This window comes from Solanum verrucosum, unplaced genomic scaffold (genome assembly GCF_900185275.1).
Source record: "Solanum verrucosum unplaced genomic scaffold, falcon-dt-bn FXZP01000153.1, whole genome shotgun sequence".
In the NCBI taxonomy this organism is placed as follows: Eukaryota; Viridiplantae; Streptophyta; class Magnoliopsida; order Solanales; family Solanaceae; genus Solanum; species Solanum verrucosum.
The window spans coordinates 1869931-1942019 of NW_026020426.1; the positions used below are offsets into that span (position 1 = coordinate 1869931).

At 32.1% G+C, this 72089-nt stretch overlaps 3 protein-coding genes and 1 pseudogene across 3 annotated transcripts; 1 reads left to right on the forward strand and 3 right to left on the reverse strand.

Moving 5' to 3' along the window:
* Nucleotides 1–14213: 14213 nt before the first annotated feature.
* Nucleotides 14214–20663, reverse strand: LOC125807209 ((S)-8-oxocitronellyl enol synthase ISY1-like). Its single transcript, XM_049486935.1, has 2 exons — nt 20625–20663; nt 14214–15341 (listed from the first exon to the last, which is right to left on the reverse strand). Exons 1-2 carry the CDS (start codon nt 20661–20663, stop codon nt 14214–14216), a joined length of 1167 nt encoding a protein of 388 aa, XP_049342892.1.
* Nucleotides 20664–38060: 17397 nt separating this feature from the next.
* LOC125807208 (replication protein A 70 kDa DNA-binding subunit B-like) lies at nt 38061–40293 on the forward strand (annotated as a pseudogene).
* Nucleotides 40294–45810: 5517 nt separating this feature from the next.
* On the reverse strand, nt 45811–49735 carry LOC125807210 ((S)-8-oxocitronellyl enol synthase ISY1-like). Its single transcript, XM_049486936.1, has 2 exons — nt 49697–49735; nt 45811–46938 (listed from the first exon to the last, which is right to left on the reverse strand). Exons 1-2 carry the CDS (start codon nt 49733–49735, stop codon nt 45811–45813), a joined length of 1167 nt encoding a protein of 388 aa, XP_049342893.1.
* An 8196-nt stretch (nt 49736–57931) lies between these two features.
* On the reverse strand, nt 57932–58520 carry LOC125807277 (uncharacterized). Its single transcript, XM_049486986.1, has 2 exons — nt 58196–58520; nt 57932–58107 (listed from the first exon to the last, which is right to left on the reverse strand). Exons 1-2 carry the CDS (start codon nt 58518–58520, stop codon nt 57932–57934), a joined length of 501 nt encoding a protein of 166 aa, XP_049342943.1.
* Nucleotides 58521–72089: the final 13569 nt, after the last annotated feature.

The window sequence follows — 72089 nt, forward strand, 5'->3', positions numbered from 1 at the left end:
CTATAACTTCTACTGTTATAAAATTTATTTTTTAAAAAAATTAGACAGTTAGCATTTTATTAGGAACAACCATATTTAATTTATTAAAAAAAAGAAATCAATACAACAGTTTTAACGTAAACATTTTTAAAATGATTTCTAATTTATGTTTTTTTTTTTTAAAAATTGTTTTTTTAATTGTTATTTATTATTTAATATTTCTACTAATTTTGTGGTGCTGACACGTAAGCGTTTTTTCTTCTCCTATTATATATAAATAGATTTCTTAGATAGTTGTCACACCCCTTTTTCGCACGGCGGAAGGGTTTTATAATTTAAGTGACGTTATTGATTAGGGATTATTCTTATTTTTTCAGAGTCACCACTTGAAATTGAGTTATGATTTTCCAAATCACCTTTTATTTAATCCATAAGCAATAGGAAATGACTCTTTATTGGGTCGGCGAAATAGAAATTTGAGTAAGGAATTATGTTGACTGAGGGGAAGGTATTAGGCATCCCTCAAGTCTCGTGGTTCTAGCACTGTCGCTTTTATTGACTTATACTTATTTCAAAATATTTTTGGATATATTATTTAAAGTCATCACTTGTTCGCATTTTTTACTTTTTTTTTTGTTGAAACTTTATTGGTCTCGTCCTAGATACGTAACCGCATTCTTGGTCTTGACATTTATAGACATAACTGTCTTCTTTCCATCACACTTAATAAACTTATTTTTTTAATATAATAATCTTTTTTTTAAAATAAGTCTCTACTTTAAATTAATGAAAGTTAATTATATTATTGGACAAGGTGCGTCACTGCATCCTTGAGTTTATTTTAATGTCTCAAGAAAAAGATGTGTAACCACATTCTTAATCGAAAAAAATATTTTTAACGGGTCATATATTCATCCTAATGGTTACCTATTGCTAGAAAGCTTAAGCATATTATTAGTGACTAAATTACTTTATACTATTTATATTCATGAATACTATTTAAATAATAAAAGTCTAAAATTTTAAATAAAAAAAAAAAAAATTCTATTCAAATTTGATATAGATGCATTTACATTTTAGTTTACTTACAAGTTATGACAAAAGACAATTAAAATAAAAAGTAAAAATTTGCAACTCTTTCATCTCTTGATTTTTCTGAAATAAACATTTTTTAATAAAGTTGACTAAACAAACTATTAGAATAATTCTTTTATATATTTAATTGATTTTGGATTGGACACAAGAGGTACTTAATTGATAACAACATATGATACAAAATGAAAAATCTATCTATATATAATAGGAGAAGAAAAAGTGTCACATGTCAGCACCTTAAATTTTCTAGAATTTATAAATTATTAATTATTAAAATCAATTTAAAATCTGAAAATAATATTAAAATTGCTAACTATTCATACGGTTTTTTAATCAGTTATCTATTTATTCAAATTTTAATTAAAAGGGATAAATTTTGTACGTGGTTGATTCATAAACATTAGGAGGAGAAAACTGAACTTAAAATCCTTTATTTAAGGAAACAATTTTAAAGAGTAAATCTTCTTTTTTCAAAAGTAACTGCATCTTTTTTAGAAAGAAAATGAATTGCAGTGAAAAGTCATGCCTAACTTTTTCATTCCCCATCTCCTAATATGCAATATCTTACACAATTTTTATTTATAATATTACTCATAAATTTTCTCTTATTTTATATCTAAATGTCTGTAGATTCTATATGCCATTATTTTTTATCATTATTTTTTCTAAATATTTTTATAGGATGATTTCTACAAAATGATGAATGCTATTGACGTTACGTTTCGATGACCAATTGAAGTTATGATGGTTGCGGAAGATCTATAATTATTCTAGTCAAAGCTTCAAGATTAAGAAGAGGTTGATTTGATTATATATGATAACTAAAACAGGTTTGATTATTTATATTTTTCTTCTATTTTTTCAGTTTAGAGTATCTTCATATATTGTAATATACATATCCAAAAAAAATTGCACTTGACAAGCAATAATCAATTGTTCATTTTTTTTTTATGTTTTTTATTCTTAAATTTTTTGCCTTAAAATTTGAACATGTTACAACGATATCACTTAATTCTTTATTCTAAAAATCAACAACTAATTTCGTAGGTTTAAAATTTTGGGAATTGTTTCAGACCTCATTCTCACCTAGCAATTACAAAGTCGAAAAGGGATGGATGAACAAACTATACTCCTTCAAGTTTAGATAAACAAATGAGATGATGCATCTACAAATTATTTATTACTAATTTCGCTTGCTATTTATTTATTTATTTAGTGTTGTATTTTGTTGAGTCTAAATGGATAAAAGAGGTAAAAACTGTCACATATCTGTACCACAAAATTAATTAATATTCAAAAGCATTTTTTATTAAAAATTAAATATTGATAATTGTTTTAGTTTGGCCAGTTTTATTTTACATTCAAATTTTGATAGTTACATATATATTTTTATGTATTTCTTATAACTCCATAAAAAAATCTATTAATTTCAAATAAAATTTAAAAGTGTGTGTTATGTAAGGAGAGAAACAAGGAGTGTTGTTATTTTTGTTTTATATTAATGATATTTAGATTTAGCTAATCAATATTTAATTAATATTTCTACAAAGTTAAAATATCTGATCAAGTATGAAACCTTTATTTAATTTTATTGCAGTTTCAATATATATATATATATATATATATATATATATATATATATATATATATATATATATATATTTAAACAAAGATAATTTAAAAATTAAATATTTAGATTATAATGTAAGTATTTAGAGAACTATTCTTTAAAAAATAAACATTTTTATTAAAAAGGAAGTACTACCTTTTATATTAAAGTAAGGGCAAAAACATTAAAAGAAATCAAGTGACTCCTTTCCGGATTAAATAAATGTTGAAAGTGTGAAATTTCAGTTACCAATTTTCTTCCACGATAAATGTTTAAGATAATGTTGCTAAACTTTAGTAATTACAAATGTATAATTATCTATTTATTTTGTTTAAGAAAATAAGTGGTAACTTATATATATATATATATATATATATTTAAAGAAAGATAATTTAAAAAATAAATATTTAGATTATAATGTAAGTATTTAGAGAACTATTCTTAAAAAAATAAACATTTTTATTAAAAAAGAAGTACTACCTTTTATATTAAAGTAAGGGCAAAAACATTAGAAGAAGTCAACTGACTCCTTTCCGAAGTAAATAATGTTGAAAGTGTGAACTTTCAGTTACCACTTTACTTCTAGGATAAATATTTAAGATAATGTTGCTAAAATTTAGGAATTACAAATGTATAATTATTTAAGAAAATAAGTGGTAACTTTTATTTTACAACACACTTTCTTGACACATAATTCATTTTCACATATTTCCATAAAATTATTGAGATAAAATAGCACAAACATCCAAAAAAAATTAAAATTTTTATGGATTGTGTGAGAGTCTTTATGAATAATGCTTACATATAAAGTAGTAATATTTTAAAAAATGAAACAATAAAAAATTTAACAACAATATGCAAAAATCGAAAAAATTATAATATTTAAAGTTTGCTCACACGAATCACGATATTAAGCAAAAAAAAATTACTATGATTAATAACGATGAATTTATTATTCATCATTACTAATTGTTATAATCATCAAATATTTCTATTCATTTTGTCATTCCTATTTTTATTGTTTCTTAAAGTTTTTCATCCTAATTTAAGTAAAAATATTATTATAATTAGTTATGATGTATTTACAACCAAATAAACTTAAAATATATTTGTTCCATCCCAAGTGGCAGCCTAAATCATTCCTAAAATTTCTCATCACTTATCTGACAACCCTAATTTCTCAAAATTCAACTATTATATTTTAATCGATACCTATATAATAGGAGAGACGAAAATGATATTTTCATATGTTCATTTTTATCACTTTATTTTTATTTATTTTTTAATTTTCATTGTATCATCACATAAAAAATTTCCAGATATACTTAAATTTAAGATAATAATTGATGTCATTACTTTCAAAATTTTGAATTAGAATTGATTTAAAATAAATTGTCATATATATTTTCACATTGTACTCATATTAGTATGTTGGTTGTGCTTATAACTTTTCAACTTTATCTAATTAAAATATTAAAAAATTATTTATATAGAATTATTTTGAAAATTTTAAATTAAATTCGAATATTATTTGTCAGTATTAAGTTATACGTATTTCTAAAGAATAAAATCTACAACATATTTGAAAAAGGCTAAACAAATCCAAAAGTTTATAAAATAAAATAAATTTTTTATTTTGCACTAAAAATAGTTTATTTTTATGTGGTATAATATTAATTTGATTATAGTGCTTTTTAATTAATTATTGAAATTCATTTTTTGTGAATTCTTGTTTTATGAAATTAAATTTGATATGAATATAGTCTTAATTTGTAGGACAGAACGAGAGAGGAGTGTGCTAAAAAGGTTGCAACATGCTTTACAAAATATATTCAGATTTTTGCTAAAAGTATAGTCAATATTTTTAATACTATGTTAGGCTGAGCTATGAACTTAAATTTTAATTAATTAGCACAAATATCAATTCAACACACATCTTACATGCTATTAATCTTCATTATACTAGGAAAATGAGAAGTTGTTAGAATAATATTTGGTGTCTTCGTTATACACATACAGTACTTCTTATTTTTGTTACTCAATAATAGTTCATATTAGTTATTTTTTAATTAAAAAATTATTATATTTTAGAAAATTTGCGCAACGTGCAGGCACATATACTAGTAATGTACAATAGCTTAAATAGGAAGTATTTCAATATTATTGTGTCAAAATTAACACATCTAAATTTGAGCAACTTCATAACATTGTAATCAAGTATTATATAATCATGAAAATTAAATTATAAAATAAATGTTAAATGGTACCTCTTGCGAAAATCAATATACGAAAAGAAAGCAATCATAATAGGGAATCACGAACTCGAAACCACGAAAGTAAACCTCAAACTCAACCTTTGTTTGTGAGTGGAAAAAATATATAACAGGAGGGGGATTTTTCTTTTTCTTTTTCGGGCAGATGGGTGCGTGTATTTTTTGGTAATGGACTAATGGTAATCTCTCTGGGTTTTTTTCTTCTTTTTCTTTGTGTTGCTTATTATATTTTTTTTCATATTTTTCAGTTTTTGCCTCATCTTCTTCTTTATTATATATATTTTGTTTTCATTTTTGGTAAGTTTCTTTTCCTTTTTTTTTTATCACCTTTTTTTCATACACTTTTTTTTTTCACGTTGTTTCTCTTCTTTTTTTTTCTAATTTTTTAATTTTTCTTTTTTTCTTCTGCTTCTTTTCTTCTTCTGTTACTCGCGTTTTCTACCTCTTTTCCTTATCCTTTTTTTTAGTTATTATTTTTTATCTTTCTCAAGATAAGTCCCTAAAACTCACAAGCCAACTCAATTAATTATTGAGATCCTAATATATTATCTCCTAATCACTTTGATTAGTAATTAAATATTCAAGCAATTAAATAACGTGCAATTGATTAACTACATGGATTATCGTCTAGTTATCACAAGCAAAACATGCTTATATCTTCTTAAATTACGAAAAAAAATAACATGAGGCTAACGTAAAAAAAAATATATAAACAGGGAGCATTGTTCATGAAAAAATGATAAATTCATGGCATACATGTCTTTTCATGATAAAAAGAAAATCAAACATATAGTTTACATAAACTTTTTTTTAAAATAAAATAAAATAAACAGACTAATGCAAAAACGCACCTTCAAATTGTTTTTGACTAAACAATGGAGAGAAAAGTACAAATCTACAGATTTCCAAAATTTAGCAAGGCTAACTTTAAGATCGACGAACTTGAAACCACGAACAAAACCTCGAACTCAATATTATTGTGTTGTGTTTTTTTGCTGTTGTTTTAGAAGAAAAGAACGAAAAGTTTTCTTCCTTTTTTTCCGTCTCTGTGCGTCTGTGTGTTTTTCCTTTCTTCGTGTAGATGGGGTAATACAATATGCAGTATGTATAATTGTGTGTGTTTAGGATAGTGGGGTTGTGGGATAGGTTAGTGGTGCCGTGTGTGTATGGTGGGTTGGGTGGGTAGAGGTTTAGGGGTAATGGGTAGTTTAGGTTTTTTTATTTTAATAATCAATGTATATAATATAATATAATATAATATAATAAAATATAAGAATATTATTTAATTATTTTTTAAACTAATAAAAATAAATTATAAATAAAAAAATATTAGCTTATTTATTAAACTAAAATTAAAAAAAAAACATATATTTTTGTTACTTTCATTTAAAAAAAAAATAAAAAATTTACTAAAATAAGACAAAAATCAAAATATCTAACTTAAACATAAAAGAAATATTTAAGAAATAAAAAAAATAGTGTAAGCCTTTATGTTCGGTCAAAAATTACGTGTCTACAATAGTCACCATGTTTGTGATTTTTTCTTATAATATTACTTTTACATTTTTTAGGACCACAATATCACCCAACTATTTCTATTTTCTTCAAAATATATTTCTCTCTCCTATGGGATGCCTTGTCACTTTTTTTTTTTAACAAAAAGCTTTTTAATAAAATAATAATAAAAAAGTTGATGTCTCTATAATCAACTTCTTTTAGGTACTCAATTGAAGCATTTACAGCATTCTTGAATTTTATAAAAGTTAATCAAATTTTAAATTAAAATTAACTAATTTGTTAACTATTTCTCAATTTTTTTTGAAAATTAATTATAAAAATTATAAGTGAAGAATATAAGTAAATTAATTAATTATAAAAAAAAATATAAGTAAATTAATTTTCAAGAATATTGATAACTAAATAATAAATATAGTTAATTTTAATTTTAAAATTTGGTTACCTTTTATAAAGTTCAAATATCTGGTAAATGCTTTAATTGAATACCTAAAAGAAGTTACTTATAGAAACATCAAATAAGTTTTTATTGTATTGTTAAAAAAATAAAACAATGTGACACATCATCTCATTAGGAGAGAGGAGTATATTTTGAGAAAAAATAGGAATAATTGGGTAATTTAGGTGACATTGTGATCCTAATAAAATAAAAGTAATATTATAAGATAAAAGTAATACTATATAAGAAAATACATTTTATTAAATGATGCAAATTTACATTTTACTAAATGAAACATTTTACTCAGCAGACATCTTGAAATATTACTTCATTTTATGGAAACGATATAAAAATGTACTTAAATGATGCAAAATTACTTCTTTTTTTAATCAAAGTATTAATCACAGAAATATTTTTTTATTAAATATTAACAAATTACATTTTTGTTTACTTTCACATTGTGTAAGAACATTATTAACCCTTTTTCTTTCATTTTATTTCAAAATTTTAAATTTAGAGTTGTTCTTGTCATACTTTTTGCAATGAATATATAAAATTCAAACATAATTTTTCCAAATGCAATTTATACCACTATTTTTTAAAAACTAACATAATCACCATAATTGACATATTTATTTGAAATATATCAGTAACTTTAGCTTAAAAATATAATTTCTTAGAATAAATAATCATATAATTTTATAAATTAAATCTCATATATGAACCACTATATACTATGATAAATATATATATTCTTACTTTATTTAACAATTTTGGTTTAAATTTAAAAATGAATAATTCTCATAATCAAACAGAGCGTTACATTAGTTAGATTATTGAAGAAAGAATTAGTAAACATTTTAAGATATTATTCATTTTGTCGAAAATGATCAAAACTGTTTTTAAATGATGCAAATTTACTTCAGTTTAGATCAAATTACTAACGATAAAGATATTTTTAAAAATCATATTTCGTCACTAAATATCTTGTGAGACGAAAAATAATTCGTCAATCAGTCGTCACTAAATATGTGTCGCTAAAAGTATACAGAGATGATTTAGTGCTTCATCGCTAAAAGTATTATATTAACTACAAAAAGAAAAATCGTCCCCAAATACTTAAATATTTGTGACAAATTTATTTGTCGTAAAAAGTATATTTTTTTGTAGTTAATAGTATGCTTTGTCACTAAAAAGGTTATTACTACCGACAAAATTATATCTTCACTAATTATTTTACTTCAATCAGTGACGACATTAATTGTCTCTAAAGTTATATCTATTTCGTAGTTGAACAAAAATCTAATTTCGTCACTAATGACTATATTTTATATATATAAAAATATTTTGTTCTTAAATGTATTAGTTAGGGACACATTGTCACGACCCAAAAATGGACGTGATGGCACTCGTCTTAAACCACCAAGACAAGTCAGCCTAAAACTCAACCATTACAATAAAATGCGGAAATTTTATAATAAACTCAAATATACCCCCAAAATCTGGTTGTCACGTGTACAAGCCTCTAAAGTATTACAACTGATTCAAAAGAACAACACAAGTCTCATATGACATTGTTTCTAGAGTAGAACAAGATCATAAACAAGAGTAAGAAGGTCTGTTGAGTTGACAAACAGCTACCTCACAAATCTCCAAGAAGCCTCGGAAAAGAAGAGAATAACAAGTACCACAAAAATCCAGGCTCGTAACCTACAAAAATTTGTAGAAGCAAGGGGTGAGTACCAAACCACGCGGTACTCAGCAAGTAAACCTCTAAACATGAGTTAAGGGGATAGAATACAAGTACTCCTTACACCCCAACTGAACCTTCACAACTACAATCTGTATAAAACCAGCCCAACCTAACAGTTCACAATTAACAAAGCACATAGCTCAACACAACACTCTAACAATTTCATATCCTCAACAACAACAATAGTTTCATATCCTCAACAACAACACTCTAACAATTGCATACCTTCAATAACAAGCTCAATATTCATCAGTCACAAGTTCCATAGAAAGGCACTCACAAGATCAGCAACACACAAGATCAAGTTCACCAATAATAAAGAAGTGCAATGTAATGAAATGCAATGTCAAGTATAGTGATGCATGTCTGACCTAATGATACACACCCGCTGTCTCTCAGTCCGGGACCCATGGGGGACATATCTGTCCATGCATCCATCACGGCGCGCGATACGACCCTCGATAATAGTAACCATCGCGGCGCGCGATACGTCCCTCGAAATGGTACATCCTCTTTATTTTCTTATTCTTTCTCAAAGCACATAACACTTGTCACAACCATGTCTCAGAATAATACAAATGACATGTTCACACAAATAATAAAGAGATGACCATTTTCATAACATTGCACAATTCACAACAAGACAATCAGGATACAACATCAACAATGATTCAACAAGCCTTTCAAACAATTCTCAACACATCACACAAACAACTGATCACATTGCCTTTTATTATCCCTTTTTCATCATTAGAATTAATCAATGTGGACAAGTCAACCCATCACCAAACCTCATTACCCTAAACACATATTACAAGGAAATACATGAATTCCATACACTTAACAAGGGTTTAGAAATCCACTTGCCTCAAATAGTCAAACAATCACTCCGGGACTTGAGCCTTTCCCTTTCGTTGGACTTCCAAATCAATACAATCTATCCAAATAAATGACCATGATAAGATTTCGAAACTAACAACATTCATATTACTCTATGTCCAACTAGACCCAAGAACTCATTCAAACCTAAAATCAAATTCCTAAATCTTGATGTCAATTAACATGTCAACTCATATTTTCAAATTTCAAGTCTAAGATTATGCCTCAATTTCGTTAAATAGCATAAATCTAATGATATTCATATAATATAGTATACCTAAAATTTAAGTATATCACACCAATACGCTGGAACTTGGATCATAATGTGATCACCATGAAGAACTTTGCAACTCCAAAATCAATAGAAATCAGTAACATCTAATGTCAAAATAATATTTTAAACCATATTACTTCCATTCAACTATCACTGCCAATGCTAAACAAGCATATTCTACTATCACTGCCAATCATTGCCTTATCATTGACAATGATTGTGTCCCTCAATTATTTTTTTATTATTATCCTCGGTCACAAAGCACGGACAATTCACTCAAATTGCAACAATTCACCTCTTAATTCTTCAATCCAATAATATTATAATACTAATTCCTATATGCAACAATAATATAAGTAGACACAATTTGAAACTCACTTGAATATTACCTAAAGTTTCGTCGCCCTTTTCCGGTACCGCAACAATAGTTTTGTTCGACAACAGTTTCTCCCCTGCTGCACTTTGATCGGTCGCCGATGAAGTCCTCTTCGAGAGGCTAACTGTTTTTCTTTTAATTGATTAGGGCAAATAATTATGACCCACTGAATAATTAAATAAATGTTAAATCTCACTAGCTTATATTAATATATATATATATATATATATATATATGAACTTGGCCCATTAACCACCAACTAATTCAGTCTAGTTAAACAATTATTCTAAATTTCCAAAAATGACATTTCGGGTCATTACACACATTTATTATTATAAAAAGGTTAATTTTCCTATTATCTCATCTCACATCTCAATTTTTTTAACCCCTTCCCCCATGAGCTCCCACATATGATGTTTTCTTGGGACTCGAACTCACAACCTTAAGGTTGGAAGTGAGGAGTGCTTACCATCTGATCAACTCTCTTTTGTCTCTCAGTTTTATTTTATTTTTAACTTCATTCCTTTCTTTCAAATTTAACTTCCGTAGAAATAATATATTATATGATTATTTATACACATACACAAATGCATGAAATTTACCATCCAAAATTCATTCAAATGTAGATTATATTTTAATTAAACAATATATTTTTAAAAATATCTTTAAATATATTCAGTACGATTCTGTCATTTTATTTATTTATTTTTAAAATTTTTAAAATATTCAGTACAATTATAAATTTATATAAAATTTAACTTTCGATTTTATTTTAAAAAAATGAATAATCGATTCAATTCGATCAGTAAATCAATTGTTTTGAAAAAATATCTATACCCATAACTACAGTACTTCATCATAATATATTTGAAATCCTAGTTGGTTCATTTCTTTCATTTGCGCTTTCATTTTTTAGTTTATTTCGATTTTCACACTGATGGAAAAAGTTAATAGAAATTCATGAAATATTTCGCACCTTTGCAAAGTCTAAGTTTGTAAGTCGATGTTATCTCTGTATAGTTGCTCTACGTACGTATGTGGAATTACTATTAAATATGTACATATTTTTAGACAGAAGCAAATATATCGACTTAGTCTATGCAGTTTACCAATCACAAATCAATAGACACACAAAAATTAGCACCAAGACTTGAGAAATTATTTTTTCTATCGTCTTTATCGATGAAAGTGTATCAAATAAAAAATAAAAGTGTTAAACCAACAAATATTAGAGATCTAGTGGTACAACCGTGCCCCACTCACGGTGCTTATAATCTGGATTGTATTTTTCAAATGATGCATTTTATAATTGCATAATTTAAAAAAATTGATAAATTGAACTTTTTCATTTTTACAAAATTGTCTGAATTCGTTGGTTTTAATATTTTCCCTCGCCAATTAACGAATGGACTCTACCTATTTCTTATGAAGCACTTGTATTATACTTTTTGTAAGTTGTCACTTGTAATTATGAACAATTGTAGCAAAAAAAATTGTATTTAGCTATGAATTTTTTTTGTAGCAAAAGTTGAATTATTCACTACAAATTTTAAGTCGTCGCTATTTAACACCTTACATATTTTATGACAATTTCTTTTTTTGTCACTAAATCACAGATTGATTAGAGACAATAAAATCTTTGTCGCCAATTATTTATATTATTAGTGACAAAAATAAATGGCATAATTAGATCTAAATTTTATAGCTAAAACTTATAATATTTAACTACAAACTCTAATTTGTCTATATTGTAACAACATATTTTTTTAGATGAATTTTTTTGTGACCAAAAATTAATAAATTTTAAGACAAAAAATAATTTGTCATGAATTAGATACATTATTAGTGACGAAATAATGTGTCACCGATAACTTTAAATTCGTGTCTAACACTACTTAACAAATGGCGCCAATTAAATTTTTGGTGGGAAATTTTAGTGGACAAAACTTTGCTACGGATTTTAAAGTTTCGTCACTAAAAGTGTGTGTCTAATATATTTAGGCACGAAAGAAATTTTTGTCACTAAAAGCGAACAATTAGTGACAAATTTCATGTCGTAGCTAATAATTTTGTAGCTGTATATCATATTTGTTGTAGTGATGGAAGGGAAAAGCTCAAGTTCTTTAGAGTAATCAGGCTTGTTTCGAGGTAGGAGATGATTATATTTATTTATTTTCCAAGGTATGTAATGTGTGCATGTTAGTTGAGTGTGTAGTATTATTTGTGTTATGCATGTGGGGAAAACTAGAAGGCTAATGTGAAATAATTTCATGTGATAATCTTATGCAATGAACTTGTTTATTTACTTGTGATTTCAAGTTGGTTGTTCATTGTGATTATGCTTGTGCAGGATGTTTGTGATTGATGGTTAGCTCGGGTAACATGCTAGTACAGGATACTAACTATTGGCTCGGGTAACATGCTAGTACAAGATACTAACTATTGGCTCGGATACCATGCATGGTATGAAATTCTAACAATGGTTGGCTTAGATACCATGCCAGTACACTAACTGATTGTGTGTGCGTTCTATGAGAGGACCGGATAACTGTATTTTGTGATCATGTAGGACATGTTTCATGTATTGGTTAAGTCAAGGTTGGTGGTTGGGAGTCTGTATTATGTTTTGGTTGTTGGTATATGTGTTGGTCTGCGTTACTATTTTATAGTTACTTCTTTACATTCATATTTTGGGACCGACCGTATGATACTACCAGTACATGGTGTTTGTGTACAAATATTACACTTGATCTTTGTGCAATACAAGATATATTCAGGCGGCTGCTTTGAGACCTCAATTGTGAGAAGCAAGAGATGTGAATCCAAGAGTGAGCTACTTCTTTTGGGTTGCCATGAATTCTTACTTATCTAGTTATCAATCTTTTCGAATATAAACATTTCAGAATTAAACTTATGCTTTCTTGTTGGGGTTCCATCTCTTTATTCTAGATACTTTAGAGTTTTGGTATTATGACTTTCAGGTTCTAGGGGGCTAAATTTCACAATTATAATTATGGGAACTTGTCCATTGATTGTTTTAAATTATTTCCTTCCATCTTGTGTTATGATTTTGCCTCTTTGAATGGTTAATGGGGTAGGTTGAGGTTAGTAAATGGTTCTCCACTGGAGTATTAGTGTTAGTGTCACTCACGGCGGTTTAGATTGTGACAAATGCCAGAAATGACTTTTGAATTAAACAGAAATGATAGGTCTATAAAATTGAATAATGTTTTATTTATATGCAACTAACTGAGATGAAAATTAATGACAACCGAAGTTACCTTAAATGATAACAAATTCATAAAAATTCTAATATTTTTAGCGATAAGGATAATTATCGATATATTGTAATAAAATTATACAAAAAAAATAGTTTGTGCTATTTAACGAATGAAAAATCTAAAATTATTTGTCCGTCGCTTTTGTGAAAAAAAAACATAAATTAAAAAATAAACGAAGCGATGAACAACGTTGCATTTGTTGTTGCTTTTGTGTCTATCGTTTTTTTTTGTCTGTAATTTTTTTGCCTATTTTTAGTAGTAATATGAGAAATTGAAAAATGGTTTCCTCCATACCAAGCACACTTCACTTTGTTTGGATGATTGTTATTAGGGGTACATAGTTCGATTTGGTTTAGTTTTTCACTAAAAAATAACATAATCAATTATATTGATTTATTTAATATATAAACCAAATCAAACCTATATCAAGTTAGTTTTTTTTTTTGTTTTGATTTTAGTCGGTTCTTTCGATTTTCCTTAATTATGTAGTGATTAAAAAAGAGATCAAATATATTTTCACTTATATATATATGTGTCATAGGCATGAACATAAAACATTAATGATTAGGAATCTTCAAAAAGACTTAAAAATATATATGTATACAAAATACTTTCATTGAACGGATACGGTACAATACAACACAACAGATAACAACCGTACAATATCAATTGAATGACTACGGTGAAATCAACCTTATTACTTCAACTTTATTTTCACACATTGGAAATCCAAAAACTAATTAAGGAACAATTTTGCAGGTTTTGATCTTATTAATCCATGAAATGAAGGCATTTTTGGAGTTTCTAAAACCCAAAAAACCATGTTCCTTGCTCTTGTTCATAGTATCCAATGGACACTCTCCAATAAGAAAAAGATCAACAAACCACCAACCTCCAATCTCCTCCAATTTACTTATTACCAATCCATTCTCCTTCACAATCTCTTCCCAAATTCTTCTTTTGTCTTTCATCATCTCCATTAGTGTCCATCTCTTACTTTCATCAAATTCTTCAGCTTCCACTTGAAACTCCTCAGCTAAAACTTTCCACAAATGTTTCCACTTGAACACATCCCCATTACTTATATTAAATGCCTCATTCTTTGCGTTTGGATCCACTGATGCCCATATTTGATGCTCCGCAATTAAATCTGCATCTGAACAATACAAATACCCATCCCACGCAGATTTAGAGCCTGGAAATCTCAACGGCAATCCCTCGTGTTTACATATAGTTGCATAAATACAAAGAGTTCCAATAATGTTCATTATACTATACGGTGAAAATCCAAAAATCAACCCAGGCCTATGAATTGACCATGTTAATCCTTCTTTTTTCTTCACCTCCTCAAACAAGATATCCTCCAGGGTGTAATAGAAATTGGGTGCGGGTAAACGGGGCAAACCCTCATTATATGGGGTATCATGGGCTATTTTTTCGAACAATTCAAATGAACCATGATAGTATTTTAGACCCGTTTGCAAGCAGATATGGGACAAATTGGGGCAATTGGGGATAATAGCATCGAGTACATTTTGAAACATTTTCCCATTGATTTCACAATTTTCGAGCTCTGTAGGTCGAATTGCCCAAGTAACGTAGAAAACATGAGTAACATCAGTGAGAAGAGTGAGTTTGGATTGGGTTTCTTCTGGGCTTGATATGTCACACTGGATATATTCAATAGGGTAGTCGACATTCCACGATGGTCTAGGGCGGCGTGCAACACCGTAGACCTTCCAAGGTCCGCCCGGAGTGTCGGTGCCAGGGAGGATCTCTGCAAGACTATTGCCGACGATGCCAGTGACTCCGATGATTAGAGCAACACTTTGACAATTTTGTGGAACATCATCTTCTTCCACTTTTTTCTGGGTCATTAAGAATTACATTAGTTGGATTATTGAAGAGTAAATTTCTTAGATAGTCACCATGTTTGTGATTTTTTATTATAATATTACTTTTACATTTTACTGGCTATTAGCTCAGTGGTAGAGCGCACCCCTGATAATTGCGTCGTTGTGCCTGGGCGGTGAGGGTTGCCAAAGTACGATTAACCCTTGGATTTGAAATCACGTGCCCCGATTCGGCCTGGCCGGTCGGGAAGAGATTCACATAGAGACTGTTGGGATTTTTAGAAAAAAGATGTCCGGCCTACAAAAAGAACTAAAGATGTGAGAGGGCTGAAAAGGAAGCTCGACCTACAGGGAGAGGAAACCGCGTTGACAACATGAATTCATACGCACGATACGTTCTGACTGCCGTATCTTTTTTGAACCGAATACCTTCCCGTCCATTTATTGATGGGCGAACGACGGGGATTGAACCCACGCGTGGTGGATTCACCCAAGAGAAATGCAGGTAAGCAACGGGCTACTTCGTTCCTCAACAAAACTAGTTTTGATTTCCAGAAAGATCCCCACGCTGAGGGCTGTTAGAAGTAGTAAGATGATGGACTACTTTCTGTCCAGAATTGAGCATATATCTAAGGGGTTTAGGGCAGGTCAGGGGCCGGCGGGCACGCCCCCAGCTTCTTAAGTTTGGGGGCCTGGCCATCTTTCGTTTGCGGTCGATGTTCCGGTTTTGTCCGTCGACAGCTGAATGTTTCGATCTGGGCTTAAGGATTACCCGAGCAATGAAAGAGAAGTAGGGTTCAGGCCAATCGATCCTATTTCGATTATACGGCTGGGTTATAAACCAAAAAAAGGCTTCTTCAAGCTCCGCCCCTTCTTTCAAAAATCAACAAACAGCGCTACAATTCCATAATTAAGAAAAAAGGTGAAAAGGGCGGGTAAATCTAGTTCAATCGGTAAATCCATCTCAGAAGTAAGCCGCTCCGCTGTAGCTACTTTTTAGGACCACAATATCATCCAACTATTCCTATTTTACTCAAAATACACTACAAAAAAATACTCAATTTATGGGGGTTATTTTGTCAATTTGAGGCAGTTTTTGACCCTCACAATAAGAATTGCAGCGGTTTTTAAAAACGCTACAATTACCTTTGCCACGAGCATATTTGTGGCGGTTTTAAGAAACCTCCATGACGACCGCCACAAAATCACTTTTTAATTTGTGGAGGTTTTTTTAAATCAATTTGTGACGTTTTATAACCTCCACCATATTCTTTTAATATTTTTTTAAAAATATGTTTGCATGGATTTAAAATTGCCACGAAATGATATGAATATTCACAAAATCTAATTTGTGGAGGTTTGTGACCGCCACAAATTGTTATATTTCTATAAAAAAAATATTTTACATCAAGCCTTTGTAATAATACATATAAATATTTTCTAAATATTTAATGTAAATTATATTACATTTTACAAATCAGTAATAAAAACTCATGTATAGCAACTTGAGTGTTACAACTTAAAATCTAAAATAGTTCCATATCAAATAAATATTAAAAAGAATTACTATGCAGTTATTTGGTAACTTGAATTGGTGCCATTACTTTCTTTTTTCAAGGTGAAGTAAACTCGATCTTCATCATCACTTCATCACTAGGTTGAAAGCTTGAAACCATAAATAATTTATACGTAATTAGATAAACAAATATTGATATATATATATCCTTGTACACCTTAATACAAGAAGAAAAATCAAAATTTAATTCATTTAAAACATAAATTCATATGAACCATTGACTTTAATAAACTATTAGTGAGGTCGTACTCATCAATTTAAAGAGAATGTAAATATTTTTAAGCTCTCACCCAAAAAGAAGTAACATGATGTGGTTTATTTCTGTCATACCTTGCTACCCATTTAAGTATGTTGTATGAAATAATTATATTTTCTCCTCCCTTAAGGCATTCTTAGATGAGATAAAACTAATTTGATAGTTGTCAATACGAATCAAACAGATTCAAGATTTAATAAAACGCTAGTCGTCGTTCATATTTACATAAAAATAAAATTGAGGCTTATCTTCAATCAATTGAAGGTCATGTATAATTGTCTTTATGGTGCGTTGAAAACTCAAGAAAAATATCCTGAAATATATAAAATTATAGCTACATTAAGTTTAACAACTTACAAAGTACATATTTATTTTCAAATAAAAAAAAAATATATAAATCTCAAATTTTAGTGTGAATTTTAAAATTCAAGTGACAGAGAATTACCTTTATATTCACAAAAATATTATGATCAAATCCGCATGTTGTACACACTTATTGCTCTGAGAATCACTTCATAAAACCTACAAAGAAGAAGTCAATTAAAAAAAATTACACATGCACACACAAAATTCTAATTGAACAAAAGAACAAAATAAGTAAAAAAACAAAGAAAAGGGAGAGAGCATTTTAAGAGTTACCGAATTGTGGAAGTGGGGAAGTGGGACAGAGATTTGGGAGTTTATTTTGTAGTGGGAAGGGGGAATTTGTATTTGTTTTGGTTTCAAATTTTTTTGGGAGGGAATTTTAGTCCTTAGAAATTTTTAATTTTGTGGGAAAAAAAGGTAAGCCTTTTAGGATTTTGGTTAGACTAATTAGGTTAAAAGTTTCCTTATAACTACTAATAACTAATAATTAGTAATTAAAATATTTTATCTTGAAAATCAAATATTATAAGAGCTTATAAAATTAAATGCACACACACATAAATATAATAAATATAACAATTGATAAGACATCTATATTTTATTTTAAAATACGTAAATTTATTAGAGAAATAAAAACTAGAAGTAGAATTCAAATTATATTTAACTCATTAACGCAAAATGATCTAGCACAAATCAGACTTAGTAATGTGTGTTTGGCCATAAAAATTTAATTAGTACAATTAATAGGTAGTAATTACATAGTTTAGTAATTGCACAGTATAGTTATTACAATTATTTATTTTTTATCAAATATAATTGTAAATGTATTGTTATATTGCACAAGTATAATTACACATTTAGGCTAAATTTTCAAAATAAATTTTGTTGTCAAAATTTAATATAAAGTAGCAATATATAAAAATAAAACACTAAAAGGAAGTTGAATAGACAAAGTAGAAAAGGAATATTTTGATAGTACGTTAATGATATATATAAAGTATAGAAAGAGAACGATGTATATATCTGTGTCATTGTGTATACGTATATTGTGTTAGTTAAATTTTATTACTATTTGTCAAAAATCATAAAATATGAATATTTAATAATATATCAAAAATAAAAGATATATAAATATTTTCTAAAATATTACAAATTTATGGGAGTTAATAATCGCCATGAATTATGAAATTGTGGTGATTTCCAAACCTCCTCAATATAATTGTCACAAAAAGATTTATTTAGTAGGGGTTAAAACAAACGTCACAAAATAAAGTAATAGAAGAGGTTTTTAAAACTTTCACAAAAACTGCTACAAATTGAGCATTTTTTTGTAGTGATATATTTCTCTCTTCTAATGGGATGCCTTGTCACTTTTTTTTTTAACAAAAAGTTTTTATTGTATTGTTAAAAAAATAAACAATGTGACACATCATCTCATTAGGAGAGAAGAGTATATTTTAAGAAAAAATAGAAATAATTGGGTCATTTAGATAATATACTCATCTCATTAAGGGAGAGGAGTATATTGTAAGATAAATTTCCAAACATGAGTTACTATATAAGAAAATACATTTTACTAAATGATGCAAATTTACATTTTACTAAATGATACATTTTACTCCGTAGACATCTTGAAATATTACTTCATTTTATGGAAACGATCAAAAATGTACTTAAATGATGCAAAATTACTTTCTTTTTTTTTTATCAAAGTATTAATCACAGAAATATTTTTTTATCAAATAGTAACAAATTACAATTTTGCTTACTTTCACATTGTGTAAGAACATTATTAACCCTTTTTCTTTCATTTTATTTCAAAATTTTAAATTTAGAGTTGTTCTTGTCATACTTTTTGCAATGAATATATAAAATTCAAACATGATTTTTCCAAATGCAATTTATACCACTAATTTTTAAAAACTAACATAATCACCATAATTGACATATTTATTTGAAATATATCAGTAACTTTAGCTTAAAAATATAATTTCTTAGAATAAATAATCATATAATTTTATAAATTAAATCTCATATATGAACCACTATATACTATGATAAATATATATATTCTTACTTTATTTAACAATTTTAATTTTAATTTAAAAATGAATAATTCTCATAATTAAACAGAGCATTACATTTGTTAGATTATTGAAGAAAGAATTAGTAAGCATTTTAAGATATTATTCATTTTGTGGAAAATGATCAAAACATGTTTTTAAATGATGCAAATTTACTTTATTTTAGATCAAACTATTAACGATAAAGATATTTTTAGATCAGAAATTTACTAAGTACATCTTTATTTTATTTCACGTAGTTTAAGAATACTGTTAACATTTTCCCTTTTTTAAAGTTGGAGTTGTCTTTGTCATAGTTTTTGCAAAAAACTTTTAAAATTTTAACGTACTTTTTTAAATACAATTTATTAGCTTTATAAAAAAAGTAAATGCTCTAATATGTCATTGAACTTTGAGAAGAAGTTCATTTTTGTCATCTATTAAAAGTTTGACTAATCTATGATATTTTCGTTAGAGAAAAGGTTCAATCATGTCATTATTTGTTAACCTGAAATGTCATAGATGAGTCAAACTTTTAACAAATGGTGTAGATAAACTTTTTCTCAAAGTTCAATGACATATTTGAGTCTTTTTCTGTTTAGAAAAACAAATTTTATTAATGACGTGAACGAATCATAATTGACCACGTGTAAAAACTGATTTTACAAAATTAGAATTGTTTTCAGTTAACAAATAATTCATATGGATGACTCTTTTCTCAAATAAAAATGGAATAGATAAGCCAAACTTTTAATAAATGACTTTTTTCTCAAAGTTCGATGACATATTTAAATTATTTCCCCCATAAAAATTAAGATTATTACCCTATTTGACTAATTTACCTGGAGCATACCAGCAACTTTACTCTAAAAGAGCAATATGTCAAATTAATTAGTCACATAATCTTATAAAATATATTTCATATACAAGTTACTACATACTATATCAAATATATTTTCATTTTTTTAAAAAAAATCATAGCCAAACGAAGCCTTATATTGAAGCGGGATTTTGGAAAGAGAAGAAAGATGAATTACCTTGGCAGCACCAATAGCTCTTGACCACCACCAGCTCATGTTTTGCAATGAAGTTCAATCTCGGTGATGATAATTATGGTTGAAAAGTTTGGGAATTGGTGGGATTATATATAGACATGAGAGAGAACCATTTATTGGATATGCATTTAAATATTTCACCTTAGCAATAAAACGCCCCTTCCCTAGTTATAGCTTTTTCATTTTCAGCATTCAGTTTTAAAATCACTCATTAAAGATGGAGTAAAGACTAATCAATGCGTTAATTGCCAATTACTCATGTTTGAAAAAATGCCTACTAAAATATTCTCTCTGTTTAAAAAAGAATGTCATACTTTTCTTTTTATTCTGTTTCAAAAAGAATGACTTCTTTTGTTTTTCGGTAACATTTTAATTTTAGCTTTCCACGTGACATGTTTAAGGCCACATCACTAAAGGATAATTTTGTGTACATTTGACATAATTTTAATTTAAGACCACATGATTCAAATGTCTTCTTTATTTTCTTAAATTTTATTTCAAGTCAAACTAGATCACTATTTGTGAAACGGAGGGAGTAATATCATACATCTATTACTATTTTCTTCAAAATTTACGTATACAATTAAAAGAAAAAAAGGCCTCCCTTATTTGACATTTCATGTTACTTTTTTTTTTTTTGATAATATATTAGCTTAACCTATCAACTTATCTTATTCAACCATAATTTAGTTTCTATTATAAAATAATACAAAGAAGCAAACTTTTTTCTACACTACTCTAGGGTTCTTAGGGTCGAAGCATCCAAATATTTCATATTTCTTGTAGAGGTATAACACTAATTGATATTAATGGATAATTAAACATATAGAAAAAATCTACATACTTTCACTAGTCCACATAACCCTTTTTTTAAAAATCTTTTTCTCAATTACATATATCCAATAGAGCTGGAAAAAAATTCCTCACGACCAAAGAGAAAGGTAGAAGCTCGGGTACGAGCTAGAAGTCCGAGTATGAATTAGAAGCAAATGATCGATAAATTTAGAATTTAATTATTAACTCTTAAGATCATCGTTACTGTATAATTTAAACCCATAAATTAAAAATATAAACTCAACTACACAAACTATCATACACAAATAATATATTACCCTTATGTAGAAATGAGACTTAAAAAGGACCAACACTGCATTATTTGATTGTACTAAACGCAGTACTAATTGTACATTTTTGAAAGGACCAACACTGCATCTTTCTATTGTACTAATGGTAGTACTAATTGTACATCAATATAATAAATAAAGCCACTTTCTCTAGAACTTTCTTCCTATATCTGACCAAATTCTAACCCTAATTTGTCGCCTCCTTCGTCAAGTCCGACTATTCTCTCAACTCAAATTCTAACCCTAATTCCTCGCCTCCTTCGTCAACTCCGACTATTCTCTCAACTCTTCCTTCTATACTTCTCATCTGTTGAATGGCCAATCCGTCTGCTCCTTACTTTTTCCTCTTTGTCTACACAATTTAAATCTGTCTCTCAAGCTTTCCTGAAGATCTCTGTTTGTTTCGGACGAGCTGCGCAGCTGCTTGTTCATGCTTTAAGTTTCTGTCCTCCTTGGTAAAGTCGCTGTATTCTGTCAACTCTTCCTTCTACTTCTCACCTCTTCAATGGCGAATCCATCTGCTGCTTACTGTTTTCTGTTTGTTTACAGAGTTAAAATCTGTCTGTGAAGCTTTCGTCAACATTTGTCTTTGTTTCGGAAGACCTGCGCAGGTATTTCTTCGTCGTTTAAGTGAAATTTACAGGTTTGCTCCATCATTTGCTCTTACTCCTATTCCTAATTTCTCTTGTCTTTTCCTCTTTCTCCGATTCCTAATTGGTGTTTTGTGGAGCATATTAAGCCATATTATACTCTATCTATGTATGTGATGCAAACTTCTGCTCAATAATTGCATGCATTTGTCTGTTGCACTGTCGTCACCATCGAACCACCACAGTCCCTACTTGGTCATAACAATTTTACATTAAATTTGCCAATATGTAGTTAACACTGCTCATAAGTGTTAAAGTATCTGTTAATTAAGGTACATTTGTCTTCATAAATTGGACCTGCATATTTACACATAAAGTCGAGAGAGAGACACATGTCAAAATAAAATGTTTGACAAATATTTGGGACAAGTAGATACATTGTTTGTTGCAAAAATCTATTATAGAAGATGAAATTGTTACATCTTCTGTACTTACTGTGTCTCAATATTCGCTGTGCTTAACAGGATGCGAATGTATTACCTGGTCTACATTGTTCTTCTGATGTTACCCGCTTCAATTGATTTCATCAATAGGTTAGACTATTTCGATGGAATATTTCTGCTGCTTCAATCACATTATACCGAGAATACCACCTCAATTTCCCTGGTTAAACATACTGTCATTTGTCACATATGTTGTATCCCCACATGTTCGGTATTCAGAGCTTCTATATGTCTTTGCTTTCTTCTGCCTAAATACTTGTCCAAACAAATTCCTTAGCAAAACCAAACAAAATATTTCATGTAATATAATTAATGATTCTTTCCATTTGACCCATATGTATTTCTAACTTATTTCATATTGAATTTCCTGAAATTAAATATTCGTAAATACTGACTTTATTTCACAGGTAATTGGCTGCAACTGAACGATACAAATACCACTGATACAGAAGAGCCTGCTGGCTTCGCACCAGCCTTTTCATTATCACCACCTTAGAGAGATTGGTTCAAATCCTGACCCAAGCTGTATATACAGGCTAGCCACTCCAGCAGATTCAGAGACATCGCAGACGTGATCGCAGGTAGCTTATATGTTTTCTCCCATCATCTATATGCTTTTATACACCCAGGAGGTATTCTCTCATATTCTACTTCACCTGTAACAAAAACTTCTGGAATACAGTCAGAATTCTTATCTTACGCATCTCTACTGTTGACTGCAGTAGCAAACTCTCTCATAATGGTACTAGGTTGAATTTCCTGTACTTCATTTCTACTCCTAATTTAGTACTTCTCTTATTAATTTACTTACCGGTGTTTGCACATGACTTTTACTTCAACTCTTTTAATTGTCGTTTCGCCTTTCGTCAAATGTCCGGTTTTCAGGATACTCCAAATTATCAGTGGGTATTATAAATCATTACTTGCTCCAAATATTTCTTGTATTATATTTAATACTTCGTTTCAGTTGTTCCATGTGTAGTTGTAACTTCATTCATGTTCAATTCCCTTATATTGAATGCTCCTAAGTACTAAATCCCTTTCATAGGAGATTCCCTGCAACTGGAAAATAAAAAAAACCACTCATACACAACAGCCTGCAGGGTCTGCAGGAGCCTCTTCATTATCAACAGCTCACAGGGATTGCTTCAACTTCCGACGCAAACTCTATATACAGGCTAGCCAGTCCACAACATTCACATACATCCCACACGTGATTGCAGGTATCTTATATGTCTTCTCCCATGATCTATACAACTTTATACAACCACTAGCTATTCTCTGATATTTCACTTTGCCTGTAACAAACAATTTTCTATAGTTTTTCAGTCCAAGATATATGCTTTCTGTGTAAGAGTAGTGTCACAAAAGAATTACCTAGGATCAATGTCCAATGCTATAGATTGATTGCATAGAAGATGTTTATAAACTTGCTGGAATGTGTTATACTCCTTTCATTGGGGGCATTTCATCAAACATACTGAATGCATCAATGTTCTCTTCTTCTTATTCTCTTCTTTATGTTTTTGTAGCAATTCCCCGTTATAAGTGTTGTAACAATTAAGGCATCAAAGTACAATATTCTTCAGCAAGAACTTAATAAACAACCACATGTATAATAATATCCACCAAGAATAAATACATGCAGAAAGTGGAAAATTAAATATTTAAAATCAGACGACTATTCTAAGGAAACATAAAACATAAATATGAATATAATTTCATAGGTAGACTGAAGATTGTTAATCAAGGAAAATTTGTAGATCATAACTCAATAATCTCCGAAAAACAAATATTTACTTGATCATCGAAAAAGGAATGAAGCAGAATATTCAACACGAATCAAATACTGACATGCAAACGGGTAATTGAGACACAACTCTGTAGTTGAAAATTTATAAAATGAGTAGTTTACCATTGAAGATATGTAGTGGAAGCTCCAATAAACAGACACAGAAATAAAAGAGAAGAAGACTGAAGAAAGAGACCTGCATATAGAAGTTCAAGTGGATGTGCCAAATAGTTAAACACGTGTGCAGGGTTTTAATTGAAGTGCAATGCATGTCGACAAAGTAAAAAAACAACTCTAAATTTACCAATAGCAAATGGAGCCTTCAAATGATAAATTTGCTATATAACAAACTTGCACCTTTAGTAGTATGACACCAAATGTTTCTACTCAAACCTCAATCACTTCAACTCTGCTGATGTAACTTCTTCTTCACAGCTTTCATAAACAAATTTGCACATTAAACACCTACAATAGTCAAATAGTCATGTGTATATATGAGCATCTGCAAATGAAAAGACACAGTTAAAAGGAACACACACTTTAATTTGACAATTGGTTGTAACTTCCCTGTCCACTTTTTCTGCCTTCCTCTGCAAATCAATACAGCGGCTTTAGGACCTCTGTTTCTCCCATCTGTACGTACTGTCAGCTTTCTTCCGAATATTTAACTCATTCCTCCCTTCTCCGTTTCATTCCAAGCATTTCTTTATGGTCTTATATAATAAACCTCTTCAAATTGTACACAAACTACTATGAAACTTCTTAATTTATTGGCTGCTTTGTTTGTTTACAGGAAATTACTAAATCTCCTGTTTCTGCTTGTTCAATGCTCTCCCAAAAACACCGAAAACAGAAATGCAGTTCAGGTAACAATGTTGTTCAACTTACATTTGAACAGTTAATTTTATCAATCACTGTACAAATTCTTTATAACTATTAGTATAACATCTCTCATGATTTACACCTACCATAAAAGTTACATTTGCTTATGCTGCCACAATCTTTATCTTTCTGTTTACCTTAGTGTCAATATCAGTCTGTTGCATTAATGAGTTGGGTGAATTCGCTTAGCAAAACATTTCCACTATCATATGCCTTAAATCCATTGGTCTCGCTACACAATTCTTATAAATAGTTCAACATAGAGGTTACTTATTGTGAATAGGGAAACTACAAAGTTCATTACACACTTTTGTGCAATATTATTTCCCTTCAACTGTAGCTGCGTTACATTAACTGCATTACAACAGTATGAGTGCATACACATTAAATAGCATTAGCTGCGTTACATTAACTGCATTTCAACATTATGAGTGCATACACACTAAATAGCATACTGCCAATATTGTCTACAACTACATTCATTTGTCATCCAGGGTGTAAGTGTGTCATACAGTTTTTAACAATATTATTTCAACTCTCCACCATGCATTTCCCTCAAAGTAAAACACATTTGACCCAGCCAGACCAACCACAGCAGTATACGTTTCTCTAGCCCTAAACTTTCTATTCCTTTTACCTGTATCAATAGTCTAATATCAAATCAACCTGCTTCACAACAAGTTACCAGTCAAAATTCTGCTGTTGCTGTAGGCAGCCAATAGTTTTGTATTTTCCTTCAAATAATATGGAATAATAAATTCTGCATTACGTCATTTCAGAGTTTCGTTATTCCCATATATCTCATTCTGTTCGCTATGGATAGAACGTTGCAGTAGCTAAAGTCAGTAGCTTTCTTCTTTTGCTCTCTTCTGATTTCTCTTTCAAAATTAGTTAAAATAAACCCACAACCATTACTGCCTACACAGATAATATTACTGCAGTGTCTACACTTATTAGCATAGCCTCACCTAAAACACAGCTGAATACAGATGTCAGCTTCATTTTATAACATGACTAATTCAAACCTGAACTTCAGCTCTACCTTACGTGAAAAATGATTATGACATGAATGCTTCAAAAAGGCATATGCTCCTTCTGACATTAAAAATAATATGATACGTTGAACTTGTGATATGACATTAGTATCGCAGACAATAACATGTCAAATAAATGACGGAAATTTGCACATTTACTTAAATTTTTTTGTTGTTTCTCCTACATTTCATGAAAAACTTACACATCGATTCTGTATATTACCCAAACTGTTTTGCTCACTTTAATCATACTTGTTACGTATTTTCTCTGTCTCATATGTAACACGTTCATATGTGAAAACGATCATACATTTTTTCATTAGTTTCAAAATAATATTTACACTCCAAATATTCTCTATGCTACACAATCATTGCAGAGACAGAAAGCTCATTTAATTAGGCTTATATAGGATGACTGTGATAGAAGCTTCATGTGATACACATGTTCTATTCCTAATCTTTCCGCCTGAGAAAGGGCCTATGATGGTGCCTACTCTCATTGTTCTTTCTCTATATATTTATGTTCGTACGCCCTTCAATTTAAAGCTAATTACATTGTTCTGTTGAAGTGCTTTGGTTTTTCCCTTCCGCTTGCTTCTTCCAAAAATCCTTACACTATTCTTTTTGAATTCTTTTCATTCTAATTCTTATTTTCCCAAATGCTACATTTGTATATCTCAAATGTATGGTATTTACATTATACACGTTCAACATGTTTTATCATATACGCGAAAACTCTTAACACAATTTTTCTGCCTTTTTTTAGACTGTAAATATTCTGTCCTATATTGCTCAGCAACTGAAAAGGTATGTTATTACAACGCAACCTCACTCTCTTCTCTGTTGCTTATTTTTCTTCAAAACATATCTTCCACATGTATGTCATTTGATCCCACTTGTGTGTCTATTTAAATCATTTACTCTTGTGTTCGTATGTTTGTTGCACTAGATGCCACACAGAAACATCCACAACTCAAATACACAGGGGTTCCATGAACAACATCTATCTGGTCACTAATGTGTCAATATTTTACCAGTCAATCTTACTGACAATACATCAAAGAGAATAATTGCAGACTCTACAAACCCAATTGTGAAACGTTTAGTAATAACATTTTCTTTAGGTGCCTATTATTTTCGCTAGCTTTTTGGCATTCTTACCACCACTCATGAGACCTCTTGATATTGCTGTACCTCCAAGTGACATTATAACAACCTTTCACCGTGCGAAGTGCGTCCAATCTTTTAGCAACTCCTCTTAATTACATTTTATTTCCTGAAAATGGAGATACGATGGAACTTTGACAGTACGAAAACCTAAACTTATCCCAATTTTTTCCCCCAGAATCACCTTACACAAATGACTAAAAGTTTAGGTGCTTTCAAATAGTCACCAGTTATTTGCAAATGCATACAATATGTTTGACTTATTTGCCATATGCTCTCTTCAGTCTATTTCCGTGGTAATACTAACTCATCGCTAGAATATTGTTTATTTTACGCTGAAATTTCCAGTACATGGTATTTTTACTTCAGGAAAAATGTCCTTTAGCTTATATTTTAGATTCACATCATGCTGCTATGTAGGTATAGTTACATAGCAAATATGCTTTCTGCAATTTCCTTAGGTATACAATATTACTTTTTGTTTACTTTAACTCATGTGATCAACTAATTACTTCAACTTTCCCAAATGTAAACATGATTAAATATTTGCAATAATTATCGTGCTTTCATGATGGTGCAACACAAGCTAACGAAGTTATGTTTTCCATTCCCATTCTTCCAGTGATCAAAACTGTCCAGCACAATAATATGGATAGATTCATCCTTCCCAACAACATAAAGTTCTTCATATGCCTTTTGAACTACCAAACACAATTCAAACTATGAAAACATCTTCTGTTAAATAACTTATCTTCCATTTATTCTAAAATACAATGTTATGTCTTCTATCAAAATATTGTAATGCTTATATGATGTTTGTCATTACTCTATATTACGCTCATGCTGGCACCTGCGTTTTTTTTGGTCACTTCTATGTATATTTGCTACATTACATTACATTCTAAATTTTTTTAACAAATCATGAGTTACTTCAAATAGGAATGGAAGAAAATCCAAATAATCTGCCTGCCCAACAGACAACTTCAGACAAAAATTTGCATCGAAGTACTAGATATGCACAAATGTCACCGGACAGAAAACAATTACTTTTATCCCAGCTAAGAGCAAAAAGGGCTGAATCAAAAAGACAAAAAACCCTTCACCAATCAAATAGTACTGCTGCTCTTACAATTACCACTTCTTCATTATCTCCTCAACAAGGTTAGCTATGCATATTCTTATGTTCCTTCTACCAAAACTATCTTTTAAATATCTATAGCTATGGTTACACGCTTCAACTGACCTACTCTTAATAGATTTACTTTCCTCATTTTGTTCTTGCAGCTTCCAAACCTACAAATGTACCATCCACTTCAACTAGAAGAGAACATATAGTTACTTGCTTATCTACCTTCAAACAAGGTCAGTTCACAGATATTGCTTCAACTATTTCGCCTATATTCATTTCTAATAATTACCTAGCTATCTGTAAATATTTCCATTCGGTCAAATAAAAATGATCAATTACATCAAACAGGAATAGAAGAAAATAGAGATAATGTGCCTACCCACGAACAAACTTCTGATAGAAATTTGCGTCGACGTACCCAAATTTATCCGAATTTTACATTTCTCTAAACTCAAGTTCCAATTTAGACCAAAGAACATATAACTTACCAACTGCATCTGAAGTTGGCGCAATTTGGATTGAACATCAATTAAATGATAAAATTCCGACACCACATATTCGAATTTACACTCATAGTAACAAAACCCAATTAGTCAATTACTATTATGGATGTTATGACCCATTACAATATCCACTTTTGTTTCCTTATGGTCAAAATGGTTGGCATTGTGGTATTAAAAAATTCAAAAAGACATATAATTATTTGGAAAACCAAATTTCTTGTGAATCTGAGCAACTACCAAGTATAAAAAATATTGCTTCTATTGATACACTCCTTCACATTGAATCTACAGTTTTATCAAAAGGATTAAGAAAAAGAGAAACTGTTTTTTGTCGTGAATATTATTGTTATAAAATTCAAATAAGAGATGAATAACCAAATGAAACTTTACATTCTGGAAGGGTATTTCAACAATACATAGTTGACCAATATATCAAACTTGAGACAAAGATTAGATTTTGTTTCATTTAATCAGGATCTATTTAGAGTTGAAGCCTTTCAAGGAATTATTGATTTATTGAGGCAAGGAGAAAGAGATGCTTCCAATATTGGCAGACAAAAATTCCTTCCTGGTAGTTTCATAGGAGGCCCAAGAGATATGCGTCGCAGATATATGGATGCCATTGCTTTGGTACAACATTTTGGAAAACCCGACATATTTTTGACGATGACTTGTAATCCTTGTTGGCCTGAAATACAAGAACATTTACAGCCAATGGAAGAAGTTCAAAATAGACCTGATTTAGTTAGTAGAGTATTTAGAGCAAAAGTAGAAGAACTTAAAACAAATATTCAAAAAACCAACATATTTGGAAAGATTGCAGCTTTTATGTATACAATTGAGTTTCAAAAACGAGGTCTTCCACATGCCCATTTTCTCATTATACTTATGGATGGATATAAATTGCTAACACCACAATCATATGATAAAATTGTATGCGCTGAATTACCTGATCCTCATATTGATCATCATCTACACAAACTTGTGACCAAGCACATGATCCATGGTCCTTGTGGCTATTTAAATCCTTCAAATTCTTGCATGCAAAAAGAAGGAAAATGTAAGTTTAAATATCCAAAACAACTTACTGAACAAACAACCAAAGGAAAGAATTTGTATCCTCTTTACAAAAGACCAAAAATAATCACACCAATCAAAGTTAGAGGACACAACATTGATAATTCTTGGATTGTCCCGTACAATCCATTTTTACTCAAGAAATTTGGTTGTCATATTAATGTTGAAATATGTTCTGACATTAAGGTTATCAAATACATTTACAAATATATTTGCAAAGGACATGACAAAATTGCATTCTTTGTACATAATAATGATACTAATGTAGAAATAGATGAAATCAAAGAGTACTAATCTACTAGATGGGTTTCTCCTCCAGAAGCTGCGTGGCGTCTGTTTGCTTTTTCAATAAGTGAAATGACTCCAACTGTTTGCCAATTACAGTTGCATCTTGATGGACAACAATTTGTTTCTTTCAAAAATAACCAAACTATCGATCAAATAATAAACAATCCAATGAAAAAGAAAACAATGTTAACAGAATTTTTTCGTATGAACAAAATAAATAAAGATGCTATGAATCTTAATTTACTATATAAAGAGTTTCCCCAACACTTTGTATGGTCATCATCATACAAAATGTGGTCATGTCGAAAACAACGCTTTGCTATTGGACGTATTGTCACATGTCATCCAACCGAAGGAGAAAGATATTATCTTAGGTTGCTTCTAATGAACATCAAAGGACCAAAATCCTAACAAAGGTATGCTACCTGCCTTTGCTTTGCTCATTTTCCTCACTTTCCTAGACAATTAGTTGTATCTCTGTTTCCTCTCTTGTATTTCTTATGAAATTAAATGACTTCTGAATTGTACACACTGCAATCAATGACATAAACATATTCTAAATACATCAACTCAAACCAATTGTTGTGATGAGAAAAATTTATAGCTTATTAGGAGTAAATTGCCTACTAAGTTCATCTCCTTTTACATAACCAAATGTTACTGTATATTTAGTCATTTTCTTGTACTCTCTATATTCATTTCAGTGGGAACAAAACGGCTCTTATCAAATGTAATTATACCTAAATGGGTTATATGATATAACGGTAATGTCCTCTAAACAAATCAATGTAATATATTGTAGCAGTTCCCTGTACTAATGCGCAAATGTCAGTCAATCTTTTCGTTAGTTGCCTTAGTATTGATTTGCAGTATATATGTCGTGTCAAACTAGAGGAAAACTCCACTGTATGTCTTACTGCTTCTGGGATTTCTACATTGGTCATGTGCATAACAAATATGTGCTGAATAGGTCAATGAAAGATAATTCAACAGGAAAGAACAACTTCTTCATTTGCAGAATAAAGTATAGTACTTTAGCTCAAAGAACGAGACGATCTTCTTTCTCCAGGTCCTCTACACTAAAGAGACAGTTAACTTTGGGAATTATCCAAATATCCAACAACTTTACCCAATGTATTAACCACATATACGCTTGAACCTCACACACGGCTGCTATTTGCACTTTTACCACATATATGCCTTTTAATATATGCTCTACTCTTCGTAGGCTGTCATTTGACCTTGTAGTTAATTATAGTGGTCTCAAGAATGCAATCTTCATTTCAATCTTCGCTTTTCCATACTTTTAACTAATACACTGCATACTTGCTACAACTTATGTAGGATTTTCAAACTGACACTTCTTCAGCTGCCAAAATAGAGAACAAACTTCTCACTGACAAGTGTAAGTTTCTGTATTTTCCTGCTCTATACTTTTTTAAGCTCTGTTGTTGTTCTGCTGTATTCTTCAGTCTACATTGTACTATGTTATTCTGTGTTCACTGACCCTAATTGAACACCAACATATTACCTTCAATAAAAGAACTTCCCTAAATACTTGCCATCAGCTGTCTAACACTAAACAGAAAATGAATGCAATCCTGCCTGAACAAACAACTACTACCAAAAACAATGCTAAAAATCCTAAAAACCCTATTTCTTACCATAAAATACCAAATGAAAAAAGGGTAGTTCTTCTGGCACTATGCCAGCTAGAATACTCTGCTGAAACACATGGTCTTCCCCAAAATCTTGCTGCTCTGCACTTTACAAAGACTAACTCTGGCCGTCAAAGTATAACTCCACCGCAATCTACTGTGTTCCTTCAGAATAAACCACCAGCTCCCTAATAATGTGAAATACACATTAATGAATTTCCCTTACTATACGAGAAAACTACAAGGAGTATCATTGAACTTTCACATGTAGTAAAGGAAAAAGCAAAGGCAGTAGTAATCTCTGTTTGGTTGTCAACTTATTAGGCATTCACATGTATTTTACTTTTAGCGAAATGCATTATCTACCTTTACCCTAACAGTTCCTACATTCAATTGTACAGTACAAACAAAATGCTAATCCTATACCATTTTTGCTACCATACTAACCAGATCAGACATGGTTTGTATACATAATTCTGCCCATAATCATATAAGCTCAAATCATTCACATTTAAAGTCCATAATAATGTGAAATACATGTTCTTTAATTTTCCTTACTATAGGAGATAGCTAGAAGGACTATCATTCAACTTTTGAATTTAGTAAAGCAAAAGGCAAAGACACTTAAAATATTGTTTACTCAAAGGTATATAATATCTAATCTTACATTTAGTTTTTGCACAGTCTTATATTATATATTTGAAGTTTTTACTTTGCTTATAATTTAACACTATAGCACACATGTTCATTGTAAACACTACCTTTCTCTGCTCTTCTGTATTTCATATGTCATCAGTTAAAAGAGAGAGTTCATATATATATTTAAAGAGCACAGTCAATTAGACCATACATTCTCCTATTTTCATTGCACCTTTTAACTTCTTCTTCTTCCTAATTTTGACAAAATAAACATATATATATATCCTAAAGCACATACTTTGTCTTCCATTGTACTTCAGCCATTTTCAATTTGGAGCAAAGATGAATGTGCTTACTGAACTTCTTACAATGAAGATAATAACAAGCTATAGCAGCATCAACAAACTACTGCAACAATGACATTGTACGCACTGTTTCAATCAACTGCCACCTCATCGCTAATGTAAATCTTCAAGTACCAATACTACAGCAGGTACCACAATTTCCTATTTTTTCCCAAATTCCCTTTCACGCTTTATTTCTTGTAAACATTTGTCAACTAATATTACAAACTTTCTTCCAACTAAATGAGCACTGCATAAGACATATACATATTCAATAAAGTCAATTCACTAATGTAAATACTCAGTGAACTTATACTTTCAACAATTTGTAAATGTTTTTAGATCCATTGCTGAACATATATTGCAAATGAAGAATCTAAATTACATTATATTTTTTTTACCAATACAGTAGCACTGACCTCTGTGTTTTGCTCAACTTATTAGGCATTCAAATGTTTTTGACTTTTACGAAAATGCATTATCTACCTTTAGCCTAACAGTTCCTACATTACATTTTACAGTCAAAAGAAAATGTTAATCCTATACTATTTTTCCTACCATACTAACCAGATCACACACCATTTCATATGTGTGTGTCTGTGTGTGTGTGTGTGTGTATATAGTATATAGTATATATATATATACATATACATACATAGATAGACAGATAGATAATTTCTTTTTTTCCTTTTTTAGAAACAACAATTAAACTACAATTGTCTTCTTCAAAATTCATGTTGTTTTAGTTGCCAATCAAATAATGCCAAAAAACACGCAAAACCATGCTTCACTTTAGACCTAAAGCTAACTCTTAAGTATTTCTATCGAACTAGGAATGTGGTAGACACTGATATGGTAATTGCACACAGTGGATGCAGTTTGTATTCCTTTGTTTTTCATTTCAAACTCTACAATTAACATGCTCACAACACTGTAGCTGCAGGCAGTAGTAACACAGACTTCATTCCTACAAAAATGAATTTGCTTAATTCTCTTGATGTCCGGACATTGCATCACATGTCTTCTGCTGGTGGTTTTGGTCAAATGAATACCAATGTTTCCAACATAGAAAATAAAACACACCATTCAGAGCAAGCAGGTACAAATGATTTCTGACATTTATTCTTACATTTCTGTTCTTATTTATGGCATTCAACCCATAGCTCAACTTGTTTCTCTTTGACAAGTGAAAAAATTGGCTACTAAGTTCATGTCCTTTTACATAAGTAAATCTTACTGTATATTTACTCATTCTCTTCTACTGTCTATATTCATTTCAGTGGGAACAAAAGGGCTCTTATCAAATGTAATTATACCTAAATGGATTATATGATATAAAGGTAATGCCCTCTAAACAAATCAATGTAATATACTGTAGGAGTTCCCTGTACTAATGTGCAAATGTCAGTCAATTTTATCGTTAGTTGCGTTAGTTAGTATTGATTTCCAGTATATATGTCATGTCAAACTAGAGGAAAACTCCACTCTATGTCTTACTCCTTCTGGGATTTCTACATTGCTGATGTCCACAACAAATATGTACTGAATAGCTCAATGAAAGATAATTCAACAAGAAACAACAACTTCTTCATTTGCAGAATAAACTATAGTAGTTTAGCTGAAAGAACAAGACGCTCTTCTTTCTCCAACTCCTCTAGACTAAAGAGACAGTTACCTTTGGGAATTATTCGAAGATCCAACAACTTTACCCAATGTATTAACCACATATATGCTTCACCCTCACACACGGCTACTATTTGCGCCTTTACCACATATCTGCCTTTTGATATATGCTCTACTGTTGCTACGCTGTCATTTTACCTTGTAGTTAATTACAGTGGTCTGAAGAATGCAATCTTCATTTGAATCTTTGCTTTTACATAGTTTTAACTAATACACTGCATACTTGCTACAGCTTATGTAGGATTTTCTAACTCACACTTGTTCAGCTGGTGAAATAAAGAACAAACTTCTGACTGACAAACGTAAGTTTCTGCATTTTCCTGCTCTCTATATTTTTTTCCTCTGTTACTGTTCTGTTGTATTCTTCAGTCTACATTGTACTATTTATTCTATCTTGACTGACCCTAATTGAACACCAACATATTACATTCAATAAAAGAACTTCGCTAAATACTTGCCCTCAGCTGTCTACCACTAAAGTCCCTGTAATCATATAGGCTCAAATCATTCACATTTAAAGTCCCTAATAATGTGAAATACACATTAATAAATTTCCCTTACTTTAGGAGAAAGCTACAAGGACTACCATTCAACTTTCGCATGTAGTCAAAGAAAAAGCAAACGCAGTAGTAATCTCTGTGTGCTTGTCAACTTATTAGGCATTCAAATGCATTTTACTTTTACGAAAATGCATTATCTACCTTTAGCCTAACAGTTCCTACATTCAATTTTACAGTAGAAACAAAACGCTAATCCTATACTATTTTTGCTACGATACTAACCAGATGACACATCGTTTGATGTCTGTGTGACAGTGTCTATATATATATATATATATATATATATATATATATATATAGAGAGAGAGATAAATAAATACTTTTTTTCGTTATTTAGAAAGAACCATTAAACTACAACTGTCTTCTTCAAAATTCATGCAACTTTGGTTGCCAATGAAATAATACCAAAAAACAAACAAAATCATTACATTCGATAGTCAAAGGTAATGATTTTGTCTCTTTTGGGACTGCCAAATGTACTGATTTGCTGTCTTTTTTGGCACCATTTCATTGGCAACCAAAACCCCATGAATTTCTAACAAGACACATGTAATTTTTTGGTCCTTTATAATTTCTATATTTCTAAAATAAATAAAAATAACAAATTGGATAAGCATAAGGTAATATATATATATATATATATATATATAGAGATAAATAAATACTTTTTTTCGTTATTTAGAAAGAACCATTAAACTACAACTGTCTTCTTCAAAATTCATGCAACTTTGGTTGCCAATGAAATAATACCAAAAAACAAACAAAATCATTACATTCGATAGTCAAAGGTAATGATTTTGTCTCTTTTGGGACTGCCAAATGTACTGATTTGCTGTCTTTTTTGGCACCATTTCATTGGCAACCAAAACCCCATGAATTTCTAACAAGACACATGTAATTTTTTGGTCCTTTATAATTTCTATATTTCTAAAATAAATAAAAATAACAAATTGGATAAGCATAAGGTAATATATATATATATATATATATATATATAGAGATAAATAAATACTTTTTTTCGTTATTTAGAAAGAACCATTAAACTACAACTGTCTTCTTCAAAATTCATGCAACTTTGGTTGCCAATGAAATAATACCAAAAAACAAACAAAATCATTACATTCGATAGTCAAAGGTAATGATTTTGTCTCTTTTGGGACTGCCAAATGTACTGATTTGCTGTCTTTTTTGGCACCATTTCATTGGCAACCAAAACCCCATGAATTTCTAACAAGACACATGTAATTTTTTGGTCCTTTATAATTTCTATATTTCTAAAATAAATAAAAATAACAAATTGGATAAGCATAAGGTAATATATATATATATATATATATATATATATATATATATATATACAATAAAATGTATAATATTTTACCCTTATATATATATTACTCATACAACATAAATTTACTAGCCTTTCACTCAAGATAAATTTTTGCTCCCTTTCTCAAGTATTATTTCTTCCCTTTTCATCTTTTCCCTCTCCCCATTTTCTTTTTTTCTTGCAGATTCTGCTTCTCACCAAAACAGAAAATAAAAATTGATACAAATTACAGTTATTAGCTACATTCAATCTTTCATAGATATACCATAGCTTTTACCTTCATGCCCAACATGATCAAAATATCTGCAGCATAGCTGGTTTGTTTTGTCTTTTTTTTTTCTTTTTTTTGAAATTTTAAATTGTCACATGAAAATTGAGTTTCTATGAAAAATAGGAAACATTTTTCGTAAAACTAAATGCTGCCTTTGGATGTAAATGTCACAGATTAGGTCTCTTCTACAAACTGTATCTTCGATGATACTAAGTGATACATAAGCCATCACATACTCGCTTCAGTAAAGCTTTTCATATTGTGCAACATTCTGTGATGACAACACTGTTGTTTTCCTTCTCATTTGTTCTTCATTTTTTTTTTTGGAACATACAAAGTTTATTATGTTTCCACTGTTTATATCTCATAGGACCCAATAGTATGACGTACAACTCTTAAGTAGTATACTTTGTTTCGTCATTTTGGCTGTAGCTGCTTTCTTTGCATCTAATTATCAATCTCCTACTTTCGCATTCTACACCTGTACAACTGTACCTCATCAGTCACAAAAAACTAATAACACATAACTGGTTAGCAGATCAACATAGCAACAAGAGTAAATAGTATGATACATCCTTTGTCATCCTTTATGAGTTTGTACTTTAACTTCAGTGTTTGTCCTAAATTGCTGTTACAACAGTTTGTTAGTGCTTTCTTACTACATCAAAAGCTCATTTATGCAGATACAAGGTCCATTTTACTCCACACTGTTGCTTTCATTCAACTGATTTTTTCCTAATTTAATCAGCCCTCTTCATAAAAACACAACAACGCCACTACTTTGACTTAATATTCATGTTATCCTGCAGATACTACTATTTGGTTACCTATATTTCCTACAACCATGGTACTAAGACTGAACATCGACCAAATAGAACCAGCAACACGAGATTGGATTTGCAAAGTTCAAATTGTCGAAATAGGACGCCCCCGAGAAAGCCTTGACAAGAAATGTACATTCCAAAATTTAATTTTGGAAGATGAACAGGTCACCTCATTAGTATATTTTATGTTATAGCTATTGCTCTTTTCCTCTCAACTTAGTTAATATGAACTTTCTATAACTCTTACTTTCAGGAATGCCAAATTAGGGCCGTTATGTACACTGATGAAATCGAGCAGTATGCAGCTACACTTAAACTCTTCAATACGTACCTCATCTCTACTGCAAGAGTGAAAGTCTCACCAACCTCATACGGCAAGCCAATACATCAATTTTACTGGATTCTTGACAAAGAAACAGTAATTAAACAAATCAAACCATCTAATGAAGTTGAAAAGCCGCTTCCACCGCCAACCAAACTCACTATCACCAGCTTTGACCGCATTCCTCATCTAATGGTTGATTCTGCTGCTGAAATAGGTACATCGATCATCCTAGTTGTTACCAGACTGAAATACACATCTTTACTGCTGCACAACAGTTGCAACTTTTCATTATGTGTTATATACGCAGATGTACTGGTAGTCGTTCTTCATTGTGGTCCTAAAAAAACGCCGGTCGCAGTCATCATAGGTGTCGAGAAATTACCCTTTGTGACAATCAGTGAGTATAACATTTGACATTCTGCTTTCCCATTTTCTGCAAATATTTTGAATATAACTAACCACTTTTTTCCTTTCTCTACTGACATCATCAATTATTATCTAGGCATTATCATACTCCTTACTCTTTTGTTCTTATGTTCTGCACTCTCAGGCAAAATCAGTTCCTCTTCACTCTATGGGAGGATTTCGGCGAAATAGAAGGACACGAAATCTCCTCAAAAATGGCAACACAGACAGATCTCCTTGTAATCCTTGGAAGAAGTATAGGAATCTCTACTTATCAAGGTACATATGCGCTCAACTTCTTACCAACATAATTTTATATAATACCAAAACAATATACAACTTATGTGTTGTACATGGTTGTCACTGCAGACTAGGTACAATTCCACAGTACGGGTGAATCCAAATTACCCCCGGCAGTTGCACTCCTCAACTGGTACTCACATTTCATATTTATTTTATACCTTTACTTCGCATGTAAAGAACCTACTGAACATATTATTTGTTCTAACAATAGGGCAAAAGAAAACAAAACAATGTTGTTAAGCTCTCCATCAGATACAACCTCAACAAGCTCATCTATCACTCCCATGATAGTCACCCATTCTGGCCAACAACTTATCTCTATTGCAGACATCTCATCAGCAGCTTCCGTAAGTCATACTTGAACCTGCTCATTTCACAGTATCCTTATTCATTTCCTCATTCTATAGCTTTGCCTAAATACTCAAAACTTCCCACAGATGGGAGTGTTCTACGTTCACGTAGAGATGGCCATATTAGATGAGTTCCAAGACTTTTGTGTGCTTGAATGCTCAGGATGCAAACAGAAGAAGCGAACAAAGGATAGAAAGGATTTTGACTGTCCAAAATGCAATCGGAAAACATCCTTAGTGCCTCGGTACTATACTTTTTTGACTTCTAACTTACACTTTCTACAAAATATAGCGTATATTATACACATATTTCAAATTTCCCCTCATTTCAGCTGTAGCTTCCAAATTGATCTTATTGACGATACTGCTACAACCACAGCATCTATCTCTACTGAATTAGGAGAAAAATTACTGTCCATGATAGCAGAAGACATATTTGACATAACTTGCACTAAGGTTATCTCTTATTCCCATTAGCTACTTGTACACACTTATTGTCATAATACCATATATCTTCAGCACAAACACTTGACCACATATGCTTTGTTCTAAACTGTTTGTTCTAACTTGTTACATTTACAGCGACAATCATTGTCTCTTAATCGTGTCCATGAGATGCTGTCAACCAAAGTATTCGAAATTCATCTAAGGAAGTCATCTTGGAGCAGCTCAAATACCACGACTACAACTTTGTCCATTCTTTCCTACATGGAAAAACAACATACTCCACAGAGCGCTACTGATAGGACTTCCAAAAAGATAAAGCCTTTGGAAATAAGTGAGGTAGAAGTGATGGCAACAACTGCTGCAGCTGCTCCTTCAAATGCAGTGGGAAAATTTGAACCACCCACACCAACCAAAAAGGTGTAACAGGTCAGTCTACATCTCACTTTCACACCAAACTATGGCTCAAAATGATTATGACTTCCACATATTTACATTTACTCCAAAATTTGCTGCTAAAAAACCGTACTTTTAGCTGTAGTTCACTTTGTTTCATACACGTATCCCCATAGTTCCTGAAAAACATTATAAGTGTCATACTTATGTTATACTACTGCTTTTGCACTTGCTCTTAACTGCTTTCAAATTTCACAATTTGGTTTTGTTTATGTCTGACATAAGATTGCACGCTCTCACATTAATTCCGGGCTAAAAACACTCTATCCATGTTCATATCCATGCTCAAATCAATTGGTTGACAATTTCTTTTTACTTCCTCCTCTCATGTTGATTGTTCACTTAGCTTATTTTAGTTACAAGAATTGACCAATTTCATTGCTTCACAGTTAGCAGCAGCTCTTTTGCACACTGACACCAATTTTTTACTCCTTCCTATTTGTACTACTTGCAGCAGCTCAACTCACATCCAATGAAACTACCTTCCAACTATAAAAAACAGAATTACACTTTTGACATTTTATTATCAATAATGTTGCTGACATTCAAATAAATGACGGTCAAACAAAGCCTTTTGTCTGCTGTGTCTTTCTGATAGCATAAAACTATAGCCTTCCTTTGCTCTTGCGTTAATGCATGCCATTTCACACTGCAATATAAACCTACTTACGTCTTTCTCTGCATACCTTGCACTGCATACATTCTTCTACATTTTTCTTATTCTGCTTTCTTATAATGTCATACACTATAATACACAGTTATCAATAGGAACAATAGAAACAAGGTTTCTGTCTACTAGCTAACCTCATTCACCGTAGACTATTGCGCCAATCACACACAGATTCAACAACAAATCTATGCATTTTATACTGACTCCATGCTTTCCTTTCTACTTGCTCCCTTTATTAAAATTTCTTTGCTATCTGTTGCCATATTTGCACTTTCTAACACACTTTAAACTGCCTAATTACAGGAACTCCCACACACCATTTTGTCACTTGTCCTTATGCTACGGACAATATAATCAATGACTCTCCCTATGCTCTGGTTTTTTGCATCAGCAAGATTAGCTATGGACAAGCAAACTGCACTGTCCTCTAAATATGATAGACAATGACATGCTAATCTTATATACCAAAACTGCAACATGTACTATATTATTTTGGTTATATTACATTACTTAGTATCTCTATTGTACATATTCTGAATATTTCTAATAGTACATAATATAATAGATCATATTATCTATCTTCTATAAACGCCTTTTTCAAGCATAATATTTTTACTATTGCACGGGCCTCCCCACCCTAGTATATATATAAAGCAGAGTTATGTGTACTAGTAGACGTATCTAGAATTTTTCACTATATTTAATTTTTCATCAACATCATTAATGTTGCCTATGCAAGAAATTTAAAATATTTGAATGGTTCAACCCTCAAAAGTCAAAACCATAGAGTAGGGTAGAAAAAGGTCTGCGTCTTTGTATTATTATTTTTAAACCAGATTTTAAATATGGTTGAATTAAATGAGTTGATGGGTTAAATAAATGTATTTTTATTTAAAAAGAAAGTTAATTGTGACATAGCATGCCAAAAAAAGAGAGACATTTTTATTATGTAATAGATAATTTTTGGTTGTGCGCACACGAGTCTAATATTATTTAAGTAATATTACCACACTCCATGACTCAAGAGTGTTATTAGAAATTGTAATGGCATAGTAACTCCGTTGTTCCCTCAAAATGAGAAAGAGGTTGCAGTAACTATGAAAATATCTGACATGAGTATACATATGAATGCTTTTCTAGTCTTGATGTGTATAAGCTCCACAAAGCTTCTTGAAGTCTTCCTCCTTAACAGTTGTGATCACTGCGATTCTTGTATAACTGATATCTGTTGGATAGCATTTAGATCTGTCATTCAACCATTAAATTTTTTTCACTTCACTTTCGATCATTGAAGCTCACAGATAAAGAGAGATGAAAATGGATCAATTTTTATGCTAAACTTGTCCATATACTTGCGCTCCAATTATTCACAAAAACTCAAAAACAACTTTAATTTATATTCACGACCAAACACAATTTCAATTTTCATATATTATTTTTCACTTTGAAACTAAAAATTATTTTTTTCCCCCTCAAATTTCACAATGAAACATGACCAAACACCCAATAACATTCTAAACAATGTTGCTTTCACCAACTCCTCTAGTATGAGGTTCTTGAATTAACAACATAATGAGGACTTATGGCCTTCTGTTCCCTGTTTGGAAGATCCTCTAATTCCTTTTTCGCCATATAAACTCCCGCAGCTAATGTCATTCTAAAATCTTCAGCATGTAAACTCCGGACTTTTAAGTTTGTAATTGCCTAATTCATCCCAGTTCCATCCTTTAGCTTGTCTATGAATCTGCAGTTATATTAGTATGGTATCCCAAACTTGCGCTAAATAAGGGGACATAAAGAAGAGATGTTCAGCATACTCATTATCTTTGTTGCATATTGCACACTTCTCATCTTCCAAACATCCTCATTTGGCTAACCTTCCCTTTGTAAACAGCATGCTACAAACAGTGAGATATATGATAAGTTGACCATTTAGGAGGGCCTATTTTATTGCAAATCAGCCTTATCCAATCAACTTTCTGGTAAGCTCTTTTTAGTTGAAGAGTTTGCTGATAGTGAACTTATTTGAGCTTAGTACATACCTTTCTTACCAACCAGCTTCCTCAAAGTATTTGTGAACTTTCGATGATAACAGATAAAAGTATCCAGCGAAAAGAATCAGCCTCAAACAGTTCATTAATTTTGGAAACACTATGATACTATTCTTTTTCTCCCCCATCGGAATTTTAAATTTGATGAATTTCAATGATTAGCTATTGATCCATCAAGATATTCGACTAAAAATTTCAAATGTAGCTCAAAAGACTGAACCATTCTGATCTACATATCCATCAGCTAATGAAACAACTCAGACTCCAAAAATATCAATTTTTATAATCTATAATATTTACCATCAAAACAACTTAGGCTCCAATAATTTGAAGGAACAACTAACCAGAAAGGCAAATCAACAACCTAGGTAGAACAATCTGGGAAAGACAATAACAATGTGCGTTCTTTAAGAGCTTATTTCTGTCCCTGGGCTTCTTCTCTGCAGGAGATTCTAAAATAGAGCTCACATTCTTTAATCTTTCTTGTTGAATCTCCCTTAGGGACCTGTAAACACCATCTATTATATTGAAGTTTAGTTCATTTTTTTAAAAAAAAAATTGTGATGGATCTGATCAGGCATATAATCCTGCATCCGCATCAAATACACCATGCATGTCAGCAATACACTATGCCAGTACATATTCAAAATTTTACCAACCAATACAGAACTATATTAACCCTATCAATTGAAGGTGTAAAGACATAATATGTTCACCATGAACTTGTGCAGTTAGAAATACAAATCAATCTACCTTAATTTGTATTTTGATTCTTAAGTAGTAGAATCTAGAATGTTACTCTTGGAGAGAGTTTTTACTTGAATTTATGGTTGAAAAAGCCCTAATTTGGGTAGAATGACCAGGGAATTGATCTAGAGTTATGATTAAGCTATAATTTCGGTTTAATTAGGTCACTACTCATTGGTTGCTTGCATTTTATTATAGTTTTAGACCAAGAACAAGTAAAGGCATTATGGAAGGGGAAAGCTCAAGTTCTTTAGAGTAATCAGGCTTGTTTCGAGGTAGGAGATGATTTATTTATTTTCCAAGGTATGTAATGTGTGCATGTTAGTTGATTTGTAGTATTATTTGTGTTGTGCATGTGGGGAAAACTAGAAGGTTAATGTGAAATAATTTTATGTGATAATCTTATGCAATGAACTTGTTTATTTACTTGTGGTTTCAAGTTGGTTGTTCATTGTGATTATGCTTGTGCATGATGTTTGTGATTGATGGTTAGCTCGGGTAACATGCTAGTACATGATACTAACAGTTGGCTCGGATACCATGCATGGTATGAAATGCTAACAATGATTGGCTCAGATACCATGCTAGTACACTAACTGTTTGTGTGTGTGTTCTAAGAGAGGACTGGATAACTGCATTTTGTTATCATGTAGGACATGTTTCATGTATTGGTTAAGTCAAGGTTGGTGATTGGGACTCTGTATTATGTTTTGGTTGTTAGTATATGTGTTGGTTTGCGTTACTATTTTATAGTTACTTCTTTACATTCATATTTTGGGACTGACTGTATGATACTACCAGTACATGGTGTTTGTGTACAGATATTACACTTGATCTTTGTGCAATACAAGATATATTCAGGCGGCTGCTTTGAGACCTCAATTGTGAGAAGCAAGAGATGTGAATCCAAGAGTGAGCTACTTCTTTTGGGCTGTCATGGATTCTTACTTATCTAGTTATCAATCTTTTCGGATATAAACATTTTAGAATTAAACTTATGCTTTCTTGTTGGGGTTCCATCTCCTTATTCTAGATACTTTAGAGTTTTGGTATTATGGGGGCTAAATTTCACAATTATAATTATGGGAACTTGTCCTTTGATTGTTTTAAATTATTTCCTTCCATCTTGTGTTATGATTTTGGCTCTTTGAATGGTTAATGGGGTAGGTTGAGGTTAGTAAATGGTTCTCCACTGGAGTATTAGCGTTAGTGTCACTCACGACGGTCTGGATTGTGACAAATATCATGTAAGAAATGACTTTTGAATTAAACAGAAATGATGGTCTATAAAATTGAATAATGTTTTATTTATATGCAACTAACTGAGATGAAAATTAATGACAATCGAAGTTGCCTAAAATGATAACAAATTCATAAAAATTCTAATATTTTTAGTGATAAGGATCTTATTGATATATTGTAAAAAAATTATAAAAAAATTATAGTTTGTGCTATTTAACGAATAAAAAATCTAAAATTATTTGTCCGTCACTTTTATGAAAAAAAACATAAATTAAAAAAAAATAAACGAAGCGATGAACAACATTGCATTTGTTGTTGCTTTTGTGTCTATCGTTTTTTTTGTCTGTCATTTTTTTGCCTATTTTTAGTAGTAATATGAGAAATTGAAAAATGGTTTCCTCCATACCGAGAACACTTCACTTTGTTTGGATGATTGTTATTAGTGGTACATAGTTCAATTTGGTTTAGTTTTCACTAAAAAATAACTTAATCAATTATATCGATTTATTTAATATATAAACCAAATCAAACCTATATCAAGTCAGTTTTTTTTTGTTTTGATTTTAGTCGGTTCTTTCGATTTTCCTTAATGATATAGTGATTAAAAAAGAGATCAAATATATTTTCACTTATATATATGTGTCATAGGCATGAACATAAAACATTAATGATTAGGAATCTTCAAAAAGACTTAAAAATATAAATGCATAATGACTACGGTGAAATCAACCTTATTACTTGAACTTTATTTTCACACATTAGAAATCCAAAAACTAATTAAGGAACAATTTTGCAGGTTTTGATCTTATTAATCCATGAAATGAAGGCATTTTTGGAGTTTCTAAAACCTAAAAAACCATGTTCCTTGCTCTTGTTCATAGTATCCAATGGACACTCTCCAATAAGAACAAGATCAACAAACCACCAACCTCCAATCTCCTCCAATTTACTTTCTACCAATCCATTCTCCTTCACAATCTCTTTCCAAATTCTTCCTTTGTCTTTCATCATCTCCGCTAGTGTCCATCTCTTACTTTCATCAAATTCTTCAGCTTCCACTTGAAACTCCTCAGCTAAAACTTTCCACAAATGTTTCCACTTGAACACATCCCCATTACTTATATTAAATGCCTCATTCTTTGCGTTTGGATCCACTGATGCCCATATTTGATGCTCCGCAGTTAAATCTGCATCTGAACAATACGAATACCCATCCCATGCAGATTTAGAGCCTGGAAATCTCAACGGCAACCCCTCGTGTTTACATATAGTTGCATAAATACAAAGAGTTCCAATAATGTTCATTATACTATACGGTGAAAATCCAAAAATCAACCCAGGCCTATGAATTGACCATGTTAATCCTTCTTTTTTCTTCACCTCCTCAAACAAGATATCCTCCAGGGTGTAATAGAAATTGGGCGCGGGTAAACGGGACAAACTCTCGTGATATGGGGTATCATGGGCTATTTTTTCGAACATTTCAAATGAACCATGATAGTGTTTTAGACCCGTTTGCAAGCAAATGTGGGACAAATTGGGGAAATTGGGGATACTAGCATCGAGTACATTTTGAAATATTTTCCCATTGATTTCACACATTTTGAGCTCTGTAGGTCGAATTGCCCAAGTAACGTAGAAAACATGAGTAACATCAGCGAGAAGAGTGAGTTTGGATTGGGTTTCTTCTGGGCTTGATATGTCACACTGGATATATTCAATAGGGTAGTCGACATTCCACGATGGTCTAGGGCGGCGTGCAACACCGTAGACCTTCCAAGGTCCGCCTGGAGTGTCGGTGCCAGGGAGGATCTCTGCAAGACTATTGCCGACGATGCCAGTGACTCCGATGATTAGAGCAACACTTTGACAATTTTGTGGAACATCATCTTCTTCCACTTTTTTCTGGGTCATTAAGAATTACATTAGTTGGATTATTGAAGAGTAAATTTCTTAGATAGTCACCATGTTTGTGATTTTTTATTATAATATTACTTTTACATTTTATGGGCTATTAGCTCAGTGGTAGAGCGCACCCCTAATAATTGCGTCATTGTGCCTGGGCGGTGAGGGTTGCCAGAGTACGATTAACCTTTGGATTTGAAATCACGTGCCCCGATTCGGCCTGGCCGGTCGGGAAGAGGTTCACATAGAGACTGCTGGACTTTTTAGAAAAAAGATGTCCGGCCTACAAAAAGAACTAAAGATGTGAGAGGGCTGAAAAGGAAGCTCGACCTACAGGGAGAGGAAGCCGCGTTGACAACATGAATTCATACGCATGATACGTTCTGACTGCCGTATATTTTTTTAACCGAATACCTTCATGTCCATTTATTGATGGGTGAACGATGGGGATTGAACCCACGCGTGGTGGATTCACCCAAGAGGAATGTGGGTAAGCGACGGGCTACGTCATTCCTCAACAAAACCAGTTCTGATATCCAGAAAGATCCCCACACTGAGGGCTGTTAGAAGTAGTAAGATGATGGACTACTTTCTGTCCAGAATTGAGCATATATCTAAGGGGTTTAGGGCAGGTCAGGGGCCGGCGGGCACACCCCCAGCTTCTTAAGTTGGGGGCCTTGGCCATCCTTCGTTTGCGGTCGACGTTCCGGCTTTGTCCGTCGACAACTGAATGTTTCGATATGGGCTTCAGGATTACCCGAGCAGTGAAAGAGAAGTAGGGTTCAGGCCAATCGATCCTATTTCGATTATACAGCTGGGTTCTATACCAAAAAAAGGCTTCTTCAAGCTCCGCTCCTTCTTTCAAAAATCAACAAACAGCGCTACAATTCCATAATTAAGAAAAAAGGTGAAAAGGGTGGGTAAATCTAGTTCAATTGGTAAATCCATCTCAGGAGTAAGTTGCTCCGTTGTAGCTACTTTTTAGGACCACAATATCATTCAACTATTCCTATTTTTCTCAAAATATATTTCTCTCTTCTAATGGGATGCCTTGTCACTTTTTTTTTAACAAAAAGTTTTTATTGTATTGTTAAAAAAATAAAACAATGTGACACATCATCTCATTAGGAGAGAAGAGTATATTTTAAGAAAAAATAGAAATAATTGGGTCATTTAGATAATATACTCATCTCATTAGGAGAGAGGAGTATATTGTAAGATAAATTTCCAAACATGAGTTACTATATAAGAAAATACATTTTACTAAATGATACATTTTACTCAGTAGACATCTTGAAATATTACTTCATTTTATGGAAACGATCAAAAATGTACTTAAATGATGCAAAATTACTTTTTTTTTTTTTATCAAAGTATTAATCACAAAAATATTTTTTTATCAAATAGTAACAAATTACAATTTTGCTTACTTTCACATTGTGTAAGAACATTATTAACCCTTTTTCTTTCATTTTATTTCAAAATTTTAAATTTAGAGTTGTTCTTGTCATACTTTTTGCAATGAATATATAAAATTCAAACATGATTTTTCCAAATGCAATTTATACCACTAATTTTTAAAACTAACATAATCACCATAATTGACATATTTATTTGAAATATATCAGTAACTTTAGCTTAAAACTATAATTTCATAGAATAAATAATCATATAATTTTATAAATTAAATCTCATATATGAACCACTATATATTATGATAAATATATATATTCTTACTTTATTTAACAATTTTAATTTTAATTTAAAAATGAATAATTCTCATAATTAAGAGCATTACATTAGTTAGATTATTGAAGAAAGAATTAGTAAACGTTTTAAGATATTATTCATTTTGTGGAAAATGATCAAAAAATGTTTTTAAATGATGCAAATTTACTTCATTTTAGATCAAACTATTAACGATAAAGATATTTTTAGATCAGAAATTTACTAAGTACATCTTTATTTTATTTCACATAGTTTAAAAATACTGTTAACATTTTCTCTTTTTTAAAGTTGGAGTTGTCTTTGTCATAGTTTTTGCAAAAAACATTTAAAATTTGAACGTACTTTTTTAAATACAATTTATTAGCCTTATAAAAAAAGTAAATGCTCTAATATGTCATTGAACTTTGAGAAGAAGTTCATTTTTGTCATCTATTAAAAGTTTGACTAATCTCTGATATTTTCGTTAGAGAAAAGGTTCAATCATGTCATTATTTGTTAACTTGAAATGTCATAGATGAGTCAAACGTTTAACAAATGGTGTAGATAAACTTTTTCTCAAAGTTCAATGACATATTTGAGTCTTTTTCTGTTTAGAAAAACAAATTTTATTAATGACGTGAACGAATCATAATTGACCACGTGTAAAAACTGATTTTACAAAATTAGAATTGTTTTCAGTTAACAAATAATTCATATGGATGACCCTTTTCTCAAATAAAAATGGAATAGATAAGCCAAACTTTTAATAAATGACTTTTTTCTCAAAGTTCGATGACATATTTAAATTATTTCCCCTATAACAACTATAAGATTATTATCCTATTTGAGTAATTTACCTGGAACATACCAACAACTTTACTCTAAAAGAGCAATATGTCAAATTAAATAGTCACATAATCTTATAAAATATATTTCATATACAAGTTACTACATACTATAACAAATATATTTTCAATTAAAAAAACAAATCATAGCCAAACGAAGCCTTATATTGAAGCGGGATTTTGGAAAGAGAAGAAAGATGAATTACCTTGGCAGCACCAATAGCTCTTGACCACCACCATCTCATGTTTTGCAATGAAGTTCAATCTGGATGATAATGATGATGAAGATGATGGTTGGAGGAAAGTATGGGAATTGGTGGAACTATTTATAGACATAAGATATTCAAAAATTTCACCTTAGAAATAAAATGCCCCTCCCTACTTATACCTTTTTTATTTTCTGCACTCAATTTTAAAACCACTAATTAATTATGGAAGTAAAAACTAGTCAACGAGTTAATTTCTTGAATAGCCATTTATGTTTAAAATATAAAAAATTACCTACTAAAATATAATATTACACAATTATTATTATTTTTCACAAATAGACATACAATAAAAAATATTATCTCTTAATTGACACGTCATATTACAAGGTGTGTTTGGTACGAAGGAAAATATTTTCTTGGAAAACAAGTGGATTTCTAACTTATTTTCTCATGTTTGGTCGGTTAGTAGAAAATATTTTTAATGTTTGGTTGGTGAATGAAAAATATTTTCTAGAAAATATCTTTTATTTTTAGCTTGAGACTAGAAATACTCTTTAGAAAAATAATTTCGAACCCAAAAATTAACCCTGATAATTGATCTAGGACACAACTCTGACATCTGAACTAGGACAAGACCCCAACGATTGTTCCAAAATCCGACCCTGAGATCTGACCCAGACTACCGACCTTGAAATATTTTTTTGTAAAAAAAATTGAAAGGGTGGGGGTCGTTTGACATAAAAAAATTTAAAATTTGAACTATTTTTCAAAACCATTTGTTTTAAAAAAAAATGACGGAAGATGGCCGGGGGGGGGGGGGGGGGGTAGGGGCGGAGGGTGGCGTAAAAATGATTTTTTTTTTTAAATTTGAAATATTTTTTTTTAAAATTGACGGGAGGAGGCCTGGGTGGGGGTGCCTGGGGGGTTAGGGGAAAAAGGTGGCGTAAAAAATAATTTTTTTTTCAAATTTCAAATAGTTTTCGAAAATAATTTTTTTTAAAAAATTGACGGGAGGTGGCCTTGGTGGGTGGTACCAGGGGGAGGGGGCGAGGGGGGGGGGTTAGGGGCGGAGGGTGATGTAAGATTGATATTTTTTTAAAAAAATTGAAATATTTTTCAAAAGATAATGTTTTTTTTTAAAAAAAATTGACGGGGGTGGCTTAGGTGGGGGATGGCCTAAAAATGAAAAAAAAAAAGAAATATTTTTCAAAAATAATTTTTTGGTGGGGGAAGGGGTAGGGATGGTTGGGGTTGGGTGAGGTAAAAAAATCTTAAAATTTGAAATATTTTTCAAAAATAATTTTAAATTTCTTTATTTTTTGTGTTGGTTTGGGTAGGGGTAAAAAAATATTTGAAATTTTAAAAATAAGAAAATTTTTATTTTTATTTTTATTTTTTGGATGGGAAAGGTCGGGAAAGTAGAGTTTTAAAAAATGTTTTCCTTCATACCAAACACACCTTTAATCTTCTTTTTTAATAATATATTTGCTTGACCCATCAGCTCATCCAATTCAACCATAGTTTAGTTTCGGTAATAAATAATACAAAGATGTGATTTTTTTTAGGGCTGGACATAAAATATCGAAAATCAAATTACTGTATAGAATCAAATTTTTTGATAATTTGGTATTTGGTAGAGTATTCGATAGGGGTGTAGCTATGTTATAGTCAGGGTCAGGGGCGGACCCACGGTGGGTCAAGTGGGTTCATATGAACCCACTTCGTTGAAAAATAACACTGTATATATGTATATTTAATTAGTTTTTAAAATTTTATATGTATATATTAACTTTTGACCCCACTAACACAAGTGTGATCCTTTGGCAGAGTGGTGAATATGGTTCAATTTTTCCAGCCAACCCGAGTTCGAATCACCGTTGCTACATTTAGTTTTAATATTTTGAACCCACTTCGTGAAAATCCTAGGTCCGCCACTGGTCAGGGTGTTTGGACACCCTTCGTCAGAAAACAATATCGTATATAAAAAGTAAAATGACACAAAGTGACTAAATAACATATTCTGAACACCCTTGATAGAATAAGGTATTGTAGCCTAGTGGTTTAGATGCCTTGAAAGAGTTGGTGCTTAGGGTACTCATATGTTCGAATCTAACTAGCAATATTTTTTTATTTTCACTTTTTTGGACATTCTTCGTGAAATTCCTGGCTCAACCACTGATGTTCGGGAGTAAAATTTTAGAATTACGGTATTTGAGTTTGGGTTTTGTGTGAGACATTAGAACCATTTGATATTTGGTATCTCCCAAATACCGAATTATTTACTTAATGAAGGTTATATATCAACAGATTCATAATTCATTAGTACAAGTTCAAAGAGAAAGTTCAAGACAAAACATAAACATGCCAAATAAATGTCTTTTAGTTGTGTCAAATTACTTTTTTTTATGTGTGCTTACTTGTTGATCTTCTATTATATCGTGCCTCAACATAGAAAAATAAAATGAATTGGAGCAATAATATTATAACATGTAATACAATCGGCTACAACTTCAAAACAGTATGACTGAGTATTATATCGAATCAAAGTTTGATTTATCGATTACCAAATTACCAAATTGAAATTTTAAAAAAATGATATTTGATTACTACTTTTAACTATCAATTACCAAATATCTAACCCAACATTTGGAAACTTCAAATCAAATAATGAACGCCCACCCCTACTTTTTTTTCGGCACTATTCTAGGTTCTTAGGGTCGAAGCATCCAAATAGTTTATATTTCTTGTACAGACAACATTAATTGATATTGATGAATCAAATTAAATTAAATATAGAGAAAAATTCTATATACTTTTCCGTAGTCCACATAACCCTGCATTTTTCTGAATCTTTTACTCAATTACATAAATCCAATAGACTGTGGAAGCAAAATTGAAGTTCAAGAGATCTTGAAAAAAAATCATCAGGATCAAAGACGAAGCTAGAATCTGAGTATAAGATTTTGCAAATATTAAATTTAGAATTCAGTTATTAATATTTAAAATTATTATTGTAAAGTTTAAAACTTATGAAATTAAAATTATAGACAGTTAGACACAACTACACAAACTATCACACACAAACTTGTGTGTACTAGTAGACGAATCAAAAAATTTTCTCTATATTTAATTATTACTCAACATCATTTAGTGTTGCCTCTAGTCATCTACAAGATATAAAATATTTGAATGGTTCGACCCTCAAAACCATAGAGTAGGCTAGAAAAAAGTCTCTGTCTTTGTATTATCTTTTTACCAAATCTAAATTATGGTTGGATTAAATGAGGTGATGGGTTAAGTAAAGAAATGTATTGTTTTTTTAAAGAAAGTTAATTGTGATGTGGCATGCCAATAAAAAAGGAAATGTTGTAAAATGAGAGTAAAATACAATAATACTATATAAGAAAGGAAGATAAATGGTAATGGAAAATAGAAAATAGAGAGTAATATTTTATCTCTTTAAGTGTGTCTTTCATAAGGGTGAAGAATACCCTTTTATAGGATGTAGAAATCATTTGTTTATAATCTTAAGTCAAATATGTTAGTACATCTTTAAGACTTACATTAAATAGACACATTACGTTAGGTTGTTGATGAAAAGAAAAAATCCACAATTAAATGGATTTGTAACACTGCCCCTTGGATACTTATAGATAGTGTGGCTCGTTAAAACCTTACTAGGAAAAACTCAATGGGAAAAAGCCTAGTGAAGGAAAAGAGTACACATATCTTGTACTACACCTTGAGTGCTGCTTTATTAAAAATCTTACCAGAAAACCCAATGGGACAAAATCTTGATTAAGGATTAAAGAGTACATCGCTTATTTTACTCCCCCTGATGAAAACTTTATTTGATATCTCAGACACAACACATTCCAATCTTATCTCTTAGCTTCTCAAATGTTGACGTTGTCAATGCCTTAGTGAATAAATCTGCAAGATTATCACTCGAACGAATCTGTTGAATATTTATCTCACCACTTTATTGAAGAGTATGTGTGCAAAATAACCTAGGTGAAATATGTTTTGTTCGATCTTCTTTGATATATCTTCCCTTTAATTGAGTCATGCAAGCAACATTATCTTTATATAATATTGTTGGAATCTTCTTTTGCACAGAACGATCACATAATTGCAAACTGTGTTGAGTCATTGATCTCAACCATACACACTCTCGACTAGCTTCATGAATGACTATTATCTCTGCATGATTTAAAGAAGTAGCAGCTACTGTTTGCTTCATTGAACGTCATGATATAGTTATACCTCCATTTTTGTTAATAAATAACTTGTCTGAGATCGAGCTTTATGTGGGTCAGACAAATATCATGCATCTACATAACCGATCAATTCTGACGTGATTGCACTGGAACACAACAATCTCATATCAATTATTCCTTGAAGATATCTGAATATATGCTTAACACCTTTCCAATGTCTTCTTGATGGACATTAATTGAATCTTGCCAATAAACTTACTGTGAAACAAATATTTTTTTGGGTATTGTTGCCAAGGTACATTAGTGCTCCAATAGCACTGAGATATGAAGTTTCATCACCAAGAAGTTTCTCATCCTTTTCTAGAGGTCGAAATGGATCTTTATTTATATCAATAGATCTCACAACCATTGGGGTACTCAATGGGTGTGATTTATCCATGTAAACTCGCTTCGAAACCTTTTCAGCATATGTTGATTGATGGATAAATATTCTAGTTGTCAAATGTTCAATCTGAAGGCTAAGACAAAATTTTGTCTTACCAAGATCTTTCATTTCAAATTCTTTCTTCATACACTCAACGACTTTTGAAAGCTCTTTAGAAGTTCCAATGATATTCAAGTTATCAACATAAACAAATATTATTACAAATTCAGATGTTGACGTTCATATAAAAATATAAGGACAAATAGGGTCATTCTTATGCCCTTTCTTTAGCAAATGTTCGCTAAGACGATTATACCACATTCGCTCAGATTGTTTCAACCCATATAAGAATTTCTAAAGCTCTATTGAACAAGTTTGTTTTGAAATTTTATATGCTTCAGGCACTTTAAGTGCTTCAGGGAAATATCATGGTCCAGTGAGCCATATAAACAGGTTGCAACAACGTCCATTGGATGCATTTCAAGTTTTACATGAACTGTCATATTTATTAGATACTTGAAGGTAATTGTATCTAGCACAGGAGAATATGTCTCCTCATAATCAATACTAGGCCTTTGCGAATATCCTTGTGTCACAAGTAGTGCTTTATATCTTACGACCTAATCATTTTCATTGCTCTTTCACACAAAACCCCATTTGTACCCTACTGGCTTGACACCTTCAGGTGTTCGGACTATTGGTTCGAAAACTTCACATTTTTCTAGTAAAGTGAATTCTTTTTGAATTGGCTCGTTCCATTTTAATTAATCATTTCTCTGTCTACATCCATTGACAGATTTCGGTTCCAAATCCTCATCTTGTTGCATTATTTTAGTTGTAATATTATAAGAAAAAAATATTATTCACCACAATATTATTTTGATTCCACTTTTTCCTTGTCGAGACATAATTTATTGATATTTCTTCATTCTCATTATATTCAGGTACATGAATCTTCTCAATGGTGTCATCATTTATTATGTCTCAGAGCTTTTCATGAGAAATTGACTCCATATTATGATCATCTTGATAATTTATTCCTTTCTTTTTTGAGAATTTTTTATCCTTGAAATCAATTGGTCTACCACGTTTTAGGCGTGGTCTAGAATTATTTGCCTTAACATTTTATCCTATTGAGACACCAACTCGAACATGAGCATTAGTAGCTCGAATATATAATTTAGTAACTCGTGGAAGGTTAGTAAATGCATCTGACAGCTGATTTGCAATATTTTGAAATAAATCATCTTTTGAACTTCTTGCTCACATTGATTTGTTTGAGGATCTAAATGAGACAATGAAATTGAATTTCAATCTATCTCATTTTCCAATTGCTTTTGTTCTTCCCCTAATGTTGGGTATGCTGATCATCAAAATGACAATCAATAAATCTTTTTGTAAATAAATCTCTAGTTCTAGGTTCCAAATATTTTATAATAGAACGAGATTCATACCCAAGATATATCTCCAACCTTCTTTGGAGATCTATCTTTGTGTATTGTGGAATCGGAACATATACTGCACAACTAAATATTCTGAGATGGAAAATATTTGGCTCCTGACCAAAAACTAATTGCAATGGGGAGATATCATGATAATTGGTTGGCCTTATGCACACAAGTGTTGCTGCAAGAAAAATAGCATGCCCCCATATTGAAACATGCAACTTTGTCCTCATCAACAATGGTCTAGCTATCAATTGGAGATGTTTAATCAATGACTCTACTAGATCATTTTGAGTATGAACATGTGCAACATGATGTTCAGTGTTATTCCAGTGGACAAACAATAATCATTAAATACTTGAGATGTAAACTCACCAACATTATCAAGACGAATTGTCTTTATTTGAGCCAACAACCTCACAAAAGTCATATTGCCAGTTGATAATAAGCACACATGTGACCATCTTAGAGATGCATCTATCAAGATCATACAATATTTAAATAGTCCACATGCAAGAGAATTCCTTTGATTGAAGAACATTTTGGTTCTTCAAAGTATGCCCATGTAAATTCTCAATTATTCTACACATCATATTATAACCAGGATGGCCCAATTGGTCATGCTTAGTATTTTGGACGGTGAAAGGCGATAAAAGGTGACAAGGGTCTACCTCGCCACAAGGCTCACCACTCACCTTTTTGAATTAAGGCGCCATTAATACCAAAAAATTAAAATATTAATTGCTTATATAAATATCCAAAATCTTAATAGCAATAACACATATTAGCAAATATTTCAATTAAAAAACTAATAGTAGATATTAAAAGTCTAGAACTTGAATGACTCAATAATTCATAAGACAATTGACAAGCAATACTAAAACTCTAAAAGTCTATTCTTCTACAAGATTATCCAAATCTTGAAGATCAACATCCTCTTCATCATGATTATATTGCTCCTCATCTTCTTCCTCCTCGGATTCTTCATCAATTAGTGTATGAGTCCTACTTAAACTTGTAGATGTAGTTTGTACTCCTTTGCCCTTGTCAAGTGCTCTTGATCTTGAAGAAATTCTCCTAAGATGATAGATACTTTCGTCAGCTCCAATTGTTGTAGCGACACTACCCCAAGTAAGATCACCTTCCTCATATATTTGTTTATCTTCTTGATCTTTGGGACATCCAACTAACCATTCTTTTGACTCATCAATATTCTCCAAGAGAATTGGATCAATAGTATCATGAGAATCATAATGAAGTTTCAATGTTCTATGTACTTAATGTACACTACATCATTGAGACGCGATAGTGCAAACCTATTTTACTTTTTGGAATGAGACTGCGCATAAGTTATAGATTTTAACTAATAGATACTACTAATAATATAATATGGAAATTAGGATATAAAATATTCTTCTTATGTGTTCAAACACACTCTAATTTCACTCACATCCGGATGAGCTACAAGTTAGCTTAATACCTTCATGGAAAAAGTTTGCAAGTTTGGAGTTTGACTACCAAATAGTGACCACCATTCAACTATAAAAAAATAAATTTAAAGGTCAATGAGTATAAATGTCAAATAATTTAAGTAAAGCTATAGTATAAAGTATAAACTATAAAGAGCTAAATCAACTCACTTACCCGGTGACCTTGTGTCTTTGGATCTTTGAGCCTGACCACAACCAAATAGTCCATCCGCCATTTTGTACTTAGGCAACTCAACGACTAGTTAATCTTGTATTGTTATATCAGGGTTTATCTTCTCAACACATGCATGATAATCCGTCCATAGACTAGGATGTATAGTGCCATCGTTATGAGCTTTTTAAAACAATCCTAGGTTTAAAATATGGATGCAGTATGTAAAAGCCGATGGAGTTGGTCTGAACACCTTACATCAATAATTTCAAACACTTTCTCATATTGCTTCTTAACTCCACCAAAACCCCACTCAATAGTTTCTTTGGCTCTATCCATTACTTTATAAATATAATCCATTTGTGGTTTTTTCTCCCCATCCACCAAACAAAGCATTGTTGTCAAAGGACCACAAACTCTAAGTGCCCGAACAACATCATTTCAAAAGTGGGAATAAATAAAAAGGTTGACAACTTCTTTCCCCAAATTTTTCGTTGCAAATTTACTTGAAGTCCATTCGGTTAAGAGGACTAGAATTCTCAAGTTTTTCTGTTGTTTGTACATAGCTCTCAAAGTTAAGAATGCCGTTGGAAATCCTGTCTTGGCCGGTTTCACCAAATTTCTTTGATTGATGAATTTTCTCATATGTAAGAATGGATTTGACGGCCTTCTTAACAACTGTTAAATTAATATTATAGTAATTAGTAGCTAATGAGTATTAAATATTGGCTATAAAGAAAGTTAGAAGATATGAGAGTGATATTACCTGAAGCATATGGATTAATCTTGAATATGTCATAAAATATCAAGTTGATGCAATGATCAACATATGGAGTACAATAAATGTGTAGGTACGCACCTATCATCATGCTTCCCGCTTTAACATTCTCACTAGCATTACTGGTGACACTTTGTACAACATTTTCCGATCCAATTCTTTCAATAATTGTGCTTTCAAACAAGTTGTACATTATGGTAGAATCAGTAGATTCATTGCTAGCATCAGTAAAACCAAAAAATACACTACTGCTTGGAGAATTCACCAAAATATTGATGATCATTTTACCATTTCGTGTCGGCCATTTGTCCATCATAATGGAACATCCAAACTTTGTCCATTACACTTTATGCTGATTAACATTTTATTCACTTTCTTCACCTCTATTTTTAGGTGAGTAACTCTAACTTCATGGAATGTAGGAGGCTTTATTCCGGGGACACATTGTGCTACTGCCCCAATGAATTTATCAAATGAATTGTAATTAACACAATTAAAAGGGAGCCCCGCATCGTACATCCATAATGCAAAAGCATTTACCGCACGCTCTCTTAAAATTTTCTTGGTTTCGTTAATTCCTACTCCTGCTTCCTTTTCAAAGCCTCCTTTTGTTGTGATTTTTGTGGAAAATAGAGATTCATAGGGCCTTCTTCACGTTCCACGCCGTGGATGATGCACTTCCACTAGAAGATATCTTTTGAGTTTTGGAGGGAGACAACATTTCAGCATATTCATTCATATCATCATCATCATTATCAATATTAACAAATTCTTCTGGCTGCCTCACTTGAAATTTTGGATTACTGGTGGTTTTATTTTCCATATAAGCCCTTATTTCTTCTCTAACCTCAATGGACAAGTTGGACATTGTTTTACATTTTGTTTCCACCCACTAAATATTGCTTGTGTCGATTAATACCACTATTATAAGTACCTTTACACAAAGTACATAAAATGGAATATTTTTTTGGTACTTGAGTATCATATTTTCATCCAATGTTTCTTTTTTTGTTGGTATTCGACGCCATTGAATTCACTATTTATGGATAAATAAATAATATATCAATTAGTATTAAACTAAGTTAAGTAGGGAAGAAATAATTATAGAAGGATTAAATTATTTTTAAAAAAATATATAGGCAGATTGTAGTGAGCACTACAAAAGAATAGAGCACTCACGTCACTACCACAGTACCACTGAAAAATAGAGCATAATCTCGGTCATTCACTAGTTAAAAACAGAGTAGAGAATAAGAAAAAAAGAGAAACAACTAGAAGAGAAGAAGAGAAGAGGAGAAGAACTGAAGAACAAGAAAAAAAAGAAGGTCTCGTACCTGAGCTGAGCAGTAGTCGCGAAAGAGTTGTAGTCGCGAAGGAGAAGAGGTCGCAACTTGCGAAAAACTGAGGAGAAGAGGTCAGGACTTGCGAAGGTGAATATTTGCAAAAATACCCCAACAAAACCCTAATTTTGAATTTTAATTATTAAATCATACCTTTAAAAAAAGGCGACGTCTATCGCCTCGCAACGCCGTGTCTCCTTTCGCCTTTCGGTCGTCATTGCTTGCCTTTCTGAAATCGCCTCGCCTCACTGGAGATAGGCGGCGTTGTCTTGCCTCACCTCACCTTGTGGCTAAAAGCGAAAGGCGAGCATCTTTCAGAACACTGGTCATGCAAAATGATAAAATCATTAGAACAAGTAAACATTTTGTTTACTACGACATGTGATTCAACTGTACCAATATTTGTTTGGTACAACCAAGAAGAAAGTGTAGGTAATTTTTCCTGCACATTTTTCTTCTCTGTATTTATTGTAGTAATATAAAAGTATTCCGCCTTTTATTATATTGTAGTCTCAACATGATAGCCATTTTGGCGAATAACCTTGAAACATACCAATTTTCTTTGAGACTTACTACAATACCATGCATTATCAATTACCAATAATGTTCCTCCATGTAGTAATAAGGACACTCTTCCAGAGCCCTCAATCAATTTTGTACAACTGGATATTGTATTAACATTTGTCTTTTTAATAACCAAATGAGAAAAATATTTATTTTCTCTTAGTATCGTATGAGTTGTGACACTATCTAGAAGGCACATATCTCCATTACTCATCTTGAATCCAACTGAAGACTGGATTTTTTTATTTATCCGACTCGAAAAGAAAATTGATTAACTTTTAGGAAAAAAGATAATCCTGAATTAAGTAGGTCTCAATTAGTTAGAGACTAGTATTGATAGTGTATTGTAAAATGAGAGGAAAATCCAAGAATACTAAATAAGAAAGAAAGACAAATGGTAATGGAAAATATATAGTAGAGAGTATTATTTTATCTATTCAAGTGTGTCTTTCACAAGGGTGAAGAATGTTAGGGTTTTGCCCTGATTTTTTCACCTTATTTGAAGTTTATTTTTTCCTTAAAGAAAAAAGTTAAAGTATTACCATAAATGTTTTAACTTTTCTAAAAGGAAAATATAATTCTCTTTCATGTTTGATTTATTTTTTCCTTAGAGGAAACGTTTGGAGATCTATAAATTGAAGATCTATGTTCTCATATCAACAACACAATAACATCCACAAATAGTCATTTGGAGACTTTTGTTTATAAGAATATTTTCTCCTAAACATATTTATATTTTTTTAATGTTAGTTTTCAATATATGTAGGTCGCTTGACCAAACCATATTAATAATATGTATTTAGTATATTTTTATTTGTCGTCAGATTTGTTAATCATTATAATTTACAATTGTAAGCTTCCGCATGACGTCCCATTCACTTTTGAACCCAACAAGTGGTATCAGAGCACATAGTTCAATGATACAATGGAGCAAATTTGAAGACATGTTCAAGGTGGTTTTAGACCAATTTGCAATCAACATGATGATAATGAAGATTTTTGTGCTACTACATGTGGAAAAAATTTCAAATATATTTTCAACAATATCCTGCTGTTCCATCCTTTAAAACAAAATCAATTTTCAACTCATGCTAACTTTAGGGCATGGGCTCCAACTTTCAACTCCTGCAAATTTTAATGTCCGGGCTCCACTTTTAACTCATGCATCTTACTTTTAACGCATGAGCTCCACTTTTAACTCATGCATCTTACTTTTAACACATGAGCTCCACTATCAACTCATGCATATTACTTTTAACGCATGAGCTCCACTTTTAACCTTGTTCATAACTTTCAACAAAGGGCTCCAACTTTTAACCCATATCAATTTTTAACCATGGTATGCAGTAGTGATACATGAAGATTGTATGAAGAAGGAGGATCAAGTTTTATGAAGAAAATCCATACAAAAGGGGAGATTTGTTAGGGTTTTGCCTTGATTTTCTTACCTTATTTGAAGTTTACTTTTTCGTTAAAGAAAAGTAAAAGTATTACCATAAATGCTTTAACTTTTCCTGAAAGAAAAATATAATTTTCTTTCATAATTGATTTATTTTTTCCTTAGAGGAAAAGTTTCAATGAAGATTTATAAATAGAAGATCTCTTTTCTCATATCAACAATAAAATAGCATCCACAATGTAGTCATTTTATCACTTTTGTTTATGGAGATATTTTCTCATAAACATATTTAAGGTTTTAATATTAATTTTCAATATGTAGGTCACTTGAGAAAACTATATTAATAATATGTCTTTAGTATGTTTTTATTTGTTGTCTGATTTCTCAATCATTATAATTTGGAATTGTAAGTTTCCGCATGACACCCTATTCACTTTTGATCCCAACAAAGAATACCCTTTTATAGGATGTAGAAATCATCCGTTTACAACCTTAAGCCACATACGTTAGTACATCTTTAATACTTACATTAAATAGATACATTACGTTAGATTGTTGATGGAAAGAAACATCCACAATTAAATGGATTTGTAACAAGAAATAGATTTTTATGATAAAAACATATGAAAATGGGTCCATTTTTATGTTAAATGTAACACCCCATAACTAGAAAGAACTAGAAAGAAGTTAAAAAGTGGAAATAGTCATTTTTGGAAAGAATTTAAAAATATGGAAAATTTGTTGAGTGTGTTAAGTTGAGTTTTTGGTCAACTTCAAACTTCAAACGACTATAACTTCTAGTTCATGATGAGTTAGGTGTGTTTCCAGATATCATAGGAAAGATCTTGGAACAATCTTTCCAATGCCGCCAAGTTTGCGCGATTTCGAGTTCGTATGAGTGAGTTATGCCCATTGAAAATTGGGTTGTTCAAATAACGAAAGTCCAATCTGGATTTTAGAAGGGCATTATGGTCTTTTCCTTACCCAATTATTTTATTTCATTTTTGGGTAAATAATTGGGACCAAATCTGATTTTAGTCAGTTAAGAAAAAAATTGAAGTTCACGCTAGGGCTTGGAGAAAAGAGAAAAAGAGGAGAAAAGAGAAGAAAGTTCTAGATTCATCATCTTCGTAAGTAATTACTTGTGGATTTCGTCAAGGGGTGACCCCTACGAGGTATGTGAGATCACATAGCATTGGGTTAGTTCACCTACGCGCCAAGCATGTTTAATTCAGCGTATTTTTGTCCTAAAAAGATTGAGAATTTGATGTTCTTGATAGTTGTTCTTGAATTGATTTCGTTCTTGAATATGAATTGAGATTAAGGAGTTTCTCGATGTTAAAGTGTTGTTTCCTTGAGTCTTTTGGGTTAGATTTTGTGTATATGATTTGGGTACATGAATCTAAAGTGAATTTGAGAAAAAGAATTGGATTACAATGATTTAGGATCAGAAAACGAGATCAAAAGTTTGTCATATTTTTTCCTGAAGGGAGGTTGGCGTGATGCGCCCCCGTAGCGCCCAAGAGGCTAGCGCGGTGTGCCAAATTTGAGCCCCAGTAAGTTAGGTCTGGCGCGGCGCGCCAGGGACGTTCCTGGATCATTGTTTTTCACCAGTTTTTCATCGTTTAGCTTAGTTAAGTCCTTCTAAAGTGTACTAACACCTTCCATTGATTCTAACTACTCTAAATGACTTCTAAACATCTAGAAATCATCTAGAAACATGAATCATAACCTTGAATCCATAAATTAAAATTCAAGGAAAGTCAAGAGCCAAGTCTAGGAAGTTCTTAGAGTCTTTTCAAGAAGTCTTTTGCAAAAATATTTAACTTTTGTTTTAAGACTTAAAGTTCAAGTTGAGTAAAGAGTAAAGAGTAAAGTTTGAAGTTCATTTGTTCAAAAAAGTATATGGGGACTATGTATTCCCAAAGAGTTTTAAAATGTTTCACATTTAAATAAAAACAGAAACTGAGATTTTCAAAAAGCCTTTGAGCTAGTTTTCAGAAAAGAATAATCGCTTTCTAAATAAAGCAAGAGAGGAAACTTTGATTTCCAAGATAACCTTTGAGCTAATGTTTTGAGCAATTATCTCAAATCACAAAAAGAAGTATGTCTTTAAACATAAGAGCTAGTATCATATTTTGGGAGTAGTATTGAGCACCGACATGGGGGAGTGTTCAGACAACTCACAGCCCCTATAAACCATGTAGCCATCATGGGTTAAAAAGGGTCATACTTTTTAGATGATTCATCTAGTGCTTTTTAGCATTAACTAGTGGATCCACTTAGTAGTTCAGGCTTTATACCCTCGGCAAGGTATAGGACGACCCTGGCAGCGTGATGCAAAATGTTGTATCATCACAATAGCTCTTACGTGATGATTGTTGGTTATAGAAACTCCCACAAAAGAAATTTTATTCTTATATACACAGTTTATTGTATTTTTACATACATTTCAGAGTTATATGTATCTTTGCATACACACAAAGTTGACATCATGTTTTAAGCAACTTTTGTTTATATTGCACTTGTTTTAAACTGCTTTATATTGAAATGAGTTCAGTTATGTTGAGTTAAGTTGAGCCAGGTAAGTACTTTAGATTTCTTTCAAGCTTATGTCTTATTTTAGAATCCCCTCGCATACTCGTACATTCAATACACAGATGTTGTTTGGCCTGCATCTTATTATGATGCAGACACAAGTAACTAGGATCGGCATCCAACGCACCGTTGATCTAGTTGAGCATTTCAGATTCTTGTGGTGAGCCTCCTTACTTTCCGGAGGATCCCTTTTATTGCTTTCAGTATTATTATCAGTTCATTAGGTTGTCGTGGGGCTTGTCCCGACATCCGTATTAGTTTTTTTAGAGGCTTCATTGACAGTCAGTCAGATGTTAGTTCATTCGTCATTATCTTGTTATTGGCTTATGTTCAGATTTGAGTTGCCACTTTGGCTAAGTTAAATATTTATTTTCTTAAGACATTATGAGTTTAGTTTTGAGACATGTTGAGTTATCTTGTATTTGCATTCTCTTTCTTATGTCTAAGTCTTTCGCTGAGTAAGTAAGCCAGGCCAAGGGTTCGCTTGGGGCCAGCAATGGTTCTCGAGTGCTAGTCTAACCCAGGGTGTAGGCTCGGGGAGTGACAAAGTTGGTATCAAAACCTAGAGTTCAAGAGTCCTAGGGAGTCTATGAATCCTTGTCTGTAGACTCATAGTTATTGGTGTGAAGCGTGCCACATCTATAATTAGGAGGCTGCAACATTTAGGAATTCCTTCACTTCTTTCATACTCATTTCGTGCGATAGAGTTCATCTCTATACAATTTCTTTCTAACTCGTGCTTACGCGTAACCGATTGTGAGTTGGCCTATGGTCGAGAGTGCCTTCATGAGGTGTTTCTTTCCTCGTTAGCTAAGAGAAGCAAGAGATGGTTGCTGACATAAGGAGCACGATGAATTTATTTGTTGTTGGGTTGACTCGTTTGTCAAGTAAGGAAAGTAAGGCGGTCATGCTAATATGTTACATGGGCATAGTAAGGTTGATGATCTATGTGCAACAAGTTGAGGAGGACTAGTTGAAGGATAGAGAAGAGTTTAAGAATAAGGGTGCTAAGACATCAGGGAATGAATTCGGGCAGCAAAAGAGTAATGCAAACTGGTCTTCTTTCCAACATAAGCAAAAGAGACCTGCTCCATCATATGCTAGTGCACCTGTATCAAGGAACAAATGTGAGTACAATAGTCAAAATTCTCAGAACTTCAGAACTAAACCTGCGCATTCACAAGGTAGTAAGGCATAAGGGGGTACTAAGACTCCTGAATGTGCTAAGTCTGGTAGGGGCCACTCAGGGGTGTGTCGTGATGGCTCTACTAATTGCTTCAAGTGTGGCTAGAACGGTCATTTTATGAGAGAGTGTCCTAAGAACAAGCAAAGTAATGGTAATGAGGGCAATAGAGCCCAGTCTTCTTCAGTTGCCCTACTAGACAGAGTTGTATCTAGAGGAGCTACTTCAGGGGCAAGTGGAGGATCAAACCGTCTTTATGCCATTGCTAGTCGCCAAGAGCAAGAGGATTCGCCAGATGTTGTCACTAGTATGATCCAAGTCTTCAATTTTGATGTTCTTTCGGAGCAACTTCTTGAGCCCTTCAGTGTTTCTACACCTGTTGGTGAGTCTATTCTAGCAAAGAGAGTCTATCGTGATTGTCCCGTTTCCGTCAATCATAAGAGTACTATGGTTGATTTAGTTAAGTTAGACATGGTAGATTTTGATGTCATTCTTAGTATGGACTGGCTTCATGCTTGTTATGCCTCAGTTGATTGTAGAACTTGAGTTGTCAAGTTTCAGTTTCCAAATGAGCCAGTCTTAGAGTGGAAAAGCAGTTAGCAGTGCCTAAGGATCGTTTTATTTCGTACCTTAAGGCAAGGAAGTTAGTTTATAAGGGGTGTGTCTATCAATTAGTCCGATTTAATGACTTTAGTGTTGAGATACCTCTTATTCAGTCAGTTGCAGTAGTAAAAGAGTTTTCAAGTCTTTCCAGATGATCTTCCCGGAGTCCCTCCTAAGAGAGAGATAGACTTCGGTATAGACATTCTTCCAGATACTCGTCCTATATCTATTCCACCATATAGAATAGAACCAACAGAGTTGAAAGAGCTTAAAGAACAGTTAAAAGATCTCCTAGATGAAGGTTTCTTTCGACCAAGTGTCTCACCTTGGGGAGCTCCGGTCTTATTTGTGAGGAAGAAGGATGGTTCCCTTAGGATGTGTATATATTACCATTAGTTTAACAAGGTTACCATCAAGAATAAGTATTCTCTTCCAAGGATTGATGATCTTTTCAATCAACTTCAGAGTGCCACCTGTTTCTCTAAGATAGATCTCAGATCTAGCTACCATCAGTTAAGAGTAAGAGAGTGTGATATTCCCAAGACAACATTCAGGACCCGTTATGGCCATTATGAATTTATGGTCATGTCGTTCAACTTAACCAATGCACCAGCATTGTTCATAGACCTTATGAATAGAGTTTTCTAACCTTATTTAGATATGTTTGTTATCATCTTCATTGATGACATACTAATCTATTCAAGGAATGAAGAAGATCATGCTGGTCATCTCAGAATAGTTCTCCAGACTTTAAAAGATTGAGAGTTGTATGCCAAGTTCTCTAATTGTGAGTTCTGGCTTGAGTCTATGGCATTCTTAGGCCACATTGTGTCTGGACAGGGAATTAAAATTGAACTCAGAACATTGAGGCAATGCAGAATTGGCCTAGACCCACATCTCCAACTGATATTAGGAGTTTCTTGGGTTTAGCTGGCTATTATAGAAGGTTTGTAGAGGGGTTCTCATCTATTTCATCCCCTTTGACCAAGTTAACTCAGAAGACAGTGAAGTTTCAATGGTCTGAGGCTTGTGAGAAAAGCTTTCAGGAATTGAAAAAGAGGTTGACTATTGCACCAGTTTTGACCTTACCAAAAGGTACGCAATATTTTGTGGTGTATTGTGATGCATCTAGAGTTGGTTTGGGTTATGTATTAATGCAGAATGGCAAGGTTATAGCTTATGCCTTTAGACAGTTGAAAGTTCATGAGCAAAAATACCCAACCCATGATTTAGAATTGGTTGTCCTAGTATTTTTTTTTGAAGATATGGCATCATTATTTGTATGGTGTGCATGTAGATGCCTTTAGTATGTGTTTGCTTTGAAAGATCTTAATCTCAGACAAAGGATGTAGTTAGAATTACTCAAGGATTTTGACATGAGTATTCTTTACCACCCAGGTAAGGCTAATGTTATTGTTGATGCTTTAAGAAGGTTGTTACCACCCATGTTGAGGAAGAAAAGAGAGATTTAGCGAAAGATGTGCATAGACTTGTACTCTTGGGAGTCCGACTAATGGATTCCACAAAAGGAGGAGTAGTAGTGATGAATGGGATGAGTCATCATTAGTGTCAGAAGTAAAAGAGAAGCGAGACCAAGATCCTATGTTGCTTGAATTAAAGGTAAATGTTCATAAGAAGAAAGTATTGGCTTTTGAACAAGGGGAGATGGCGTATTGAGATATCAAGGAAGATTGTGTGTACCAATGGTGGATGGACTCCAAGAGAGGATCATGGACGCTGGTTGGCGCGACACCCTAGCCCTTTTCCCCCAAAAATCTGACTTTTTCCCCTTGTTTCTTTCCAACTCTAAACCCACTCAACCTCAAAGGTTCCATCAGAAAACACTTAGAATCATAAAGACCCTTAATATACAATAGATTCAACTCAAAATCACAACCGGAAACATGTACTAAACCAACAAGAAACTTCAACAACACAACCACAAGAATTCAACAACCACAACTTATCTTTCTCGGAATTAAAAACGAGTTTGGTGTGTGGGGGAAAGAACCAGCCCAACACTATGATCTCACATACCTTAATAGGGATCACCCCCGACGAAAACCACGACGATCTTGACGAAATCCTTGCTTCTTCTTCTCTTTCTCCTCTTCTTTCTCTCTTCTCTCCAAAACCCTAACTCTCACTCTTTTAAAAAGGGAAAAACTGATCTAAAATCAGTCTAACACCTTAATATAACCAAAAGAATTGGTTAGGGAAAAGACCAAAATACCCTTAAAATTTCCGGACGGACTTCCTTGCCAACTGCCCAACTTCCAAAGGGCATAACTCACTCATACGAACTTGGAATCGAGCAAACTCAGTGGCGTTGGAAAGATCATTCCAAAATATTTCTAGACATAACTGTAAATTCGCCTAACTCATTCTGAGCTAGGAGTTATGACTGTTTGAAGTTGACAAAAAAACTCATTTTTTCCCATACTTAACTAAATTTCCAGATTATGACTTCTTCAAAAATAAAAAGACTAATTCCAATTATAAACTTCTTCATAGTTATTTCAAGTTGCACAACGTTACAATTATATTTGGGTGATTGTCGATAGAATGACAAAATCAGCCCATTTTTTGCTGGTAAAGACTACTCATTCAGTAGAAGATTATGCTAAGTTGTATCTTTAAGAGGTGGTAAGACTTCATGAGGTTCCGGTCTCCATTATTTCAGACAGAGGTGTGCAATTTACTGCAGAGTTTTGGAAGTCATTCCAAAAAGGCTTAGGTTCAAAGGTGAACTTAAGTACTGCCTTTCATCCTCAAACAGATGGGCAAGCAGAGCGCACTATTCAGACCTTAGAGGATATGTTGAGGGGGTGCGTTATCAATTTCAAAGGTAATTGGGATGATCACCTACCTCTCATCGAGTTTGCTTACAATAATAGTTACCATTCTAGCATCCAAACGACTCCTTATGAAGCTCTTTATGGGAGAAGATGCAAATCTCTTATTGGATGGTTTGAAGTTGGTGAAACAGGGTTGATAGGGCCAAATTTAGTTCATCAAGCTATGGAGAAGATGAAAGTTATTCAAGAGAGGTTGAAAATGGCGCACAGTCATCAGAAATCCTACACTGATGTTAGGAGAAGTGAGTTAGAGTTTGAAGTAGATGACTGGGTGTATTTGAAAGTTTCACTCATGAAAGGTGTTATAAGATTTGGTAAGAAGGGGAAGCTTAGTCCCCGGTATATTGGCCCTTACAGAATATCGAAAAAGGTAGGTAATGTGGCATATGAGTTGGTGCTACCACAAAAGTTAGCAGCGGTTCATTCGGTATTTCACATCTCCATGTTGAAGAAGTGCATAGGTGATCCTTTCTCGAGGAGATTCTTGTTCAGATTCTAGATCGCCAAGTTCACAAGTTAAGGACTAAGGAAATAGCATCAGTCAAAGTTCTTTGTAGGAACCAATTTGTTGAGGAAGCTACTTGGGAAGCTGGAAAAGATATGAAGAAGAGGTATCCACATCTCTTCGAATCTGGAGAAATTTCAGACCAATGTACTAATTCTCTTCTTAGTACTCTTTCATTTATAAGTTAGCATGTCGTAATTGCATTGCTTGTTGGGTGCTTGAGCTGAATGTTACATGTTACACCCTTAGCCTACTAAGAGTAAGATCATTCGAGGATGAATGTTCCCAAGGGGGAGATATTGTAACACCCCGTAGCTAGAAAGAGCTAGAAAGAAGTTAAAAAGTGGAAATAGTCATTTTTGGAAAGAATTTAAAAATCTAGAAAATTTGTTAAGTGTGTTGAGTTGAGTTTTTGGTCAACTTAAAATGACTATAACTCAGGATGAGTTAGGTGTGTTTTCAGATATCTTAGAAAATATCTTGGAACAATCTTTCCAACGCCGCCAAGTTTGCGCGATTCCGAGTTCGTATGAAGGAGTTATGCCCGTTGGAAGTTGGGTTGTTCAAATAAGGAAAGTCCAATCCGGATTTTAGAAGGGAATTATGGTCTTTTCCTTACCCAATTATTTTATTTCATTTTTGGGTAATTAATTGGGGTCAAATCAGATTTTAGTCAATTTAGAAAAAAATTGAAGTTCACGCTAGGGCTTGGAGAAAACAAAAAAGAGGAGAAAGGAGAAGAAAGTTCTAGATTCGTTGTCTTCGTAAGGAATCGCTTGCGGATTTCATCAAGGGGTGATCCCTACTAGGTATGTTAGATCACATAGAGTTGGGTTAGTTCACCCACGCGCCAAACATGTTTAATTCAGCGTATTTTCGTCCTAAAAAGATTGAGAATTTGATGTTCTTGATAGTTGTTCTTGAATTGATTTCGTTCTTGATTATGAGTTGGGATTAAGGAGTTTCTTGATGTTAAAGTATTGTTTCCTTGAGTTGTTTGGGTTAGATTTTGTGTATATGATTTGGGTACATGAATCTAAAGTAATTTTGAGAAAAAGAATCGGATTAAAATGATTTAGGATCAGGAAACGAGAACAAAATTTCGTCAGAATTTTACCTGAAGGGAGGCTGGCCCGACGCACCCCGTAGCGCCCGAGGGGCTGGCACGGCGCGCTAGCAGTGTGCCAGATTTTGAGCTCCAGTAAGTTGGGGCTGGCGCGGCACGCCAGGGACTCCCCCGAATCATCATTTTTCACCAGTTTTTCATCGTTTAGCCTAGTAAGTCCTTCTAAAGTGTACTAACACATTCCATTGATTCTAACTACTCTAAATGACTTCTAAACATCTAGAGATCTTCCAGAAACATGAATCATAACCTTGAATCCATAAATTCAAATTCAAGGAAAGTCAAGAGCCAAGTCTAGGAAGTTCTTAGAGTCTTTTCAAGAAGTCTTTTGCAAATGTTTTTAACTTTGTTTAAGACTTAAAGTTCAAGTTGAGTAAAGAGTAAAGAGTAAAGTTTGAAGTTCATTTCTTCAAAGATGTATATGGGGATTATGTATTCCCAAAGAGTTAAAAAATGTTTGTACATTTAAATAAGAACGGAAACTGAGATTTCCAAAGAGCCTCTGAGCTAGTTTTCAGAAAAGAGTAATCGCTTTCTAAATTAAGCAAAAGAGGAAACTTTGATTTCCAAGATAGTCTTTGGGCTAAGTTTTTGAGCAATTATCTCAAATCAAAGAAAGAAATATGTTTTTAAACATAAGAGCTTGTATCATATTTTGCGAGTAGTATTGAGCACCGATATGGGGGAGAGTTCAGGCAACTCACAGCCCCCATAAACCATGTAGCCATCATGTGTTATAAAGGGTCATACTTTTTAGATGATACCTTTAGTGCTTTTTAGCATAGACTAGTGGATCCACTTAGTAGTTCAGGTTTTATACCCTCGGCAAGGTATAGGGCGGCCCTGGCAGCGTGAGGCAAAACGTAGTATCATCACAATAGCTCTTACGTGATGGGTGTCGGTTAGGGAAACTCCCACAGAAGTAATTGTATTCTTATATACACAGTTTATTGTATTTTTACATACATTTCAGAGTTATATGTATCTTTGCATACACACAGAGTTGAAATCATGTTTTAAACAACATTTGTTTATATTGCACTTGTTTTAAACTGCTTTATATTGAAATGAGTTCAGTTATGTTGAGTTAAGTTGAGCCAGGTAAGTTCTTCAGATGTCTTTCAAGCTTATGTCTTGTTTTAGAATCCTCTCGCATACTCGTACATTCAATGTACTGATGTCATTTGGCCTACATCTTATTATGATGCATACACAGGTAACAAGGATCGGTATCCAGCGCACCGTTGATCCAACTGAGCATTTCAAAGTCTTATGGTGAGCCTCCTTGCTTTCCGGAGGATCCCTTTTATTGCTTTCAATATTATTATCAGTTCATTAGGATGTTGTGGGGCTTGTCCCGACATCCATCTCAGTTGTTTTAGATGCTTCATAGACAGTCAGTCAGATATTAGTTCATTCGTCATTATCTTGTTAATGGCTTATGTTCAGATTTGAGTTGCCACTTTGGCTAAGTTAAATGTTTATTTTCTTAAGACATTATGATATTAGTTTTGAGACATGTTGAGTTATCTTGTATTTGGATTCTCTTTCTTATGTCTAAGCCTTCCGCTAAGTAATTAAGTCAGGCCAAGGGTTCGCTTGGGGCCAGCAATGGTCTGGAGTGCCAGTCCCGCCCAGGGTGTAGGCTCAGGGCGTGACATTAACATTGTATATATACCTGCAAAATTAAAGATTATCAAACTATT

Excerpts from the sequence above, each read along its gene's own strand:
- LOC125807209 (XM_049486935.1), bottom strand. The coding sequence starts at position 20,663 with ATGAGCTGGTGGTGGTCAAGAGCTATTGGTGCTGCCAAG. Across the intron at positions 15,342-20,624 it reads GAGCTATTGGTGCTGCCAAG|AAAAAAGTGGAAGAAGATGA; the intron begins GTAATTCATCTT and ends TTAATGACCCAG.
- LOC125807210 (XM_049486936.1), bottom strand. The coding sequence starts at position 49,735 with ATGAGATGGTGGTGGTCAAGAGCTATTGGTGCTGCCAAG. Across the intron at positions 46,939-49,696 it reads GAGCTATTGGTGCTGCCAAG|AAAAAAGTGGAAGAAGATGA; the intron begins GTAATTCATCTT and ends TTAATGACCCAG.
- LOC125807277 (XM_049486986.1), bottom strand. The coding sequence starts at position 58,520 with ATGGACAAATGGCCGACACGAAATGGTAAAATGATCATCAATATTTTG. Across the intron at positions 58,108-58,195 it reads GATTAATCCATATGCTTCAG|TTGTTAAGAAGGCCGTCAAA; the intron begins GTAATATCACTC and ends TTAATTTAACAG.